General features: G+C 37.5%; 4 protein-coding genes and 1 non-coding gene across 7 annotated transcripts; 4 read left to right on the top strand and 1 right to left on the bottom strand.

Annotated features, from left to right (window-relative positions):
- The first annotated feature begins 23,347 nt into the window (after positions 1-23,347).
- Positions 23,348-25,131, top strand: htr1fa (5-hydroxytryptamine (serotonin) receptor 1Fa). The gene is made up of 2 exons (XM_017423837.3): positions 23,348-23,463; positions 23,858-25,131. Exon 2 carries the CDS (start codon positions 23,859-23,861, stop codon positions 25,083-25,085), a length of 1,227 nt encoding a protein of 408 aa, XP_017279326.1. The 5' UTR covers positions 23,348-23,463; position 23,858; the 3' UTR covers positions 25,086-25,131.
- Positions 25,132-30,711: 5,580 nt separating this feature from the next.
- LOC108240448 lies at positions 30,712-38,788 on the top strand. The gene is made up of 11 exons (XM_017423930.2): positions 30,712-30,869; positions 31,595-31,740; positions 31,988-32,069; positions 32,341-32,476; positions 32,892-33,094; positions 33,194-33,330; positions 34,080-34,221; positions 34,424-34,708; positions 34,813-35,976; positions 36,618-37,396; positions 37,632-38,788. The coding sequence occupies exons 1-11, from the start codon at positions 30,744-30,746 to the stop codon at positions 38,734-38,736; spliced, it is 4,305 nt and encodes a 1,434-aa protein (XP_017279419.1). The 5' UTR covers positions 30,712-30,743; the 3' UTR covers positions 38,737-38,788.
- A 2,619-nt stretch (positions 38,789-41,407) lies between these two features.
- zgc:152951 (uncharacterized protein LOC569013 homolog) lies at positions 41,408-49,989 on the bottom strand. 3 transcript variants are annotated; one of them, XM_017423924.3, is made up of 11 exons: positions 49,784-49,988; positions 48,875-49,114; positions 48,636-48,753; positions 47,276-47,428; positions 46,951-47,145; positions 45,613-45,686; positions 45,183-45,380; positions 44,398-44,535; positions 43,910-43,999; positions 43,631-43,774; positions 41,408-43,520 (listed from the first exon to the last, which is right to left on the bottom strand). In XM_017423924.3, exons 2-11 carry the CDS (start codon positions 49,112-49,114, stop codon positions 43,392-43,394), a joined length of 1,479 nt encoding a protein of 492 aa, XP_017279413.1. In that variant the 5' UTR covers positions 49,784-49,988; the 3' UTR covers positions 41,408-43,391. The 3 variants fall into 3 exon arrangements, with proteins under 3 accessions (XP_017279413.1, XP_024863346.1, XP_017279414.1); XM_025007578.2 differs by lacking the exon at positions 44,398-44,535 and having other exon boundaries at positions 49,784-49,989; XM_017423925.3 differs by lacking the exons at positions 46,951-47,145; positions 47,276-47,428 and having other exon boundaries at positions 49,784-49,989.
- A 640-nt stretch (positions 49,990-50,629) lies between these two features.
- Positions 50,630-53,173, top strand: lg6h3orf38 (linkage group 6 C3orf38 homolog). Its single transcript, XM_017423841.3, has 4 exons — positions 50,630-50,830; positions 51,057-51,232; positions 52,058-52,266; positions 52,352-53,173. Exons 1-4 carry the CDS (start codon positions 50,704-50,706, stop codon positions 52,713-52,715), a joined length of 876 nt encoding a protein of 291 aa, XP_017279330.1. The 5' UTR covers positions 50,630-50,703; the 3' UTR covers positions 52,716-53,173.
- A 1,273-nt stretch (positions 53,174-54,446) lies between these two features.
- trnas-cga lies at positions 54,447-54,528 on the top strand. Its single transcript has one exon. It is a non-coding gene; the product is annotated as a tRNA-Ser (tRNA).
- Positions 54,529-72,089: the final 17,561 nt, after the last annotated feature.

The raw sequence follows: 72,089 nt of genomic DNA, 5'->3' as shown, positions 1-72,089 counted from the left end.
TTTATCATTTCTAAACTGTTGTTTGCCTTTCAGAGTATAATTGTTAAAAAGACAGTTCTATTGCTGGCAAATTTTGCAAAGTTCAAAACAGCAACAAATTCTGCTCCACTTGACTAAAGTTTGGTTGGAGTTCAGTAAACTTACTGTTTGGCCTCCAGCACTGACAAGATTAAAAAAGACATTGCTAGTTAGCAATGTCNATATATATATATATATATATTTTTTTAGTTCCTATAAAGGGCTCGATCAAAACCAGTTAAAGTTCCTCACAATCATGAAAGCAGTCCTGACTGAGAAGAACAGACAAGTCAGGTGACACAAAGACAAAAACAGATCGTTCAGAAGCAGTATTCAAATGGTTCACATGAGGAAAAGAAGGCAGAAAAACTGGATAACTCATGTCAGCAAAAGTCTGAGGCTGGTCACTGAGAACAAGTTGTAGTTAGACTGACAGAACCAAACCATTTATTTGCATTTGTTTGTTTTCTGTTAACATGCAGGCTCACAATGATAAGCTAACATCCAGGAACAACAACACCTCTGATTCACAGAGGTGCAGCATGTTGAGTGAAGTCCAGTGAGAAAAGGCTACTGCTCACAATGATTTCAGCCCAGTAATTAGTTTTATTTTGTTTCACATTACATGTATTGTTGTTTTATCGCTCCTATTGTTTCATTTTCTGTGTTTTATGTTTTATATTTTGTGAAGCACTTTGTGGTTTCTTACCTGTGAAAGGAGCTATAGAAATAAAATGTACTTCCTTACTTACAATACGGTATATAATCAGAACTCCATAGCTGTATGTATTACTCTAGCACATATTTAAACTCAAGTTACTGTATATGTGGATAAGGTTCGTATTTTGGACCTGCATGGTTCTTATGTCACTAAAGGTCTGACTTACTAACCTCAAACATCATAAATGAGGACAGCTGACTTCACACATTCACAACCTAAGGCCAGTGTTTGAAAAACTGGCCTTAGATTTCATTGCATCCCCTGATGTTGGAGCAGAGGAAGCCATTATTTGCTGTACTTTCACTCAGACCCGGTAGCGTATCAGAATCATGCTTATTGATTTTCTCAGTTTACAGAATCATGGCTATTGTACTGACGGATTTTAGCCGTCTTGTCAAGTATGAAAGACTGAGCTGCCTCCTACAAAAGATCTCCAAAGGCTGTGCAGGTTTAAGGTGGGTAGATTTGTCAGAGCATGGAAGAGAAATTTGTGGACAGGTTGAAGGTGAGTCACTTACAGCCAAACATCATCAAAACAAAGGTGCTGATAATAGACTCAGGACCTCTGCAAATGCTTTATCTATGAGCTGAAACATGGTGAAGAGTGGAAATAGTTGAAAATCACTTGAACAGGAAACTAAACAAGATCAGAAACTTTGGAATTTAGATGGCTAAGTGTTTATTTTCTATTTATATATTTGTTTGTTTGGGGAGGGGGGCGGGTTGTTTGTTTGTTGTTTTGCAAAATTCCAATATTTTATTGTTTATGATACATGATGTAAATTTTTTTTTGTTTGTTTGTTGGTTTGTTACCACTGCCATTTATCTGCTCTGGTCTAAATGAGGTAAAGCGGTAAGGCATCAAGATGATAACAGGCTTGAGAAACTGATTCAGAAAGCCAGCGCAGTTGCGGGGTTGGAGCTAAACAATATGCATCCACAATGAGACGGCTGTTGTCAAAACTTATCCATCATGGAGAACATCTCCCGCCATCCGTACAATCTTCCTTTGCCTAAAAGTACATTAACCAGAGACTAAGGATGAATAAAATGCTGCAGGGACTAAAACTGCACTCCTGCCTCCCCAACCAACACATTTCTTTTTGGTTTGTGAAAATATAAACTATGTTGCTTTTTTGGATTGGAGAACAGTTTGCTCAAGACCCAACGGGGGCTTTCATAAATACTACGCGCAATTTGTACTGGTGCTACCATATGGTAGGTGGTAAATTTGCATGTGTTCAAACTTTTACAAACAGCCTGACCATTTTTTGCAGTCAGACAAGCTGATTTTATCACTCATAAACAAGTCTACACCCTTTAATAAATGCAAAAATTCCACCAGTACGCTGCTCTATTACTGCATTTTTTTTCCTTTAATCTGTAAATAGATTGGCTTGTTATTTAATATTAGAAAGTGACAACCTGATGACCATTTTTAGCTTTCTTACATTTTATATAAATGGTCAATTATTAATGTTAATGGTGACAACAAACAAAATCGTGTTTGAAATGCATTCCATAGGACTGATAAATGAATAACTACTGTAGACTCATAATTGAGCTGGAAAGATAGCACATAACAGTTTCCCAGCATTACTTGACTGTAGTGCATTCAAGTAATGCAAGGAAACCTTATCACTGACTGCACAACCACAACAGGAGCCCATAAGCAACTGCAACTAATGAATCTGTGGTGAAAGTGAGGTTCACCTGTCACCATTTCATTAGAGAGATTCTTTGTCATCCTCTAAACTCAGCTTAAAGACTTTTCTTTTGCACCAAAACTTTGTTTAGATCTTCATCCAGCTACAGTCTTTACACATACTCTCTCTCTCTTCACACGTTCATATCAAGGCTGATCTCGAATAGAACATTTGTCCAAAGAGTCCTCTACTATGTGAATACTCGTTTTGCACCTTGCTCTTTCAAACTTTTTCTTTTTACCATTTGCTGTAAAATTCTTGACAATATGCGCTATAATGTATCCCACTTGATTTTGTAGGCTGTACCCATGGGGCTCCTTTGACAATGCAGAAAAACAAGTAACTACGCTGCAGAACAGTACTGAAGTAAAAAGCATTTTATTCAAATCAACTCAAACAACAAAAGTCTCAGCCCATATCTGTCCGCACATCACAGCTGCCTATACCATATCTTCACAGCAGGGTCTAAAACCCATCTCCAACAGGCAGTAAACAATATTTTGACATCAGTCATTGACTTCATGTAGAAACACGGGGACTACAAGTTTACATAACAGCCAGCTTAATAAACAGTGGAGCGTCGCAGTGCTCAGAGGGAGGTGAGTTGAGAAAATGATAGAAAATGTAACACAACACCTCCAGCTCACAAGCCAGCTCATTGTATAATCAGTGTTTTCCAGCTGCCTAATTATGACTATCATCCAGACCACTAATATAACCATAATTGCATCTACCTGCTCTTTTTTTAAACGGCTTTACTAGAGGCCTCATACTTGTTTGAGCTTTTCAAAAAAAGATCTTTTCATCACCTCAGCATGAGGCCTGCAGAGATATTACACTTTCCCTGTAAAATAAATAAATGTGTGTTTGTAATTTTGCAAACTAGCTGTGAGAAAGTGCACATAATGCTGCCATAAATTCACACAGCGTCTCCGTTTGGCCATTTCCCCTTTTGTGTTAAAGACAAATGTCTGTGTGAATCTTCACACTGTTAAGACCAGTCCATAACCCATCTGATGCATTTAAGTTTTTTATAATGGCTAGAGTGAGTTTGTCAAGACAGCAGGCTTTAAAAAATCTACCTCTTTTAAATAAAAAAGAAATGATAAATTGTCTCAGAATATTTTGCACATTGTTTGAGAAGTTGTAACTTTTACAACCAAAACCACCATGAATAAACAATATTTATGATGTTATTGACAATATCTCTCTGCTTTCATTAGGATGCCTTTTTAGATTTTTAACTGGATTGAAGTTTGTTCATCTGAGGAGATTTTCAGTGTTGATGTTCTGGATGTGCGTTTTTTGTTTTAATTGTCTTGGTTGGTTAATTTTGCTGAAACTGTACTTTTTTTGGCATGTCCTTCTCCCTAAAGCAAAAAGTTAATTTTATTTATTTTCTTTTTTACCTTTACCGGCTGGTATTTAGAGCTCATCACAGCTTCTCCAGTTTTCACTAAAGGTCCAGTTCTACTTAAAGAAAGAAAAAAGCCTAACGATGCCAACACAACACTTTCTCATGCACTGTATCCTTTTTGTGATGCACTTTGTTGATTCCTTTTGAGTGATATTTCACACGTTATTGTCTATTTTCACCAAAATGAAAACAGTCATTTTTTCCCCCTGTGGAAATGCTTGGTGTTGCTTTCTCATAACCCATGGATGGAGCGATTACAGCAGATTGCTTCATGTCGGAACCAGTAACCTGAAGGGAAGTCCTGCTGCTGCTTTAGGCTTTGTTAGGAGCCTTCCTGAGTGATTTATCCTCATCTTTTCATGGCTTTCAGTGAGAGAGATGTCCCCTCATTGACCTCACTGTAAGAACAAACAACTGAAGGTGGACTGGATGACTTGTTTTACTAATTACCGTAACACTTACTGTTGCCCATCAGCCAGGGCAAAAGGTAATGTCGTGTGTGTCGTGTTAGCACAATATCTTAATATCTTACATACCACCGGACAGATTTAATGAAACTCACAGAAAATAATCACTGGATCTACATCTACAATTGATTAACTTTTGGAGTCAACCCAATTCAAGATGGCTGCCACAGCTAAGTTAGCTTAGATAACACAAGAATGGCTATAACTCTGTCAATTTGACAGACATTGAGATAGAATTTGGTGTGGTAGTAGCTGAGAGTCTCTCTTGATCGGTACTGTGAAAGCTAACACATGGAGTTAGATCTTCCTTGAAACTGCTTATAAGTACAAAGGTTGAAGAAAATGGTGTCATTTCTCAACATATTGATCTCAGTTTGAAACTCCTGCGGCGATATGCATTCCTTTAAACAATGCTAGGCCTTTTAATTTAACTTTAAGTATCGACACACCTAAACAATAAGCTATTTCTGAAAAAAATATATAAAGATGTGTAAAATGTGCCCCTATTAGCCCAACAGATCATAAAATAGGTTACATAAACAATGCCCAGACAGACGGCCAGTGAGGCTATAGTGGATAAGTAGTGGACATCATTTTATTAAAAGCAGTAATGAAGGGCTGAGGGAAAGAATTGACTTTGTTAGTGTTATTACATATATTGTCTTCACACCTCCTCTCCACTGACGCACCTCACTCGCTCCGTCTGTGGCCAAGAGGCACGCTCCCGCCTGCGCGCGCTCCTCTGTCGGCACACTAAATGGGTGTCGGCGTGAACGTCGGTAAGCTGTGAATGAACACAAATGGGGAATCTAACATGCTTTTCGCGCTGCCCGTTTTTTTTTTTTTCCCAGTCCTTTAATCTGTGCGTCGGAAGCCGGGTGAGTAAAATTCCCTCCAAGTTCTACCTTTAACTGAGCTACAGGCTGCTGTGTAGTTTCTGTGATTAATGGGGCGAGAAGTACTTTGTGATGCCCATTTGGTTTAATTGATATAATTAGAATATTTTACCGATTTTGATTAGATTTCTGAAACATTTTACTTGCGATTACAACCTAAACGTCGGAGCTTAATTTGCCTCCACCTTTCTGTAAAACATAACTATTTCCATGCCTATATAAAGTATGGGCTGGAGGATCGCAAAGACTTCCCCGTTTATCCGTACCAAACATAAAATTCTCATGTATGCATCTGAAACGTTTGAATCCCAATTTCTCTTCAGCTTTTTCTCCTGCCAGATCAAAGATATTGAATTTTGTGTCATAATTAGAGACTGGTTTTAATTATGTAAGAGAGAAACTAAATTTATATACCTGCTTCTGGTATAAAGTTATTGATTGACTTGCTCAGATCTAATCAAGAGGGAGTAATAGTGTAGAGATCTTTCTTGTTCTGAGGGCTTCACCTGAAATCAAATGCTCTGGTTGCTGCTGTGTGTTGCTGTATATGCAACAACCCAACTATAAGCATTCAAATACTTGCTGGAATTTGAGTGGTAACATGTTTTGCTGCAGGGATGTGGCTTTCTGAGAAACAGCAGGTTCATTTGCTTTACAGGACCAACTCATGAAGCATCAGACCCCCCAACATTACATCAGTTGTGACATAGAGAAGAATAATGTGTGTGGTCGGAAAAGGGAGGGCTTTGCATGTAAAGACTGCGGGTGTGTGTGCATGTGTGTGTGTGTGTTCAGGATTCATTTACTGTTGGAATGGGGTGATAAAGAAGACAGCAGGTGAATCACAGGGTTGAAAGCTTTCTCGTGTAATTATGAAGGCCATGTGTGCACATTTAGCTGTGTGCATGTACACAGCATTCAGTTCATAGATCTAACATTGAACCACAATGTTTTGTGAGAACATGAGATGTATCATATTAATTATAATAATTGTCACAGAAACATCATTGCAATTGAACAATTCATGATTGTGATTATGCAACATGAACACAGGTAATTTTGGAGAAGTATTGTGGCTTCACTCAACAGTAATGTAATGTTATATTTGAAAATCCTGTCTCGTCATACATGTAAACCAGGCATGTTGTGTGCACACCAACCACCCTCCTTACTGAAGACAACAAAGGACAAACATCTTCATGAATTCAAATTAACGATGGCATTGGATGCAAAAATATCTATCCTCGGTTGGTCCATGAATCTCTGCTCGGCAGTGAAGCTGTGCTCCCATTTAGGAGCTCAAGGACCCTCTTGGTCAATTATTTAAAATACTGAAGAATCCTGGGCACTCTTTGGCCTTGGAGACACATTTACTACTAGCACTTAATTACATGGGGGGAGTTATCTTGGAAAGAAAAATAATGGACACCAATGATGAGTGGCAGAGTCACACCAAGGACATGTCGTGGCTGGTGATGATCCGAGGCCTGGCAGCAGCAAGCAATCAGTGCAGTTCATTCAGTGTAGCTCCCCCAGACTGATATCCGCTAACACCAATTACAAATCTAATAACGTTGGTGGTTCTTCCTTTTTTCTTGAAAAATTTACATACCTCATCAAGTGTAAGTGGAACATAATTATCAGGGCTTTTTTTAAGTCTCCAGCAACTCATAATGTTTGACCAAAAATGGTGATACCAGTCTACACATGATTTATACTTAGGATGAACTTTAAACCAGATAAGTATCACTTTAATTTAAACCAGCAGCTAAATATTTTGCATCATAATAAATCAATACCATTTGTTTGATTTGATTTGCAGTCAAACTTCATTAAACTGCATCATCTTCAACAATATACTTTCCTTAAGGAAGAACCTTGTTGTTCTTAACAGTTAATTGTATTGTAGCTTTACATAACTTTGGAATACAAAGTACAATAGTTGTCCAGGGTTTCTGAATGTCTCGATTATTTTAAACTTCCATTAGATTTATCAAAAGAAAGATGATGCATCTCAAAGCTCCTCCATATTTTTGCTGCATTTCTGTTATTTCTTAAAACTAAATTTTGACAAAGTTGACATTGTCCTCTTCAATGTCAGAGCTGTCTTTTTCTTGCAATATGATTTCATTAAGAATTGCAGTGTGTGATATTTCTCTAATGGACCTACCAAGTCAATTAGTGTGCCTTTTTTCTCACGGAGTATGCTCTTGGTATTGTCACATATTTCTCTACATCTGATCTACAGCTTTTCACAGACATGCAACTGAAGCAAGAGCCCCAATATAAATCTGTCTAAACAGACGCTGATGGCAGACAATGAAAGTAAGCCCTCTTAAAATATCTCTCTTTTAGTGCTCCCTATTATGAAAATATCTTCAAAAATTCTTTTCAACTACCCTGAAAAGTGCATAGCCTGCAGGAATTAGCGTTTAATTAATTGTCACCAATCCATGGCAGCTGAGAATTAAAATTAAGGATATCCGCCAAGACAAACCACATGCTAGACAGTTCTTGTTGTTTTATTATGGGCATTTGAAGGCTTTTGAAGGCTCTTCAAAAGTAAGACAACAGACACCAAACATAGCAGTGCTACCACTGGACCTGTTTGTTGGATTGTGTGTGTTTGTGTGTCTTCCACTGAGACAAATACACTTACAAACAAAAAAAGAGACAGGTAGAGTGCACCCACTTTATTTGCTTGGAAGAGTGGCAGAAATCAATTCAGGAGAGTAAAGGTAAAGGTGAGCTTCTAACTCTGAATAACCTTTAGGCACTTAAGTGGCAGTTTTGAAAAGCCCATATATCATCAGATTATATCTAATACTGTAGCGTGGGCCTTGTCTTGGACCTTGAGAGATGGTCTTTCCCCGAAGCATCTTTTATGAAATTGACTCCTAATGGAACAAGAAAAAGCCTAAAGCCCCTCTAGCAGCACCTAGAGACTGTATGTCTATTACAATGACTGTTGAGAACGTTCCAAAAAACCTAGTCCTTCTTTATGTAATGGTCCCATAACTATAAGTATTGCTAGAAGTGAATGATTCAAATCTGTTTTAAGGGTTTAATAGAGGAAAGAGTATGGGTTATGTCTGTATGTCTGCCCATCCATCTGTCCAGTGCCTATTTATTCTCCAGGAGCTGCATCACGAACCCAGCTCACATGTCTGAGCTGTTAGGAGGCCTGAAAGCCTTTCAGAACCCTTTTATTCTTTCAAACAATAAAATAATAGTTTTAACTCGGTTCACAAACTTCGCTTGACATACTCTTCCTTGTGCAGGCTCAAAAATCCTCCACATCTACTGTGAGATAGAGTTCAGTTTACATCACCCAGTAAATGTGTGAATAAACTGAATTCCAAAAAGCGCCAAACAATTAATTAGTTCTGAAAATGAGACTCGGCAAATTTGCTTTTCAGTTTGTGGTTTGTAATCAGTCCAGAGCTCTGCATTGTTTCCAAATTTATCTGCAGCTTCTGAGTGACAGGCAATTGGCATTTATTTAAAATGGCGAGATGGATGGATGCATGGATGGATGGATGGATGGATGGATGGATGGATGGATGGATGGATGGATGGATGGATGGATGGATGGATGGATGGATGGATGGATAATCAAAAAAAAAGATTTCCATGTCTGTTTCACAGTAAAAAAGTAAACAAAAAACATTTAAACTGGACTGTTTATTCTACATATGGAAATATATAGAAACATAGAACAAGTGATGTTAATGACTAAAATATCTAAGTATATTTCTCTGGACACAAAAGGGGCACATTAGGCTGTGACACAAGCATTTTAACACTGTGACTTTGGAGATAGAGTAGTTTATAACTGCTTTCAAAAACAAACAATAAATTGTGTTATTCTGTTACCAGAGGCTCTGACAGAGTTCTTGTTTTGCTGTTTTTGTTGTTTTTTTTTATAAATTTGACAATATTGTGCAGTTTTTTCATGCTTGCTAGTGTGACTAATGCAGTTTGGAATCTGATACGATCTGATAAGATTACATCATTTGTTTGCGCCTTCCAAACTTCTTACAGACTTGTGCCTTTGCCAGTTGTGACAGAGAGCGTCTACTGTTTAAAGCTGAACATGTAAACAGTGGCATCCTTTTTGACCTCTGAGAGCATGCTAATTGAACATTCTCAGGTCACCAGGTTTACACTCACAAGGTCTAAAACAGAATAAATGAAGATAGCCGAAATAGATTATAAACACAAATGCAGCGATTCCCGAAATTGCTAGTCAAATACTGTTGAAAATAATGTACACTATGTTTCACTTTTTACTGATGCTCAACTTGCTCAACCTGAGCAAACAACTTGCTTAGGTTTCACAACAAGTCATGCCTTGGTTTTAAAAAACACATGTCATTTTTGGCTGCACATAGGTGGACGTGCTAGTTTGAAAACAGTGATGACTGTTGGTTGAAAACACAATGCAGTGAAAATGAGCATTTCTATATTAACATCCTGGCATTCCTTTGACATCTTCAGCTCCAGTGTATTTATTGAAAATAGATTATCAGCAGAACTAAACAACAAGCAAAAAGTGGGTTGTGAACACCAAGAGCTACTGAAGATTTCCTTCAAATGTTGGCTTAGAAAGATTTCATTTCCCTGCACCAATTGAATGACAGGCAGCCTGGCATCACTGTGTTTAAAGCTTTGGTATAAGGATGGCAAAAAAAATCAATTTGTCTCAAGAAATTAGATGCGAGGAAGTGCATCATTCGCCGCATACAGCATGCACAATTATGTAAAACAGTCTTTTAAAACAGAATCAGCACAAAACACTGTCTCTCAACACATCCCATAACAGAACTGTCATTGTCACAAACTTGACATCTAGGAAAGCTTTCAGCTGCCAGCTCCTTCATTGATTAGTAAACAGAAAACAGTCTGAACGTAATCCTCCTATACTCCAGTACTGGTCCTATGTTTTAGAGACAGCTTAAAAAAATGTTTTGCTTTGTTTTAGTGTGTGTGTGTGTGTGTGTGTGTGTGAATTTTATTTAATTTGTGTCGATTTTAAGTGCTTTTGTCCACAGATACAAAGATTAAATGCTTACGTTCTGAACGTAGGAGAAAAAAGTCTATAGATCAAAGCTAATGTGATTTTTTTAAAAACAGGACTCCATAAAGAAGTCAGGAACAGATTGTTGTCCGTGTTCTGTACTGTATGTACAGTACATGGACAAATATGCACGGATAAGCAATGTACTTTAACAAGATTTTCACTGCTGTTCATTTAAGAAAAAAAAACAGGTTTGAATACAAATTTCCAAGGGGCTTTAATTTTTCCCAGTAGAAGTCTACTGTTTATGTAGAAACAACCTTCAGTTAAAACATCTATTGATTTCCTCTTTTAGTGAGTCCATTAAAAGTTCATTTTAGTGGGAAACACAAGTAGTTTATCACTTCTACTTACTAAGGGCAAACCTGCTAAAAAACATTTAAAATTTTTGATAAATTAAAATGATTTGATCTGGTGCTGCTGAAGCAAGGCACCTTTTTTCATTTTTGCCATATCATACAATGATAGCCACAGTATTTTGACCAGCTGTCTAATAATTTTAGCACCAAATCAGAGACGACCAGCCCAAACATAGGGGGGCGGGGGTTCTGAAATTGTTAAAATAAAAAAAACTCCCATCCCATCCTTTGAGAATTTACCCTGACCCCAACAACTTATTCCAGCTGCTTTCAAAGCCTTTAACTCTCGGTGTGTGGGAAGCTGTGGATGCAGGAATGATAATGTTGCATCAGAATTTGTATTTTCTGTGCAAGTGAGTTATGCTATATCTGTGAGCATCATTAGTTCTTGCAGTGAGAAACACTGTTATATCTCTCTAATTGTATTTGATATACCTCAGACAAATGATAAAAAAAGAATAAAGAGCTTGTCCTGTATGCAATGTTTACAAGTCACAGAAGAAGCAGACTGGATGGCGATTTGCTTTGGCTGTCTTCTTTTTTCTCTGTTTCCTCAGAACTAGAAATAAATCATGCTGATAAACCAAACACTGATTCAGACATTATTATCGGCCACTGATACAGAAGGTGCTTGAAATATACTGACCTAATAGCAAATCTTGAAAACATTGTTTTGGTACATTTGTAAAGGTTACATTTGAGATTATTACTTTATTTATAGGTACAACAATATTTCAGTTTTAATCTATCTAGGATATTTCTTCAAATATATGACACAGCCATAGAAATAGCCTTTTTACGTTTGCCCTAATTCCAAATAAGGAATTATAAACATTTTTTTTTTCTTTGTGGAGTGGGACAGTCTTACTCACATTATTTAGATATGTACTTAATTGTACAATTAGGTTCTACCACAGCTTTGCAAAAAATGAAGTCAACTTGTTAATGTAGGACTAGGAGCAGGATGATGCCTCAGCCATACCTCTAAACATCTGACAAACCTTTTTATAGCATCATTCCTACTCTTGACTCAACTCTCATAGACATTCATCCATTCATATTTATGTCATTCCTACCCCTCTTCATTTCCCACTCATCCTCCACATCCCTCCTAATGACCCTCTTGTCATCAAACTCAGTCGATTTAACTCAGTTCTGTGTTTTTATACAATGCTAATTCCCACCAAAAGTGCTCTAGAGTGTTCTTCAAAACAGGAAAAAAGGTTTAATGCAGATCCAGTTCCATACTGTCAATTTCGACCAAATTCATGTCACTACAATCCAGTTTAATTCAACAACAAATATGTTGAGTAAATCATCCTCCTTTATCATTCTCATGCTTCCCTTACCTCATCCCTACCAAAATTAATCCATCCGCTAATCCTTCTTCCTTTTTCCAATCAGTGGGGATCCATTCATATCCTCATTCTTTCCTCCTTAACTTTGATTAAACCAGTAAGCTCACTTTTTGAGGTGATTGCTAGTTGATGGTTTTTATTCCACAGTTGGCAGGTATGTTTGTTATCAGTAACTTTGGGCTTCTTTTCAAAGCCTTTTTTATCTCCTGTCATTTGTCTGGACCTGTTTTAAAGATTTGGTTGCTTATTTCTGCTGCAGCATCTGGCAACACCAGCTTTAGTGAACTGAGTTCACGCTAAATTGGATCACAGCAGGTAAAAAATGTAGACTATTTTGGCAAGAGAGAAACCTGAGAACTGGTCTGTGTTTTGAGACATCACAGGGACAAAACATGGAAGTGAACCATTACTCAGAATATGCTGTGTAACATGGACAGTGAATATAATACATGGACTAAAGTATTTGGCCACATCTGACCCTCGCACTAACAAGGACTGGATGGGGTTGGTCCTCGTTTTGCAGCTATAACAGCTTCCACTCTTCTTGGAAGGCCTTCCTGCAAGATTTTGGAGTGTTTCTGAGGGAATTTGTGTCCATTCATTATGTAGAGCATTTATCAGGTCAGACACTGATGCTGAACCAGGCTGGCTCACAAATTCCATCCCTGTTCATCTGAAAGGTGCTTGATGGGATTCAGGTCAGGGGCCGGATAAGTCCTTCCGCACCAAATTCATTAAACCATGTTTTTATAGTTCTTGCTGTGGGCACTGGGTCACAGTCATATTGGATTAGACAAGGACTTTCCCCAAAGTGTTGTTTCAAAGTTTGAAGCACAAAATGTCCAAAATGTCTTGGTAAGCTGAAACATTAAAACTACGGACCATTAGAGATAAGGGGCCCAGCTCAAAGCCTGACTGAAACACCTAAATTCAACAATCAAAAGGTCAAATACTTTTATTCATGTACTGTAAAGATATCAGCTGAATATCTTATCAGAATAGACAAAACCTTGCTGTAAACACAGTTAAGGTCTGTTTGCAAACCTCACCCCTCAATGCGACCATCATTTTATGAACTGTCAACAGAAACCCAGAGGCTAAAAATGAAAATCAACTTTGTCATCTAATAAGGATTTGATTTGATTTTAGACATTACACAAAAATGATTAGACACTATATATGATTTAATAGAGAAAGAACTTTTAGTCTAATGAGCACCTACACATTTTATCATTTCATGAGTTTGCTTCATAGCCTAATTGTTTGAGAGAAAAAAAAGTATCAGAGCATTCAGACAGATTTCTGAGAAGCAATTATTAAGTGCCTCTCTTTTGTCTAATTTATGACAAAACTAATCAAATCTTTTTTTTTTCTTTTTTTGCCACAATGATGTTAAAAAACATGCTACATTCACTCATAATTATATCATTCTACCCTGAGTCATGATGTAATTATGATATATCTTGCTGTCAAGTCCAAGCTGACGTTAAGATATATCAGAGTTATTCTGTTGTGTTCCCAGTGTGCTTTCTGGTAAGATTAAAGTAGGTTTTAATTCATGTACACAACAACACAAGGTAAATAAGTAAATAGAGTAGGGCACTGAAAATGAAATGATAGTTTTTGTTTTGTTTTTCCACATTTTGACCACTAGTCATAGAGTTGTGAAACACATCAAGAATGAAACAATTGTTTGTCAACCTGGTGTCAACTTTTATTTTTTTAGAGAAAAAAAGCAAACACAATTTTCTGCATTCAAAATAACATCAAGTTCTGAGTACATTTCTTGAAATGCTATTAATGTTGTTCCTGTGAAAAGTGCAGCAATCCATCAATGCCTCATATATGTTCTCTTATCTATCAGGGCAGAAAAACCTCCTTTCCCACTTCAGAAAATAAAAACTATCCATTCTGAGATTGTTCCAGACCAAAAAAAAAAAGAATTTTGTCTGCTGAAGTATTTGAGAGTGATTTACCCAGGGACACACATTAAACAAATAAAAAAAGCATGCCAATGTTTTTTTTGTTTGTTTTGTTTTTTTCATTACCCTTCTATAATGAAAGAAAAAAAAAACACCTGACTGCACCCATTTTAATTCTGATTGATTATAATGACTACACACTTTCAATTGGATGCAAAAAGAATTAAATCAGATAGAGCTGCAGCTTCAGAGCTACGTCTCAACATTACCCTGTCGGTGTGACGGGAGGGGAACAAACAGAGTGTACTTAGACAACCAAAATCCACAGAAAAAAATGAAAACTTTTTTGGGATATTTGGAGCAAACAGTATGCCAAAAACCTGTGCCAGTCTGTCCACAGACTGTGGAAATGTACCAAGAAGGAGCACTGCAGTTTTACAAAACTTTTTTATTTAACAAATTTTACAATTTATAATAGGAAACTGCATGTTGATAACAGTTATTACAGTTAATATATATTTAATGCACAACTTCACTACAGATAAGTATATATTGTTCTAAATACTGGAGAAATTGAAAGGAAAAAAAAAATCATTCTTCATTTTAAGAAGCATTAATAGTGATATAGTTACTATCATAGCCCTTCGTTGTCAAATACCTTTGTAATATTGTGTTATGCACTTTACAGTAAATTTCATTTCATTTAGACTAATTTCCATTACATAGGCAACTAAAAAGCAGCTGGTTTTGGGTATTTTTTATTACTTTTCAAACTGATAAATAAATTTCTTGTTTAGGCTGCTATTTTGTTTTCTTAGTGACTCTCGTGAACTCAAAAGCTTTAGTATCAGTTTAAATAAACACTTTAGTGGTAGAGTCGTAAAAGGCCTGCGTTTGTATAGCACTTTATATGGTCCAAGGACCCCAAAGCGCTTCATACTACATTCAGTCATTCACATTCATCCACACATTCACACACTGATGGTGGTAAAACTATACTGTAGCCACAGCTGCCCCTGGGGCGGGCTGACAGAAGTGAGGCTGCCATCACACCAAACCCTCTGAACACCACCAATAGGCAAGGCAGGTGAATTTTCTTGCCCAAGGACACAAAAGTTGAGACTGATGGAGTTTAAACCGGCGACCCTCCGGTTACAGGACGAACCCCTGCCTCCTGAGCCGCCCCTGCCCAATGTTTGGCTTAGACCTGACAAACATGTTGAAATGCTTAAATCTACTGCAGTCTATCCATCGATCCATCCATCTTCTTTACTCTACATTTTCTTACTCCTTTCCAAGTTGCAAGGAGCTGGTGCCTATCTCCAACAGTTTATGTGCAAGAGGCAGAGGACTACTAAGAGTCAAAAATATGAAAAATTTAAAAATCAAGAACATGGACATTGATACTTGGACCTAATTATTTGGACCTTTGAGAATCTTTGTACTTTGATGTAATAATTGATAGTGAATTTATCCACAATTGCACAGTACTTAGTGCACAATAAACACTAAAGGTTAGCTTTTGAGTTCATGAGAGTCACAATCCTGGGTCCTAATTCAGCTGTCAGTGGAGGAGAAGCAGCAAATGAACGAGACATAAGTGTTTACACGATCCAAAACATCACCTTTGCTCTATATCTGTATTTTGCTTTTGATGTTGCATAGTAACATGAGCATTTTAAGCTCCACCCACAATATTGTTGCAGTGGAACACAAACGAAGCACTTTTGTTCCTAAATTTGGAGACCTATTTGGATAACTTCTAATTTTGAAGCTCTTCAGTATACACAGTAATATACTGTTGTTGGATCTAAAGAAGATGAAATGAATAATCTTAGGGGGTTTAGTCAAACAGAAAATCTTCACTGACAGACTTGATTTTTTTTTCTTTTTTCATTTCTCATAGTTTTTCAGCAAACATGGAGAAATACGATTACAGCATGAACAAATACGAGCCCATTCTTAGTCACAATGAAGTAAATCAGTTGGTTTGCAGGAGTAGGAACTGAGCCTGGCTCATGGTTAGTGTCAGATTCAGTTCAGGAAACAATCAATTAGGGCTTAATTTAACCTTTTAATTATTTTTTTAACAACTGGTGGGTAAAGGTCTGTGTGACGAGGGGATAGTTAGATCCAACATCACACATCTATTTACAGTAAATAAACAAGTAAATATGAGTTAATTTGATTCTGATATTCAAGAGTGTTTGGTAAGAGCCCATTGATTATGTAATACTGAACACCAATTAAAATTAATATTTAAATAAATGCTCTCATTAAACTGTAATTCCATGTGTCTCTTTAACCCCAATTTGGTGAGAGATTAAAACTTCTGCTCTTTCCTGGCAGTTGCTGGTGGCAAACAGATGGCTTTGAACTAAATGGCAGCTTATGTGTCAGATTTCAGTCTCTGTCCACCCTCCTTTCCATCTTAAAAACTATTTTAGACTTCGTAATAACTATGACCAGCAGTGGTAACATGATAAATTTGAACACAAACACCAAAGAAATGCATTATTCCCACTCATGGCCACCTACTGTGCTGTATGCTGTGTTTGTAAAGACTCCTCTTGCCCTGATTAAGTGAATAAAGCGGGTCTCAGGAGATCCGTTTCATTTTTTCTACTAAATGAAATGAACTATTCCCATTAGACAGATTATGTAATAGACTCTAAAGTGACTCTGCTGCAGTTAAAGGTGCTCCTTGTTATTACTCACCAAAAGAGTGCAATTTGTGGATTGGAAAAACTGGCTTCTGCCAATACCACATTGTTAAAAGGTCTACTTCTTTTATTAAACAAAAAACAGTTGTACTAGAACAACATATTTATGGTTACAAATTAAATTAAGTTTGTCTTCTGTTTGTTGATTCTCTTTTTTGTACTTATTTTTAGAGAAATGCTTGTGCTTTTTCCTATAATAACATAGAATAAACAATAAGGGGATTTTTAAGTGATGTTTTTATTGATGTGAGAATTACTGAAATGGATTTTAAATGTAATGCTACTACTTATTAATCAGGCAAACAAAGCCTTTTATACAGTTTAGTCATATGCAATCAATTTACAAGCACATATGTGTTTTAACAATTGATTTTCTTCTCTATTTGATCATATGATCTGTAATCAAAATATAAATTAATAGGTATATGTTAATTATTATATCTAAAGAGATGCAACATGTGATAACAGCAAAATGTTCATGTAAATCACAGTCTTTGGTAAACACAAGGAAAATTAAAGGCTTAGTAAATGACATTATGTGCAATCTTGTGTGACACTGAGCTCTTGCAAGATGTGTTAGCGCTCAGTGTATTTGTTGGGGATGATCTGCTACCAACACACTAATTTTAGCTCAACATCTGTAAATTTCACTAAGTTACAGCTGTTTTTGTTGGGCAAGAGTTGACTTCAATAAGTACTGACAACGTTATAAAGGCAGGAGTTAAACCAGGGTTTAAATCGTGTTTGTCAGTCAAACAATAAATGGTTGAGGCATCTTCACTCCTGTGCTCAGAGATTAACTATTTGTGACCAATTTAATAAATGAGGTTCAGAAATTGTTAAATCTAAGATTAAGAGAAATGTCCACATAAGCTTTACCCTAATGTTTTGCAGTGTTTGATGTCATCAGTATTTTCAAACCATATATGTAGAATGCAGATATGTCCTATATACTAATTATAATGTCTTATAATGTATGTGGTTTGATTTGATTTAGTTACATCCCAGGCCCAGGATTAGAAAAAAAATGGATGCTATTGACTTTGTTTTACTTTTTTGTGTTTATTTAATCCTGTTTAAAATCTTTAAAAAAGAACAAAATATTTTTCTTTAGTAATTCCAAATGCAATAAAACCTTGTTTTTGTTTGTTTATGAAGAGTTCAATTTTTTTATTCACCACTAGCCTTTGAACTCTGTTATGAACTTGTGTTTGGGTATGAAATATTATAAGCTCAAAAATCTTTGAAGTTGCGTCAGTGCTGAATGAGAGCACCATGACCAGCACCAGCTAAGTACATACCTTCAGTTCAGTAACAAAACACTGTCCTCCATGGAAAAGCTTTCTCATGGTCAATATCCTGTATGACATGTAAAAAGTGTTTAATTTACTTGTGCTCTTGTACCACAAGAATTATTGTTACGGTTTGTAAATCCAGCATTCAAACGTGGCCTCTCATGTCCCGTTCAATCAGTTCTGGAGAGACAGAAAGAGAAGGTGGTCGAGTGAGCTTGGAAAAGAATAATGCAGAAGAGCAATGCCGAGCAAACAAGGCAGTTCATCAAAGAAATAAAGAATTCATGTCTGGTCAGTGGTCCTTGAAAGGCTTTCAGAGCAACTACATTCTAAAAATGAACTACATTCATTTTTATGGATGGTATTTATGTCTTTTTTTTTTAAATTGTGCTTCTGAAATTTGACTTCTTAAGCTGTGATTTGATTTAACAGAGCAAGCTAACTCATGGTTGATAACTGTTAATGTGACACCTGTGTCATGCAAATGTTGTCTTTTGGTTGATTGCCCAATATTTTGTGACTGTGTGGACTGTGCATGCACCGTTGTACAACTCTTATTTGAAAAGTGGAAATTAAAAACAAGCCAGTGGTGATAATACAATAAATTACTAACTGTAGAAAATGAAAATACAAGCAACTTATTTGTTTACATTAGGTTAATACTTGAACCAGTGTTCCCAGTTTCAGTCTTTGGGGACATCTTAGTAGCTAATACTTCCATCTGCATGGAGCAGATAAAGAGAAATGACATCACCATGGTATGTGTTTGCCTGTTCACAGTACCTCAGAGTTCAGCTCACATAAAATGATAAAGCAGAGCTTAAAACAAGCAAACAGGTCATTGCATGAGTACAGAGACTTCTATTAAGTGAATATATATGACTCTCTTAAAACAATGGCAATGACATCACCGCATGAGTCTTTTCTTTTGTGTTAGTCAATAAATTACAATTATGTTAGCAGTTTGCACCAATAGTACAAAAAATGTTTTAGGTAGATACATAAAAGTGATTTAAACAAAAAATGTGGTCATAAATATGAAATTTAATTGTTAATTTTAATCAATTAACAAAATGCAATTGGAGCTCACATAAGAACAATGAAGTAAATGTTAGACGTAATCAAGCTTTTCCTTTAAAGCAGCACCACATCTTCAATGTACACTTGCATATGAATTTGCAGAAACATAGTCAGGTGTATGATTAACCAATTATACCAAACAGTTGCTAATGATCATCATTTTCATACATAGGCTGACGCAGAGTCATTAACTGAAACAGGAACAGCTGTGAGGCTTAAAACTAAGTAAAGAGCAGCCAAACTTTGCTACCATGGCGAGGTTGTGAAAAACTGTTTTTTGTCCATAGTAAACATAGCAACATGACACAAGTTATATTGCATCAGCATGGTCTCTCCCAAGCAAAGATTTCAAAGCAGACTGAGGTTTCTCCAGGCTCTTTTGAAGAAGCACAAGAAACAAACATCATTGAGGACCAGAGACACAGTGGTCAGCCAAAGAAAATTGCAACAGTGCAACAGATAAAAGACACATCATGCTTACTTCCCTTCAAAATTGAAAGATGTCCAGCAGTGCCGCTGGTTAGGAGCTGGCAGAAAAGTGAGGGACCCAGCTCCACCACTGTCCAGAGAAATCTGGCCCAGAAGTGGTCTTTGAGGAAAAATTCAGCCAAAAAAACTGAGCCTCCAAGAGGAAACAAGGAGGTGAATAACTCTTATATGCATCAAAACATAAGACCTGAGCCACAGAAAATAGAGAGCAGGTGTTCTGGACGTACGATTTAAAATTAGAGCATTTTGGCTGAAGCTGAAGGCAGTTTGTAGAACAAAAAGCCGAAAAATGATACAGTAACGAGTGCCTGCAGGCTAGGTCCCTTACAAGTTTGGCATTGTATTTCTGCAAACAGCACTGGGGATTTGGTAGAGTTTATTGGTGTTCCTTATGCTGAGAATTACAAATATATACTCCAAATATGACCATTTTTTAAAGATGAAAGCATTTTTTTATTGCCATACTTGCATTATTTATTTATATCTGTAAAACTTAATTTAAATAGTAATTAAAAATAATATGTTAAAGAAAAATAATTAGGATGAAATAAAACTGTACAATGTGCAGAAAACCTTTTTTCCTAGAAACCTGGAATGAAAAGTTATCTTTCTAATGACATTTCTTCTACTCAGCAACAAGAAAACAACTAAAACAGCATTTCAGCTCCTTAGACTGTGCTCTTTGAGGCATTGTTTTTCCTTTGGCAGACTTTGTCATGTACCTCCAGCTAAATATGAAACAGATAACAGTAGATGAACAAACAAACAGAAGTAGAGTCTAGCAAACGAATGGGATTTGCCGTGTCTTTCTATGTCATTTTTTTTGCATGGTTCCTGAGCTGTCAGTCACACAATGAGCCTTTTCACAGCTCCCCTCCTTCACAGCGGCACTTGGCAGCTTAACGGCTTGCCTTGGCCAAAGTGTGTTTCAAACATCGGACTCTACTTGACAGATGCAGCAGCATCCTTGTTCTTGTAAGGGAGAGGGGGGGAATGTGAAAGACTGTCAGAGGGCTGGCTTTTTATTTTCTTCTCGTTTTTCATTGTTGTTTGAGAAATTTCAATAAAAGCTGTGGTTTGTGAGAACAGTCTACACAGATACACACATAAAGGCAGATAAAGTGAATAACCCTACTCATCATTCTATAGCATAATAAGCTTTCATAAAAACTTGCATTTTTGCAAAACTTGACATTCACGTAAATGTTACTTTTCCTTTTTTTCCCCACCTCATTGTTTTTCCAAACCCAAAATCAGCACTTTCTTACAGTAGTAATCCCACCCACTCAGCAGAATAGCAGTAAGCTCTGCAAAAGAATAATAAATAAATACATAAATAAAAGCTTAAGGGTGTCTGAAACAACATGACAAACACTTTGAGGTTTTCCAAACAGCCTTCAAATTCCCCAGATACCAGTCTGATGGGGTTTCATGGGAAATGTGGGAAGCAAGCCTAACCCACGGTTTATTTTGTTGACATCCTGAAACCAAACACCCCAGAACACCCCCTGTTGGTTTTTGTTCCTGCTCTCACTTTCCAGGTGCGTTTTTGGTGGCAAATAGAAGCACTTTTTGGTTGTAACAGTGTGGCTGATGGGTGCTTATTGAGTTACATTTATTTTGTGGTTTCAGCCATGACTGAGTTACATCGATTGACATCGGATTAAACCCAGCACTGATATCTTTCGCTGAATGTCAAGAACGTATTTTAACGTGTTTATGCTTTGTCAGCCAGCTCATTCTTAACGTCATTGTGCTGCTTGTAGAATGCAGAAGCAGAGTTGTACAATAATACTGCAGCTCAAGCAAATCTGCTAATAATAGAGAATCTGGAGCTTATTACAAATTACTCTGCAAAGCTGGTGGCAGTAGCCCCCCATCCCCCCTCCCTGCCACACACACACACACGCACACCTTTCTACACACAACTAGAAAGTTACCAGATAATTTTGAAACAATGCAGCTATAAGTCTGTGAATCATTCTGCTTTTCCAGTAAGCTAAAGTCACGTAAAAGCACTTGGCAAACATTTTTTCTTTTTCTTTCTTTTTTTTCTTTCTTTCGGAGCCGATTTATGCTTGCTCAGTAGAGCTTATCTTCAGATGGCCTTGAGGAGAAAAGCTGTGCTTTAGAACACTTCCGAATGAAAGAAGATGATTTCTTTGTTGTGCATAATGCATCACACCAAGACATATACCAATCACTGCAAATAAATACAGATATAAGGTGTTTAAAAAATAAAATAAAATACAACAAATAAGAAAAACTTTGCAATGCATATGTTTTTCTTTAGAATACATTTGTGAAAAAAAGAAAAAAAAAACACTGCCAGATGCATGACTAACAATACATCAGTGCCACTCTAATTATCATTTATCTTTCTGCACAAAGTAATCTCCATACTGTTAGGTTTTCTGTCATGCTCATTCAAGGATAAGGAATGCAGAATTGCATTGCAATGCAGAGTTAGGCAATTTTGTTGTCTTCAAAGACCATAATTATTGGTACGAGGAAACAATGCAGTTAACTGCTTCTCTTTACAGCTGCAATTTAGTCCAGAATTAGACTTGTTGAATGTTTTAGCGTATTTTAAGCCACTGTGACATAATGTCTCCTCTCAGTAATAAGTTAGCTGCAACTAACTTATGACGTAATTGGTAAAAATGTACTTTGGGAAGTACATGTTTTAAACATTGTCTCATATCCCAGAACTACAGTTGTTTTTAAACAAACTCATGAACTGAAATCATAACTCACACAGTACATTGCCATGTCATCCCACCCACCTAGACATAAACCCAACTTCTTAAAATTGAGCAGTCTCAGTAGAGACCTTGGCTTAGAGTTTAGCTGCCTCTGCTAGATCATCACATTAAATAAAATTACTGTACTCCTTGGGTTTCTATAGCAACAGTGTCTTCAGGATACAGAACAATGCAGTGAAGGAGAAATGAAGAAAAGCTGCAATGACAGTAATATCTTTGCAATTTGATTAAATTATAGTAACTGACTATTAATGTACAAGCATCAGCTTTACTTTGCATACATGGCTGCAGATGGGGACATGTTTAAGTTTGGACTTCTGACTTTGAATAGAAATTAGGCTAAACAGACTGATTGTGCTTATGTCAGTAATTCATTATTGAGGGACTTTTTTGAGAGTGTTTGAAGTACTTATACTGATAGGAATAAAAAATATAAACACATTACTGACTATTCATTTTTATAAAAATAAAGTGCTGTAAAGAGGAAAATTATGGTTATAAAATGTATGCAAACCCACATACACAACCATCAACAGTTAAGCATTCTTGAGCTTTGTTTTTATTTTCTTGTTTTAATTACTGAAATAAGACATGTTATACATATTTTTAGTCATTAGTCCGGAGATAGTTTTCTTTGTTGTTTGGTTTTTTTTGCATGTATGAGGTTTGCAAAGTCACACAGCCTTTAACACACAGTTAGAGGCTTTCTTATAGAAAATACTACTCTCAATATACCAAACACGTCCAAGTAACGAATCCAGGTTTTACGTCCATTCTTCATCTACCACCCATCTCAGCCATTTTTACCAATAAACTGCCAATAAAAGTAGACTGAGCTTTCTAACGTGGGCCTTAAATAAACTGAGCTAAAACAAAACATTTACTATAGAAATATAACAAAATGTATTGCAGCACTGTGAAGAAAGTCATAAAAAATGTGATGTTTTTCTATCAAACCCAAAAAGTAAAAATGTGAAATTGTAACTAGAAATAATGTAGACTTTTAAAATACATTTTTTCACAGTTTTCCTGTTGGTCTTCTTTTCTCCTAGGTGCTGAGTGACAGAGGTGAGGCGATGGCGGACTTAGCAAGCAGCACAGATTTCAACAGACGGTCTGCTGCACACGGAACCAACTAGATGAGACAAAACATCAAAGTGTAGACAGGTAGGACTGGATTACCACAATTACTTTAAGGGCGAACTTTTGTCAGCGAGATGAGATTTTTAAAGCTTGGGTTGTTTCATGGCCTTGAGCAGTCTTCTAAGTCCTTCTCACTTTAAAAGCATATTGCTGGATGAAAAGGTTCTTTTCATGCACTTTGATATCTTTTATGTATAAAGTGCAAAACCCCAAATAATTGGCCTCTGTGTTTATAAAAAGAGGTGAACAAGTGACATTTGAACACTTTAAAATACTGACTCTTTAAATGCTGTTCCAGAATATGACAAAATAACGTATCCTCTCATACCACTCTGAACGACGCGGCTTAACTTGAAAAAGAATTTGTTCTTATCTTCTTTTATGTTTCATTCATGCCTTTTTCTATTTTGTTTTGCAGAATGGATTTCCCCAACTGGACGGAAGAGGCGTTTGACACAAACAGCAGCAGTTATGCCTCATTTGAGACTGCCAGACTCCCTCCCAGTAAAATCCTACTAACGATAATCCTTTCTGTAGTGACCATCCTCACTACATTCTTCAACTGCCTGGTGATCACAGCTATTGCTGTCACTCGCAAGCTGCACCACCCAGCCAACTACCTCATCTGCTCTTTAGCAGTGACTGACCTACTGGTGGCTGTACTGGTCATGCCCTTCAGTATCATCTACATCCAGAAAGAGAAATGGGTCATGGGGGAGGTGGTGTGTACTATCTGGTTAAGTGTGGATATCGCCTGTTGCACATGCTCTATCCTGCACCTTGCAACAATTGCCATTGACCGTTACAGGGCTATTACCGATGCTGTGGAGTATTCTCGCAAACGCACTGGAGCCAGGGCTGGTGCGATGGTGGCTTTAGTTTGGCTTTTGTCCATCCTCATCTCCCTTCCTCCACTGCTGTGGCGGCACTACAGCGATGATGCAGAGCATGAAGACCAGTGCATCATCATCCACCATCACATGGCCTTTACTCTTTATTCCACTCTCGGAGCATTTTACATTCCCTTGCTGCTCATTCTTATTCTCTACTATAAGATCTACAAGGCCGCTCAGACACTTTATATGCGAAGGGAGGCTAGCAGGGCTAGCCGTCACTCATGCATGACCAATGGGAGCATGATCCCTTCATCCTACCCCACTGGAGACAGTGATGCTGATTGTGGGCCTCGAAGTCCAGAGCCTATAAGCCCACAGGAAAAGTCTTTCTCTGAACCCTCCACTGAGGAAACGCCACGTGAACGTGAACGGGAACGCGAACGTGAACGTGAACGTGTTCGGGTCTCAAGAAAAGCTTTTCAGAGCAAGTCACAGAAACAGGAATCAAGTACTGAGTCTCGTCGTAGTCAGTTCTACCAAGGACCTCGGATCTCAGGCTCAAGGGAGCGAAAGGCAGCATCAACTTTGGGGTTAATAATAGGAGCCTTTGTCATCTGTTGGCTGCCTTTTTTTGTCAAGGAAGTGATCGTCAACACCTGTAGTTCTTGCAATACTTCTGTGGAAATGGCTGACTTTCTTACATGGTTGGGCTACCTTAACTCTCTGATCAACCCGCTCATTTACACCATCTTTAATGAAGACTTTAAAAAAGCCTTCCGAAGACTTGTTAGGTGCAGTCATTACCTCTGATAGTTTAATGCGAGTGATCAAAACCACAAACTATTTGACACACAGATGTGGCAAAAACAATGATACAGACTTATCATCAGTGAATGCTAAAGGAATGTTGACTCAGTGTGCCAGAGAAAGAATGATTTCAAGGAAGAAAAGTGCTGATTCCCGCTTCACCATTTTCATCATCTTCAGCAGCCTAAATGGGATCAGTTCAGCAAGAGTTTTGGAATAAAATTCCACAGTAAAACCCAACTTTATATTCATAAAACACCCCAGTATCTGCTTAATGTTAATTGATGTGTGTATATGAACACTAACATGTTGATTTTGTGAAAAATGGGCTATTACTGAACTTTTGGAAGTCTGGTCTATAAACACCAGTGACCAGCCCCATTATAAGGTCCAGAAACAGCTGGCCATTTTATCTCTTTATCTAATGACTTCAATTTTGTCAGTGCTGACTAAAATATAGAACATGTGTAAAATATCACAGCATAACAAGTCATTATTTTATGTGGCCATGATGTTATAAGAAAAAAACAAAAAAACAAAAACTTTTTTTCTCTGATTGTCACATAAAAAATCATTAACAGCAGTAGATGTTGTAAAATATGGTATTAGTGCTGCAAAATGTCCTAACAAATATTAATGTGTCATCATGGCTTTAATTATTTGACAGTCTAAAGTGATTACGATTTGTGACTTTCATAAAACTTCATCATGTCTGACCTTAACATCTTGTGTTTTAAAAGGTTAGTATTAACAGCTGCAGTCAGCAGTGCTCAGAGAAGCAGGTCTTGGTAATCACCTTGAAAACACGTCCAGGCAGGAATTTTAGTTTAATAAAACCAGACTTCTGTTAGAGGAATCAGAAGAAGACATAACTGAAATTTTAATGGTCATCATGGTGTAGAAACATTTGTCAAATGTAATTTAATGCTTAATTATATAACAATTTTGTTCCAAAATAAAGTTTTTAGGTTTATAAAATGTTACATTTTACTGCACATGCACAAGTTTTCAGAAAACAGTTTTATAGTTTTTTTTTACCAAGGGCTTCATTTAAAGGGAGAAAAAATGGTTACATGTTGAAATGTAAAACAAATTAAAAAAGGTAAAAAATAAAACTGTGAAATTTGGACTGATGTAAATGACAAACTCAACATAACAACAAGGCATAAAGATGCATAACCTTCTGCTTTACATGTGGTGATCTGCAAAATGACCAGCTCATGACAGTAACATTTTTTATCATCTTTGAAAATGAAGTTTAACTGCTGGGTGAAGCAATTAGAAGAGACACGAACATTAATATGAGTGTATTAGTATGCATCAATCTGTCCTTTTAATAATTATGCTATATGTGCTCAGAAAGCAGGAAACAGTTATTAAAAATATAAATCAAACATTTATCATTATGTAAACAAACTAATTTAGCTCGTCTGACATTCATGCTCTAGTAATGCAAGCCAGCCATTTCAATGGAAAATGTTTTCTCAATAAATTTAACATCTTTAATAGAAATATTTACCAACTAAACTAACATATTTACACGTCAATTTTACAAAGAAGAATATTTTACGCTTAATAAAATACCCATTTTCTTCTTTTACTTATCTCTCTGTCTGTCATTTCCCTATAGCTTTATGGTAAGCTATTGATACAGTATAGTCATAAAATAAAACACTAGATCTGGTAAATAACAAAGAAATCTGGTTAATATACAATACTGAGAAGAGCAATCATAAAGTAATCTGCAGGTAGACTGATTGCAACCAAAAGTCTGGTGTGTCAGGGGACAAACAGGAAGTAAACTAAACAGAAACCAAAAGGACACTTCTCACACAAAATAAAACAGGAAGCAAGACCCGTGATTAGATAACTAGAAATGCAAAATATAAAATGCAAAAAAAAATATATATATATATGATTTTTAAGACAAAGAAATCCTCAACCATTGTAAGTATGTCATTCAACAGACAACTAAGCAGGTTAATCTGCTCAAAGACCTGTCCGGGGTTTGAAGGGAACAGTAGTTTTAAGCTGCTATGTGTTAAATTTTCCACAGCTTCAACTAGTTTTGGGTCATCTGACTTATTGGAACAAGCTAAAGGTTATTTTTGTCATTGCTTGAATTATTAATGCATGTGCCAGTTATCACAAGTGTATTGGAACTCGTCCCTCCTCACAGAGATGTCATAAATTAAACACAAGAGCCTGAATACGACATTGTGGGGTGATAACATTGTTCCGGTACCTTGATCTGTAACCTCAGAAATGAAGGTTCAGAGATACGGTCATAGTGACTTTGATGATAGAAAAGAAGAATCCTTAGCTTCATCCTAAACCAAATTTCAAGCTACAGAGCTGAAGAAAATAATTAAACTGAGACAAGACCTCATTAGAAGGTTCTTAAACTTTGCTTTTACTATGATCACAAGCAGCACACTGCCAAGTTTTAGATAAATGATTTAAGGAGAGACAGGCAGCGAACACATTGACAAGCTCCAGCTTTATTTTACTTATTTTCCTCATAAAAACTGTCACAGGAAGAAAGCACTGCTGGGCTGAGTAATACCTAGTGGCAGTAGAATTAGATGTACAACTAAGTGTTATGAAATCAAGGACATCTTGTGAAAATCTCTGCAAGCTGCAATGATCACCAAGAACAGTCAATCACCTCTTGCTACAAAAAGAAATACAGTAACTAAAGATTGATTTGAAAGGGCTGAGGGACTCTCAGACTGCAGAGGATGGATGCCCCGGCTGAGCAATCAGGCCATGCTCAGCGTAACCCCAGATTATCACCAAATGTTCATTTTTCAGGGAGATTATTTATTACTTGTATACTATTCTATTTAAGTGCTCATTCGAAGATTTTATTTTATTTTATTTTTTGCAATGCATGTTTGAGTCCTGCAAAGCTTAAACTGCAGCACATGTTTCTGTGCAACAGAACCAACCTCTGATTTGGTCAGTGACAAACAGTTCAGTTTGGGATGGGATATATTTCCATGGAATGTGGAACTGAAGAAACGGCTTTATAAGCTTTGTGATCTCATGTTGTAAGTTACATTAAAAAAACAGGCTTTTTCTTCATGTTTTTGTGTTCTTTACATGTTTTTCTTAATGCATTAATCTATTTATTTAACTATCTTAAAACCATCCATCTTAACTCCCACCACAGCCAGCATCAGGTCATCTGAACGTGAGACTTACCGAGGAAGAAATCCTCATTATATCACTCCCACTCAAATACTTGGAATAGTACTTCTATTTTTTACTGCATTCAAGAGTGTCCATGATATGTTGAAGAAAATCTTGCGGATGAGTCAAGTGTGAGGGTTTACTGTATGCCACTGAGATAAGAATAGGTGTGTAATATACTAACATCTTTTTCTTAGTGTGACCAGCACACTCCGTCTTCTTCTGTGTGTCCTTGTCGAAGCTATTTGTTTATAAGAAAGCATAGCAAAATATTTTATTTCTGTATGTAAAGAGGGAGTTGTACGGGAATAATAAAAATTAAATTTTACTGAAAACCTGTATTCAGTCTGGTGACTGTTTTATGTGGAGTCACAGAAACGTTCATGTTATAATGTCATGGCGCCCCCTTCTGGTTAAGAGAAAGTACTGAGACTTTCACATTTCTACAACTAGATGCTGGTTACAGAACATTATTCTTTTAGTTTGGTTATTAAAGTAATTAAAAACAAGTAAAATACGGATTGTTTCTGTCTAAAATAACCAAGAGAACTGTATGTTTTCTTCTGAAAAAAATATAGTGAAGTATTATTCAAGTAAAACAAAACCAAGACAAACTCCCTGTTTCATATAATTATAATTATTAGTAGTAGCACTATTATTATTTCAGGTATTGACTAGAGGTCATTTTGATACTCTTGCCTAGTTTGGGGGATAAAAATTTCTTACTAATTTGATTTTCTTATTATAATTCAAAACAGATGCAGCTCAGACCTTTTTTTAACTCAACTGACTGTCAGTAAAGGAACTTCGTTATTTCATTATGAGTCGTTGTATGAAATAATACATCACAAATCCCCTCCTTATAATTGTAAACTGTACAAGACGATGCCTCCCAGTCCTGCCAAAACTGTTCACCAGCCACTAAAGGATTAACAACTTCGGCCATAATTAGAACTTGTCTGTGAACAGAAATACTTTTCTGCCCCTGCAGCAGTCACTGGGATTCAGGTGACAGTTTTCATTTTATTTTGAAAGTTACACAGTCTGAATGTCAAAAGTCACAAGGTATAATTTTAGATGATCCATGCCCATCTTCTAATGTGGTAATGATGTGGTCTTCAAAACCTGTGAATTTAGCTAGTTGGTTGCTGCGCTATTTATATATATATGGTTCTAAAGTGATGTTTTTAAAAACATACGACAGAACGAATCAGACAGGAATAAAGTGACAGCGTCTCTCTTTCTCTCAATCTCATCAGTTGCTGATACAATCCAGTTCCAGGCAGTTCCATCTGACTACTTTCATTACCACCAATATTGTCTTAGAAATTTCAGCCTGGTGTTACCGCTGCTGCACTTAATAAAGTTACCAAAAACTTACTGCTTTTAGACAAAATTAGCTGTCGGTATCAGTCAAGTGGTTCTAAATTAGTTTATCTTTGATTTGCTGAGCAATTTCATCTTCTTTTTAAACCCTAATCATTCCTTCCTTTTCTTGTACTCCTCGATTCTTTTCAAAAGAATCTTTTGATGCAGAGGTTCACTTAGACACTGCTTTATACAATTTCCTGTCTTAAGAACAGTTTCTGTGGCTTATTTTGTTATTTATTGCAATAACTGAATTGCATTTTGCTTGTTTATGCCATTCTTTTTTTATTGATCTCTTTCTTTAGTCTTATATTAAAAGATTTTTTATCTAACAATTACCTTTTGTTTAGTTCAATATTATTATTATTTTTACAGCTTTACACTCAAGGTTTGGTAATGTTTTTGTTGTCTCACATTTTAGTACTGAATTAGAGATGGTCTCATTGCTAATTTTCCATTTTAAGTTTGCTACTAAATAATAATATTAAAGAACAGTTCATTTCTAGTCTTTTTTACTCTTTATGCACAAGTTGTAATTTATAGCAGACTTTGAATGAAACCTATATTTTTCAGTTCTCTTATTCAGCCAACAAGTGCTCAAATGATCTTAGAAACTTTTCAATTTTCTGTCTTCTGTATTCATCTAATTACCCCTCCTTTCTGTCCAAAGCCAGTCAGTTTGAAGCTCATGGAAAATCACAATCACACACGAAACCGTTATTTCTTAAGAAAGAAATTCAGCCCTTCAAAAATCTAATAATATTTTATACAAAAGTTACATTCAGTAATAAACAGTGACATTTTCTTTTATTACAACGTGGATGTTTATGCATTAGACAAAATACTGCACACCCACCTCTGCCAAAGTCTGACTAATGTCCGTGTTTCACCTGCATAGATGAAAATATGTTATATTTCAGAGGGATTTCCCTGGTTAAATAAAGGGAAAACAAAACAACAAAAAAACAAAACAATCATAACTTCCCTGTTGGTTGCCAGGTTGTGGGTGTCTTCCATTGGGGATAAAGGGGGAGGCATAGGCGGACGCTGTGGAGCAAACCTGGCAACTGTGAGTATGCGCTGGATCCAGCAGACAGTATGGCGGACAACGAAAGTGATTTAGAAACAGACGGGCTTGAATTAGCCCTGGATGCTCTGTGTCTTAGACACTGCAGCGACGAGTCCTCTCTGAACAGCAAGGAGTATTGCTCTGAGTTTTGTGAGGTATGTTGAAATGATTTCCTACCGTGAACAACAGAAATCGTTGTTGGTTGAGTGCTAACGCTACTAGCTCCTCCGGCTAACGTTAGCCTCCAGTCTGGCTCTATTTGTGCAGTTATTGCGGCAAAACCCTCTGCAAACTGTGCATTAACAACTAAATTTGTTGTATTAAAACCAGTTTATTGGCTTGGTACCTCACTGTGACGACAGTCTTTATTGCTTGACATGTTAAGATAACATTTACCATTGTAGCTGTTTAGTTAAGCTAAGCTAATTGACACAATGATTGAGGCTAGACAAGGAAGGATGCTGTAAATAATATAGCTTTTAATTATTAAGTATTTAAATGAGCAAAATTATATAAAATTACCTCGAAAGTTTATAGTATGAGCTTCATATTTGGAAAACAAACAAACAAAAAACCAAAAAACTCGAGACATATTTACTTAGGTCATCTTTAATGTAAGGATACTCAGTTCTCCAGGTTTTCTTCATAAACATACTTTGACCGTGCTACATAATATTGTTTTGGTGAAAAATGACTGCATGTTAGAGGTTATTAATGCAAACTTATAATAGTTTACCTACTCAAGGCAGTGCTGTAGTGATGCTTGTATATAATGTAATCTGTTACAGTTTGTGAAGCTCATACCACAACAGGAGATGGACTATAGGTGTTTAAGTATTGTTGAGCTGCTTTGACTGTGTTTTTGTTTGTTCCTGCGCAGCTTGTTGAGGAGTACACGGGTCAGTGGCACGTTCCTCTTCCTCAGCTCAAGGTGCTGCGGACTGCCCTCTGCAACTTTACCAAAGCCACAGCTGCCTTTCCTGATGACTGTCAGCACATCCAATATGTTCTCAGCAGTCTGGCCTTGTGAGTGCTGCGTTTCCTGGGAGCCACTTATTTTCAGATGAGCGTTCATTGTTAGCTCCGCTCTCTTATTTTAGTAACTCACCACGACGTGTTTACATATCAACTTCAGCGCAGAGGAATTTGCTGCTTTTAGGAGCCACATTTGGAGCTGTAGAGTAATCGTAAACCAAGCTGAAGCCGTTGTTTTGATTGCTTTGCAATGCCTTTTTTGCTGGATTTACTGTATGTCCCTCTTTTTGTCTCACAGGAGCTTCTTTGAACTGATGCTATTTTTCAGCAAGGAGGAATTTGTGGAAGAACCTATAAAAGACATCCTTGATTCTTTTCAGGTGACCGCTACTAAGCAATTGTCCCATTCCTTAGTTCTGTTCTTTACAGCACACAAAAACTGCTGCTTAGTAACACATATTAGGCTGAAAGTACAGTAACACAACAAAATCGAACTCAGAGACGCTTTATGATGAAAACTTTGTTTTTCCATTTGTAAATTAATGTTAGAAAGTCATTATGGATCAACGACTCTTTAAACTTACAATTTAATGTTCTAAAATAGTGTTTAAACCTCAAGGAAGGTGTTAATTGACTGTCTTTTCTTTGCAGGAATGCCACACTAAACTCCTGAGACACAGAAACATCTACCTTCAGCATGTGAAGCAGGTTATCAAGGGAGGAGGTCCATGGGAGAATCCAGTGTTGCAAGGACTTCTAAAAGAGGCAGAATTGCCACCAAATGAGGGTAGGCATCTATCTAAAGCTGAATGTTGATGAAACTGACTGGAGTTCAGCTATTTATGTTGTTTGTTCTTGTGGCACATACAGTAGGTCTGTGAGGTAGTGGTGCAGATTAGTGGAAGGTTTTATTTTCATTTCACCCATTGTTTATCCATCACTATCCAAATTATTGGACTGAGATGTTTTGTGCTTTTTGTTCAGTTACATTCATTTATTTGTTATTGAAGCGGTCTTGTTCTTTAGCGAACATGTGAATTGTTATTCTCAAAAGGATTTTCAGTTTAAATAAATCAGTTTTTTTTTTTTCAAATAATAATTTTATCCCTTTTTTTCAAAATAAAAAAAAACATTTACAGTTAGCTAGTGCTTATTGATCACATTACTTGCAATCACTTTTGTACAATTTTTCTCTTGCACAGTTGAGAACTACTTGAGTTCAGAATTGCCAATATTTTTGGAGCTGCGGGTTCGATATCTGCAAGCCTGTGAACGCATGCAGGAGGCCATGGCTCTGGCTAAATGCTGTCTGGAAAATCCTGAAACTGGAAAGCATCTGTACTTCCATCAGGCCTACCTGACCTGCCTCTACAAGGCCTCACTGTATGAGAACCTCCAGAAGGAAGTAAGAAAGGAAGAACACAACAAGCCAAAAAAGAAAGGATTCACAATATTAATCCTTGTTGTGCCTGTAATTAAGTAATGAAACAATATTGTTCCTCAGATGGCAGAAATAGATGGCCGTGATGCAGTGGAGATTATTTGCAACACAGAAAGTGTGGAGAAAGATGAACTTTTGTTGTCATTGTGCAAAACGTTTCTCACTCGGCAGCTAAATAACGGGGACATGTATTACATCTGGTAAGTGTGACTTTCTTAGAAGCATGGTGCATTAACACAACATTTCTTCATTAGGTTTTTTTGTACTCTTGTTGATTTTATTTTCAATCTGTGGGTTTGGATTTTAGTATCCTCGATTTGGAACAGTAAAATCCTGTTTGAAAAGGTATTTTGAGGTTTTGTAAATTTATTTTTTTGCTTCAGTATGCCTGCATTAATCATAACTCCAGTAGCAAAAAGCATGGCTGATATGACATTCTTCTTCATATGTGCTTCAAGACCAATTTATTTACTGCCTAAGGCAGTATTGATTCCTCAGCATGCTGTCAGATTAGCTCTAGCCCATTTCAAACACTGACCCTACAAGAACTCAGGTGTCCTGTGGGCACCAAATAGCCCTAGAAGTTGTCTCGGGTTTTTTTCCAACCATTACCAAAATGGTTTTCATGTTGTGGCAGCTCATGTAATTCTGCCACGGCTCAGTGTGTCCAGATCGCTACACTGCCCAATTAGTTTGGCTCCTTGCAGAGCGTCCTGCAGCCATCTCTTTTCTTGCTAAATGTTTTACATGGATCCACCTGTTTATATGATGTCCAATAAAGCTGTTATTATCATTAGTTCAGGCAGGCCTCATTTCTCCTTTGCACAGTTCTGATGTTCACATTCCTGTTATTAAAACTTTGAGTGGTGGTTTAGTGTTTTTGCATTACAGGTGAATGATAAATACTTTGGTTAATTAAGCTAGAGTTGTTTTTATTTATGTTTTGCAGGGACCTGGTTTTCATCTGGAGCAGGTTGTATCTTAGGGCCCATCCTTCCCGGCAAGGTTTCCTTCGTGAGTGTTTACAGCTGGCCTCTTCTGTTACCAATGTCAGAGCCATCTTCCCTTTCATCAAACTGGTCACCACAGAGGTGAGAATCCCTGCATAAATAACAACATACTGTGCACATTTTCTACACCAGCATCACAAGTAGCCCGTCCTTTCCTTTTGATGTTGAATGAAAAGTTTTACAAAGACATACTTGATACTCTGCTTTTTTTACTGTCTCATATTAGTTGGAATCATTTGGTTCTTTTTCTCTTATCTATTAATGTGTCTCTGTTTTGGAATAGCTGGGCACTGAAGGGGTCCAGGTCTGTGTGGAGCTCTGTGCCAGGGCCTTGCAGCTGTGTGATACACAGGCTGACTCTGTAACCCAATCACTGATCTGCAAGACCATCGCCTTCCTGCTGCCTCATGACCTGGAGATTTGTCGAGCGTGCGCCCTGCTTGTGTTTTGCCAGGAGCGAAGCCTTGAGGCGTACCGAACTGTCTGCCTGCTTTACATGCATCCTGATCAGGAGCCACATCCTCATAATAACCCTGTCCGGACCAATGTTCGCTTTCATATTTTACAGGTCAGTATATGATAATAATAATACTATAGATGGGATTGCCTGGTGACCTGTAACTTATGCCTTTTACTGTTTTTTTGTTTTTTGTTTTTTTTCTTCTTTTTCAGATGCTCAAGGAGCGCCTGTGTTTTGACCCTGAGTTTTGGAACCTTTTCACTCTCAGGACTTATTGTTTAGAGTTGATGAGTGACAACATAGTGAAGGATGCTGTACTCAGTGAGATAAAAGAGGAAGAGGAAAAGGTTTTCAATGAAGAGCCCTTATTAAATAACTGTATAAATGAGTCATGCACTTTAGGTTTCCATTCATGCCACTGCGCTCAAACAGCATTTGTGAAACAAGACCACCTACAAAAGCAAAGTGTGGATGGAGAAGGAAGAAAGTGTGTTGTACCAAACAACTCCTCTCTAAAGAGTAGGAAATGGAGGAATAGGCTCAGAGAGAGAACACAGACCTTGTCTGATGATGAGATTGACCTCTGTAATGATCCAGAGTTCAAATATAATCTTAAATCTACCTCTGTGGGTAATACAGCTATGTACTCACTGAGACAAAACCACTCTAACAGAGAGAATTCTGCCCCCGTTAAGTTCCCTCTAAATCGCAAAAGAGAATACTTGTCTAGATGTGTTAAGAGCCAAATTCTTAAAAGGAAAGGTCGGAAAAAGAGATGGTTTCAAGGTCTCCCTAGGCTGGAACAAGTCCAAATTGTTAAAGAGAAAAAGATCTTAGTTGGAGGCAGAAAACGGGGAAGGAAGCCTTTACTGAAACTGGAGCTCTCTTTCCCTGATAATGAAATCTTCCTAGCAGAGGAATCATCTGGTGCTGAGGCAAAAACCGACACGGAAGAGCCGAACGTGCTTTACGAGGATGTTAAATTTGAAAACAAAAGTGAAGAGAAAAAGAATGAGCTCGAGCATCTGAGTGACCCTGACAAGGAAAACCGAGAAGACAGAAGCTTGGTTTGTGGCAGCAGTCAGAGTGAAATCCGCCAAGAGGAAACTCAAACCAAGTTGGAGGCTAAACTTTGTGAAGATCCTCTGAGTCAGGGTCAAGCAGCTGTTCCCGCTGCTGACGCTAACCTCGAGCTCGACGGTCCACTCTTGGAGTTCTTTGATAATCCAGTAGAAATGTTTCACAGTTACTCCTTTCAGTCCAGAAACATCGACGATGAGAAACCAAAACCTCAAGAATCTAATGCATCAGATGAGATGAACGGTGATGCAAACCAGACCGAGCCAGACATGGAAACTGAAGTCCCAAGAACTGAGGTAAGTTATTTTCATTTGGTAATCCAATAGGTCACCTGCTCGAGGTTTTACTGTCAATGCAGCAGAATAATGTTTGAGTTACCATAACTGGACAGTTTTTAACTTAATCAATCAGGACTGATTTTTGGTCAGTTATTATTTAGTTCTGTCTGATTCTGCACTGATCAGATTGACCGGGTTTCAGACAGGAACATAACAGCCTTAAAAGCTTTTAACACATTTATTCCATGGAACCTAAACCTTTAAGTCCACGAGACACAAAGCTCTGGTTACAGGAAATTTAGTCTGTTTTTAATCAGAATTATCTTCACTGTATGATGATCAATAAGCAGTAGCTGTGAGGTCCCAGTGAAAGTGAACATTAAACATAAGCTTTATTGATAACAATAGATACTTTTTGAAACCTGGTGAAGTCCTGGGAATATATTAACTAGCCAATGATTTGTTATGAACCGTTATATATTTAAAAAAAAGAAGAAAAGAAAAAAGTTTGTATTTCTTATCTGCAGATGTTGGTTAGAAAACCGGACAAAGCTGGAATTATCAGCTCAAAGTTAAAATGAATAAACGAACAACACATTTGAATCTGGAGGAATGAATAGTTTCATGTATTCATGTATAGCTTTTCTCGTTTTATTCAGGTAAAAAACAACTCGCCATGGAGAGAAAGAGTTCTTCGCACTCAGCAGTATGGCCATCTGATACACTCCTGCAAGTTCTGCAATAAAACCTATAAGGGTTTGAATGTCATGAGACATGCCCTCTCTCATCTGAAGAAGAAAAAACAAAGGTGCATACTCTGTGGGAAACGCTTCAAACTGCTTCATTTGGCCAAAAAGCACATTTTGGACCACATTAATGAAATGCGCAAACAGAAACCCCGTGAGCCAGAGGAAAGTCCACCTGCAAATGGAATCATGGAAAAAGTGGAAAATGAGTGCCGTCCTCAGGATGAAAACCAGAATTCTGATTCTAAACAAAAACCTTCTGAACAGAAACCCAAAGGCAAAACAAAAGCGAGTCTTAACAGGAAAGAGCGCATCATCAGGAACATCCGCACCCTCATTAAGAGGTCCTGTGTGCTCTGCAAAAAGGGCCAAAACCCAGACACAAGTGTGAAGGACAAACCAATAGACTTTAAGGATGAGCAGGTAGTCATTACAAATGATCTGGTGATAATAAAAGATGCATCTTTGATGGAAACAAAAGAAGAAGAAGAGGGATCGAAGATGTCAGCAGGAGAAAATGGCAGCGGTGTGGACAAAACGTATCACTTGTGTCCGTCGGAGTCCTGTGACAAAGTGTTTTTGAAGATCGGCAGTACGCTGACGAGGCATGCTATCAAATACCACATCGACGAAGACAGCGTGCTCGAGAAGGTTTTTGTTTGGGCCAAACACAAGTGCAGCTTTTGTGGCAGGTAAGAAATACACAAATTGCCAAATATTTCTAACTTTCTCTAGAGTTTAAACCTCACATTCAGAACTGTAAATTAGTATTTACAGTGCCATAATTAAATTACTATATATAGCTATTGTTTAGTGTTTAAAACTCATCTGCTGTATTTTTTTTAACATATTATTTTGCAGTAGCTGCTCTGATAACGGTGTATGTGGTACTTATTGAAAAGTACAATTTGTCCTTAAATTTTTCAGGCAGATCCACTTTCTTCAGCAGTACAAGGACCACATGAAGCTCCACAACTTTCCTCTTCCTCTTTTCTGCTATCATCTCGAGTGTCAACAGCGCTTTCTAGCACAGCAGGATTTAAAGGACCACATCGGTACTCACAAGCCCTTAAGGCTTCAGTGTCAATACCCAAACTGCGAGAAGCTTTTCTCAAATTTACAAGGCATCTATGACCATGAATGGAGGCACTACATCCCCGCGCCGCAGAAAGACGAGCTCGAGTTGGGACCCAGTAAACAAATGGAGCCAAGTGAAGAAGCTCCTTGGAAGCAGAGAGTAAAGGTGGAGGAGATTTGGCTTCAGAACAAAAAAAGTCAGATGGAGAGTCCCACTCCTGTTCTTCACACAGATCTGGTTAAAACTGAAGATGAGAGATGTGAAAAAAGTTTCCCTGACAATTGGAATAAACCTGAAGCTGAGGGTTGTAAAATAAGTGTCCCAGACAAAAGTCAGACTCTGTCTATGCACGATGATTGTTCAACAAAAACAGTCAGTCATGAGCACATGGATGATGTTAAACCCACCATTAATGGAAATGAGGAGGTGACGAGAATATTAAACGAAGAATTCGGGTTCACTTCCCATGATGCCGGTAAAACTCCTTCCAAGAAGAAATGTGGAAGAAAACCTCGGGACTGGGATGTCATAAATGTCAAAGACTGTGAAGAAAATACCACCTTGGCTGAGGGAGTCCAGAAGAACATGGCAGAGCCTCACATCACAGAGCACAAAACTTTCAAGCCCGAAGATCCTGCCTATGCACGTTTTGTAAAAACCCCCTTCGTCCGACCTCCACCTTCCACGTACCTGGATGAATCCGTGCTCTCGATGCGCAAGAGGAGGTCCGCCGATGAGCCCTCACCTCAAAAATCTACCTACAACCGGTTTAAGAAAAGGAAAGAAGAGGCAGAAAAAGAAGAGAAGGAGATTGTTGTAGTGCCAGAGCTGAAGGTCAGACATCGCTGTGATAAATGTCTTGCCTTCTTCAGCGCCCTGGAAGAACTACAGAAACATCAAGCCCTCAACACCTGCTCTTCTCTCTTTGGTTTTGATTCTGACGATGAAAGTTAGCACGATGGATTGAGACATTATAGCTTAAAACTATTAACCTTTTCCATGAAAAGCCACTTATCTTTTTTTCCTTATTTCATGTATGTGAATAGGAGCGTTTACAGGAGTCCACTGCACTTCTATTGTTATCAGAAAACATTTAAATTACAAAACAAAGCAGTGCTAAAATATCTAATTCGTTAATAAGAGAATTTTCAAAGCAATAAAGTGTCAACAGACCTTTTTGATATTAATCTAATTTAAATATGGTTTATTTTATTTTGTTTTATGAATGATATTTTTGTAAACAGAACTGTTTGAGGAACAACTAGATTTGTACATTTGTTCGGTGACAAGGGCTGTTAAACTTGCTGCTAAATTCATCAAAGTTCTTCACAATTGGTCCACATCAATTGAGTTTAAAATAATGCCAGTACTTGAGAACTTGGTCCATCACTGGCAGTGTGCAGACATCTTGTGTTGTCTGTGTACTGAGAAAATATCGTCTTCCAAATAAAAGATCACCACTCTGAGCATTACCATTCCAGAGATGATAAAACAACCATGGGCAAAAATTTTGGCAGGGATTAAAAATGTGTTTTGAGGCTGTTAGATGATTCTGTAGTGCACTGGAAAACAAAAAATCACAGATTTTAAAAGCTTTAATTAGCATATCCATCAAATGTTTGCAAACTGTTAATATTTACAGTGCTGACCCTTCAGAATTTCTGCTGTTCTCTCTGACACGCTTAATAACTTCTACTGTAGGCAAATGGTGGACTCCTGGCAGTGGCTCAGAAGGTAGAGGCTTGTCCTGTAATCAAAGGGTTGCTGGTTCAAACCCCCACTCTGTCTCCTTGGCGAGACACTTCACCTGCCTTTCCTGCTGGTGGTGGTCAGAGGGTTCAGTGTCATGGCCGCCTCACTTCTGTCAGTCCGCCCCAGGGCAGCTGTGGCTACAGTGAAGCTCACCGCCATCAGTGGATGAATGATTGTAGCGTGAAGTGCTTTGGGGTGAAGCGCTACACAAGTGCAGGCTGTTTATGATAACACCATTTTTGTCTTATTGGGGCTTGAAGATGATCAGTATTCTGGCTTGTTTTTTAAAAATTGACTTCAGGCTCTTACCAGGGTAATATTTAGAGGTTCCTTACCTTGTGTCCCCGTTCTTTAAGACACCTTATTCCCTTTGCCTCGTGTTACCTCCTAAAAGGGAATGAAGTGCAATCATGCAGGAAAAACCACAGATCAGCTCCAAGTTGTGTCTGGACTGATGGAAGAAGTTGATCATGTTTTGAGACTTTTATTAATGGCTGTGTTCTTGGGCAGAATCGTAAGCCCACTTTTTTTGGATGAAAAGCAACCCTACATGTTGCATCTAGATGCTTCACTGCAGGCATGGCACAGGAGCCATGGTAGAGCTCTCCTTTTCTTCAAGCAAACCTGAAAATAAATGTCTTAAGTTATTGTTGCAATGAAGCCATTTTTATCTGATCACTCAGCACAGTAATCTAAAAAGGCATGAACTGTCACTACAAAATCTAAAGCCACAGTTTGCAAAACACATCTGCCAAATGTTTGGCCTTAAAAAGAGGCTTCTTGTTACTGATTGTAGGAATGAATGTGTTGGTGATGGTTGTTTTCTTTCCTTTTCTATGAGTATCATTTAGGTCAATCTTACAAACTTCAGTCAAAAAACAAACTATAAGAGTCTACAAGGTGCTTCATCATTGTGTGAACTGCTGCTTCTGTAGTTAAACAGGGTTGTCTCCTCTGTTAATGGAAAAAACAATCATCCACTCATTAACCAAAATATCTAGCACGTAACTCTGCATACTATGACATGAATTCTCTGTATATTATTTAAAGTATGCATATTTTGACTAGTGCCAAGACAGACTCTGTGGTTGGAATGTAGAGAGAATAATTTATAAATCGGAGACCGTTTGCTTTTAAATTTTTAGCTCGTTCTAAACACAGCTTGCGATTCCACAATTTGTATTTCATTATGGATATTTCACTTTGGTTTTATTGTATAAACCTTTCAGATGCTTTTTCTGTTGAATAACTTTTTATCGTATTGTTTTTATAGAACTGTAAACCTAAACCTGCTTATTTATGTACAAATGTTAATAGACTGGTTTTGTAAATGTAATGACTTATATATTTTTCTTAAGAATGAAGTGAATAAACAAATGATGAAAGCAAACATCTCCACAGATATTTGTGGGAGTTTATCTTTAACTTGTTGGGTTTTTACGGTGTGACAGATTACAGAAAATCAGACCTTTTGTGCAAAACATTGTAATCCTTTGAATTTGTTGCTGCTTTTCTGTTGCTACCTGAGAATAAGATAAATTAGAACATTTTAGACAGTTATATCAAGAAACGATATGTGGTCAAATAGGTCAAAAACAACAACATTTTGGGGAAATTAAATTAGGAATTTTCAGTTTTAAACTTGGTTTAGATGACTTTAGACAATACTAAACAAGTTGATTATTTTATTCATACTACTGCAGACGTTTACCAACTTCTTTGAATGCATCTTTATATAAAACCCAGGCTAACTTCAGGATTATATCATTCTTGAAGGCATAATAAACACGCCAAAAGAAAAATGCAAATGTGTTACATGATAAAGTAGACGACAGAGAGAATAAAAGGTCCTAATCATCATCAATCAAATGTCTACTGTGGGAGAAAATAACTCTTTATTAGTGGTTTTGTTAATGCACATGCACAAAAGTACTGGCCTGTTAGAAGCCAACTGCATGCAGGTAAAATGGTAACAGAAACATGTTTAATTCAGCATTGCATATTTACCGTTGAACATATTGCTTCATTATTCAACCCCTGGAAAGGGGATGACACAATAGCATTTTGTTAAAATTGTTTAAAAAGGTTTTTGCATAAACTTTTCCTGATACGTGAGGTAATTTTGAAGAAGTACAAAGAACATCAGTGAAAGGTAATCGTCCCTCCTGGGCTTCTCACTTTTACCCGTTAAACATCTTTTCCACTGTAATCAGCCTCTTCACAAGATAACAGCAAAGTGTACAAAAGCCTTCCTTTGAAATATAAACTATTATATATTGTAAAGACAAGTGTGCAATCCTGGAACACAGCCCTGCCTTCAAGGTTTTCCAGGATCCCATGCAGTTAAAGGCATTCCAGCTCAGACTCATGCTAACTCAGCTATTTGCTTTGGTGCTGCTAATAATTATATAAGAAAAGGAAATGTTATCTTCAAGCACACATCACTATGATTTGCAAAGAAGTCCAGAGTGAGCTGGAACTGTCAGGACTTAAGAAGCATGCAGCATCCATTAGTTTGATGTTAAACAACCCAGATACTGTTTCAGCTACAGTTTCACTGTGACCTGAGAAAATAAATGATGACAATTTAACAAACTACATAAACATGTCGAGGAAATCAAACTGAAAAAGGAATCATAACTGAAATCATTTAGACAAGGTAAATATTAAATATGGTCGTGTAATGCTCCATTGACTGGAGATATAAAGTAAATCCTTTAATTAACCTAAATTTCCATAAATAAATTAAAACTCATTTGAATTAAGTCTTCACAAAGTTAGATTAATAATATATTAGTTTCAGCAAATATGCTAACACACATACCTGCATAAATACAGCTCAAGATTCACATGTAGATCAAAAGTGAACAACTATCTGTGAAAAAAAAAGACTATAAATGTCTTATCAGCATTAAAAGTTAGCTATAAACATGCAAAGTGTCCAAGTGCAATCCAAAAATTACGTAGTTATTATTCTTACTTTGCTGGAAACGTAGCAGTAGCTCTTTAATAAAGATTTTCAAAGGAAGACCTGGATCAAAATGAAGGTGTGTGGATAAAGGCATATAATAGGAGGGCAATGATTACCTCTGAAGACTAGAAAAAACTTTGAATAACTGATGCAACAGCACTCAGATGTTTTTGTAAGTTCAGCAAAAAGGAATCACATAAACCCAGATCACAGATGCTCAGACATGGAAATGTGTTCATATCAATAACCTTTGTATCCAGGATAATAAACTAGTTTTCCACAAAAGCTTTTTTTTTTTTCTTTAAATGCAAAAAGGCAAAAATGAATCTTTTGCCATCCAGAGACCTAAAAACTCAAGTTTGCACCACTTGAAATCGTGGCTTCATGAGTGTGAAAGGTTTTGATATGGCTCGTCAAGGCAACATCTGCTCGGAATAAATGTGTCCCATGAAGAAGTCGGTGTTGAACTCAACTGTAATTGTAATTTTTCACTCCTGAGTTGCCGGTAAAGACCAGTGAGCAGAGAGCCCATACGAATTACAGTTAATAAAAGAACATGCTTCATGTCTCTATTAGATGACCTGCTGGAGCACAAAGTGTTGGCTGTGCAAATGTCTCTTGGTTTTTGTTGCCCTACAGAATCTGATTTACTGCTCATATGTGACATCCACGGTGAGGTTTAGAAGGTAGAACTAAGACCTTAACACTAGAGTAAGTCTACAACAGGATTATGCTTTAGAGGTACAGTGCAAACCTGCCCATGTCACAGCTACAACATTTGTATCTCATTTGGTATAAACTTCAACACCAACCCTCTGGATTCAAGCAAATACGGCTGAGTTGAATGTACAGAAAATAAATAAAACCTCCGACAGCGTGTTCATGCTCAGTGGGAGCTGTTGGAGCTCCAGTCATAAGGGAGGAAGCTGACTTTAGTCTTCCCGGCAGAAAGGACGCCCTGCAAGCTGCTCTTCTTTGGAGAGTCTCCCATATGATCCAGCACCCATTTCAGCAGCTATGAGAAAAGGTATAAAAGGTATAAGAGTTTGCTGCTGCCACAAAGAAATAAAAGCTGGACATGAAGTATGTCGATTATGTGTGTTTCTGCAAACAATCTCAAACTACCTTCTCGTCCGTGCCTCCAAAGTCAGCCTTGTACCACTTGAATATCTGACTGAGCCGTACTTCTCCTTTCCCAGAATTGACCACGCAGCCATCGTCGTTCTCCAGGAAGGCTTCAGCTGCTGTGCGGAGCTGGCTGTCAATATCCTGAGAGGGTTTTAAAAGATCCGTAATAGGATTAAACTCATCAAACTCCAAATGTGACCACACATTGTATAATGTAGGCCATCAGTGTCTGTTTGATTATTGATAAGTCAACACAAAAAATCAAAATCCACTCACCTCTGGAGTGTAGGCTTTGATAGGCGGGCAGCCCTTCGCACCACAGTTCAAGGCAAAGTGAATGAGAGGCTCGGCATCTGGAAGCGCCACCTTGTGGACAATCAAATAAATAACATTTAGTTACTCTTAAAAAATGGTTCCCAAAATTGGGATTAGGACCTTACCTTTGGTCATAAAGAAAGTTAGGGGTTTGTTAATCTCCAGAAATTGAGTAAATAAAAAAAAATAAAAAATTGGGTTTTTTTTGGCTGTATTTCTTACTTGGGAGGGAGACATCATTGTATTCCTAAATAAATGAAATTAGTATAATGGTTGTTAAGGTTGCTTGTGTTGTCATTATACTTTTGTCCAGTTGGTTTTCATGCTTCGACCAGTGATAATCAGGTTGTCAGTCTTCCACAGGTCTTTATGGGTCAAAGGCAGTAAAGTTTGGGAACAACTGGTGAACGAATGCTGTCTGTGAATGAGAGAAAAGTTTGTGTAAAGACCTGAAGCCGTGGGTCCGTGTTGGAGAAGGGCCTCCGTAGCTGTGCGACACCCTTCCTGTTCCCTCTGAGGACACCGTTCTCAATGTCTTGTAATGTGAAAACCTCTCCTCCAATAAAGTAGCTCACATAATTAAAGAACTACAAAAAAAAGTTAACGTCAAGGTTTCAATTCATGGCATTTAGCAATAAATTTAAACAAAAAAATGAACATTTCTTTACATGTTATACTATTCATTTAATTCAAGTTAGATCTACAGTCTGACAGAACATACTATAGTTGGTGTAAATAACTCTAAGTCCGTAGTGTTCTGTAGGGCCACTGTCCTGCAGGTTGTAGTTGTTTCTCTGCACTGACACAACTGATTTGAATGAACAGGCTTCTGTGAAACTTGAAGACCTGCTGAAGAACAGGGAAACAACTAAAACATGCAGGATAGTGGCCCTCCAGGTTCAGGGTGGGACACCACTGTTCTAAATAAATAAATATATACAGAATGACGCTGCACTGCAGCCAAGAATGCAGTGAGGTCTAAAGCAATGCAGGAACACTGCCTCAGGAGGCTCTCCATCAATGAGTAAAACAAAACACACTGACACACTCCTTAACACTAACAGAAAGCAACACATCTGAACATTACATCTAAATAATAATGGGCTACCATGTAATAGCATGAAGTCACCATGACAGCTGTGGTGGGAGCAGTTTTGTTGAATATCATTTGGTTTCCAGGGTGTTCTGGTCTTTGGGGTGAGGAGCGTTTTTCAGTGCAGCTGTGTAAACCTACTCTGTATCTCTGCCACATGTTGGTGGGGGCCCCCAGCCGCAGGTACCCGTGGATGACTAAGGCATTGTAGATGTTGATGAAGAAGGCCAGCTTCTCCTCTCTGCTGAGTGACAGCAGCTCCACCCGTTGCAGCTGAATGGCTAGATCACAGTAACGCTCGAACACAGGGTTCACAGACATTCCTTTGTAGTCCACGGACTGGAGGAGAAAAAACAACACGTTTTTTTCTTTGCACACACACTGATGATGTCATCACACATAGGAAAAAATAAATCAACTTCTTTCTGCTCTAAAAACTTAAAAAATCTAAGTTGCAAAAGACAAACTGGGATTTAGGAGCGTTTGCTTTGTTAACATTAACGTAACGTAGACAAGCAGCACGGCACAGGTTTACTGACAGCCAGAAGCTTCGTGACACTTCGGACGTTACCTTCCCATCAGCAGAGAGATGCTCCGAGAACAACTTCAGAATCATCTCCCGTAAAAGCAAAGCCAGTTCAGCGGCTGGAAAACAGAAGCATCAGGAGAGAAAAAAGACAAAATAAACATATAGAAGGTCACAGAAACAGATGTTAGAAAAAGCCCAAACTATAAAATATCCACTCATATCACAAACAAATAAGGAAATATCTATATGTCTGCTTCTCATTGGAGAGTTCAGCCTTTTACCCATACATCACTGTACAACCTCAAAAGACCCTCTTTATTTACCTTTAATGAAACTACGGACACAAATCATAGAAAACTGTTTAAACATTTGCCAACGACAAGACTTCAGGGCACTTACCGGGTAGTATTGCATAACAAATATGTAGATCCTATAAAGAGCTGAGGGAAAACCAAGTCCAGATACAGCTCCAGACAAACTACAATCATTTTAGGGTTCACTTCAGGGTGACACAAATTAGACCGTTAGAAACTAAATTAGACTTGCTGATCAACACAAGACAAAACTGGAAACTAATTCAACAAAAACACATCAAGACTGGGATTATATATATTTTTATTTTGTTAGGAGCTTGGAGTAGAGTTAGTTTACAGTGTGCAACACTCGGATATAAACACAGCCACACACAGCTGGGCAATAAGTCTCCCCACCACCACAAAAAATACCTGCAAAATTAAAAACAAGGCATTTTTAACTTATGGGTTTTGAAACCAAGGTTTAATGATATACCTGTTTTTTTCCTGCTAATCTGATAATGCAAATTATTCATTTTGACTATAATAATAAAATAAGTTCAATCAAATGTGTGAACTTCAAGCATTTCCATCAGAATCCTATCAGAAGTTCTCTAAGTGCTGATAAATTTGCCTAAAAAATTGCCTAACAGACCGACTGACCCAGTAAACCAGTACTCGGTTTACTTTCTTTCAGCTGCGCCTTGATGGCCTTATGGAAATTGCTTATCCACCAGTAAAGATTATGAATTCAGATTAATAGCTCTGTAAAAAAGGGTAGAATGTGGCACTGAGAGACAGTCTGTGTCATTTTCTAATCATACATGAATTTCTAAAATCAAAAAACAAACACAGTCCTGCTGCATCAGAAGTTAACTTGCAGATGGTAGAAGTCACAAATGAAAAGTTATGTTTTTTTGTCATCAGATATATCATTAACTCCTACTTCAGCTTTTAACATAAACAAACCAAAATGAACTCAAAACAGCCCAATCACCAATCAAGAAAGAATGTGTTAGTGTTGAGGCTCAGCATGATTCGGAAAGCGATCTGCACAAGCTCGGAGCCTGATCATCTCCTGACCTACCCTGTATTGGACTGCAGGTCGCAGTTTGTCCTGTATTAAGGGCTGAATGAAAGTCGTCCTCCAGGAGCCTGTACAATGTGTCCATGGTGTCTTTTCCTTCACCAAAACACCCATCTTTCTTCCCACAGCCACGCGCAATGACCATGTACTTCTTCTGCAACAGTGCCTGCCCTGTTTTAAAGGCCTCGGCCCTGTCTAGCACACACACACACACACACACACACACAGCCAGAGTCAAGAGCTGAGAGAGAGCTGAATTTGACTATATGAATCAGTCCAGTGAGTTTTCACATTTCACATCAGAAAGCTTGACTGCCTTACTTACCCATGCCCTTCTCTTTTTGCAGCCAGTCAACCAGCTGGCTGCCTGAGAAGCTCTTTTTGTATAAAGTCAGTCCCCTCCTATGACTGCCAATCACACCGCCATGCTTGAGGTCCTCTATCAGGTCTGCCAACTCATCTCTCTCACACTTAAACTCTGTGGATCGTAATATCCCAAAGCCACGCACAAACACACACAAATATAGATGTTCAAACCTATATATACATATATATAATCAAAATATGGACAATTTTGCAGTCCAGTTTCATATGAATAATCACAGCTTGAGGAAAAACACCTAAAATGAGGCAAATTAATCTGCGTATTGATTGGCAATAACTAAGTAATTAATATTTCGATTTGATTGTAGGATTAAAGCAGGGTTGGGTGTCTCTGCTGAGTTTCAGAGTCAATTGATTTGATTTCATTAAATGTTTATTTGATGTATATAATACTTATTTTGCTTGGGTTATAAAAAAGAAAAATCTGAGATTTCTATTGCCAAAACCAAAAAAGATGAGAAGCGTCACACAAACGCAATCAACATTAACTCGCTTGAATAAATATTAAAAAAACAAAAAACAAAAGGAAAATATCAGTTTTGAGGACTCAAACATGTAAGAGTTTTCCATATTAAAACAAAGCTGCACACAGTACATCCAAGCATTTTATTTAGATTATAATATTAATCGCCTGACAGAGATATAGACTAAAGACTGGCACAACATGTTTTCTAGCTAAATAACATCCAAAGCAGGCTCATATAAAAGACTGATGGGAAGGCAACAATAAATACCATAAAACCTACTTGCTGTCAACTCATGGGGATAATGTTGCTGAAGATGAAAACCTAAATTCAAACATTTTTCCACCAACACCTGTGCAGTGTGCCTCCTGAAAAACACTCTGCTCACACTGTGGGATGTCTGTTACACATAATGAGCTACTGTGCAGCTGCCTGATGCTACCGGGCTCATCCACAGGATCAAATTTCCTGAATCAACTGTCTGTGCCGGCCTTTGCTACTGGAGAGGCACCAGGTGTTCTGTAAATATGTTGATATGTCCACATCAGCCGGCACTATTTCATAACCATCCCCACCTTTCTGTGTGTTGCTCAGTCTCAAACAAAGATGACTTTGCGAAACCAACCTCACCAACACTGACAGTCCTTTCTTTGGATGTTATAAGTAATTTATTTCATCCACAGTTATGCTGAGAACAGACCACACAAATCTACAACTAAAAGATTTGTTCATCTTTGAAATTAACAGTGAGAACTGACCAATACTACTTAAACAAACGATTGGGCATAAATTGAAAGAAAGCTTTTTGTGCCCTCTATAGATCCCAAAAGTGCTCACCTCCATCGGTTGCTCCACCTGTATCCACTGATGGATTCTTGTCTGGCAACGGTGGAGCATCTGCAGGAAAAGGTTCCTCCTTGACCAGAGTCACCAGCCTCTGAAGCTCCTCAGGAGCCTGACATGAAGCACATCAACAAGTGACACAACTCAGACTTTTGTGTTTTTGAAAAAAAAAATCTAATTCTAATAAATACATGCCACTTTGTGTGGTGTGTTATTAATATCCTTTGCCTTACCAGTTTTAAGAGGTCATCGTTACCCCCAACATGGACGTTGTTAAAGAAGATCTGAGGTACGGTGCTGCGTCCCGTCAGCTCCTTCAACTTCACCCTCAGCTCAGAATCGCTGCCAACGTCCACATCGTGGACCGGTACGCCCAAGCGTCTGAGGGTGGCCTTGGCCTGCAAACAGTGTGGGCAGCCCTGGATAGAGTATACGGTTACCCGGCCTGGAGCGCTGCTCTCAGACTCATCCATCTGCAGGGAAAAATGGGACGATATCCAGTTTAAAGAAAGAGTCGTTCTAATCGTTGCGTTCACTGCTTCTAATCTACTGAGCAAGTAAGAATAACAAGCAAAGTGTCTCACTGAACATTATACTTCTCTTATAGTTTTTGTTTATTGCTGATTTCTTGGTTTCAGGAACTGTTTCCCACAAAGGAAGACATTGGTGAAGTTTACTTCTTGCTTATTTATTTCCAAACATCGCTTTATGTTGAAAGCAGCTCAGAGTAACACACATTTATGTGAAAAGTCCAGTTATGAAATGACACAGTTCCTCATTCATTCCAGCGCTACTTTAGCTGTTTACTGAATATATTGAGCTTTGATCCCAGATAAAAATCACTCATGTTGATTCGACACCAGGGTTAATGTCCAAGGTTTATCAAACATGCCTAACAATTTATTAATTCATCTCTTTTTTAAGAAAAGCTATCATTTTAATAGAGAATTTCAGGAGCATGAGGTCTATTTTACATATTGAATAATACAACATGTGAAAGACGGTGAAAAATTACTTAAACAGTAATTAAATAAAATAAATTATTATATTCTGAGTGGGCGTTATTGTGTCTTAAATACCACTATACGCTGAGTATTTTAAACTGACCGACTAAGGATTAAGTAGCAAAATCAGTACTTTACCTTTCGGGATTAGGACTTGATTGACATGAGAGTACAAAAACAAATATTGCAGATCTTATCCTTTTAGCACCGTTAACTAACACATACTAATTGATAAAGAGGTGTAACGCAAATCAAGAAGCTATTAAGGAAGTTAACCATCAGCTGCCCCGACGGTTCATCTCTCCGTCAGCTATTTACAGGTTTGCTAGCTAGCTCTTCTGATGATACCTTCAGGGGGTTAACGTAAACTTCGCATTTTCGTGCTACGGACTATATTAATGTCCTAAATGTCATTACAATCACCATATCGTGTCCTGAAGGCATCAAGAATAGCCCCCGTCAAGTGAAGACTGCTTCTGTTCATTTCTGTAAGAAAATCATTAATATAGAAAATGATCAAATTTGAGTGAGTGGACGCTGAATTGTCTCTTACAAAATTAATCAAATTAATTTTTCTTACCTTAATAATTATTTTTACTTTAAATACAACGACTATTTCTAAGATAAACGACAATTACGATATTTTATAAAGCACATGAAAGTAAACAGGTAAGTGTTAAATTGTGAAAGTTAAGAATTCCGACAGCCGCACAGACAGCAAAACGCTCTGGAATGCTGCGTTCGTGTACCCTCGGCGCTCGGCTTGTCAAAGCCGTTCAAAATTAACAACGCTGTTAAAAACAAGCGACATAGGGTGGATCCCATATAACTGGCCTCCATACAGCTAGAAGCCTAATATTTTCAACAATAGCAACACACTTTAGACACGGAACGAACAATTAAAGAACGAGTAGGTCAAAAACCCTACATCAGTAACAGCAACCATGACTGGCTTAGTTTCAAGGGGACCGGTTATACACTGATCCGTGTTTCCATACGGAAGGATTTTTTAGCTGGACACAAATGGACGAAAATCCCAAAATAAATATTTTGCCAAGATGTCAGGGCTATCCGAAACGGAGCGTACTGGACTGAAAACTATATTAAGCTCAATGGCAAAAGGCGACTTAATGTCACTTAGTGATACGGTCACAAATAAGATGATAGCCGTGGAAAACGTTACAGGTAAGATATGTACGAGACAGCTCAAAGGTAACCGAAGATACTCAATTCTTCAAAACATCAGACGTTCTTAGTTATAAACTAAAATTTTATTACATTTACTAAAAGGGAGAGACTGATTGTGAACATGTTAGCATGAACAGACACAGTGGGAAGTCGTAAAACGAAACTAACATGTATTTAAATTTCGAGACATTCATGTTCTTGCACTTTGTTTTCCTGTTAACAGAGGCTATGGAAACTATTCTGTCCTTTTCTAAAAATGCCGAAGAGCTCCTTAAAAGGAAGAAGGTATATCGTGAGCTCATATTCAAGTACCTGGCTAAAGAAGGGGTGACAATGCCCCCGAACAGTGAAAAACACCAGCTGGTGAGGAGGGCGCTGGAGCTGTGGTCATCAGTGAAGGTAGGGACAGGAAGTCACGTGGCCCTCACCTGTTGCCATAGTTTCAACAATGCAAAACAAGTAGATTTTTGTTTTGAGCTGAATTTACATATAACCCGTGTATTATTTGTACACAGAACAAGCAAAAGAACAACTCAAAGACTGTTTGGATGAACATTAATATTATCTAGTTAAGCTATTCAGTTTTGTTTTTTGTTTTTTCAATTTTAGCTAGTTATTAATGGCATAGTTCATTACATGTGAGCTGATTTTCAGAAGTATTCAAATGCAGAAAAAAAAATGTACTTGATACAGGAGTTCAGGAAGCTAGGCTTCAAAATCATGTAGCATTTTTAGAATTAGTATATTTTAATTTGGATGATTATGAAGGAAGAAAAATCCCAGTATTATATCGTATGAAACTGCTTTCTATTGCCCAATAAATCGTTTCATGTGTTTAAAGTTTACTAGTGCTGCTAAGTCAATCAAATACTTTTAAGCTGGGATTTTTTAAAGTGCTTTTTCCCACATTTTGGACAATCTGTTGCTGCCAAACTCCATATGTGACCTTTCAAATAATTTAGAGAAGAAGTTGTATATTGGTTTGTAATCCCATTAATGATCCCTACTGTGTAGAAGAAATAACTATATAATAAAATATCATTCTGCAACTTCAAGAATTGCTCTAGTATTGCTTTCACTGGATGTATTTACCCTTGTTTGCAAAAGAAAAGAAAAAAGTTCTGCAATAGTAAGAGGGCAGATGCATTGCTTGAACATGACTGTTAAAAAACACTTAAAGAACAATGTGGTGTTGTGTGACAAAGTCTTAAATTTTTTTTTAAGGTGGATGAGGCCAAACAGCAACAGCCCACAACATCAGAGTCAACAGACACAAAGGTTGAGGTGGGTTTTGACCCACTGATCCTGGGCCAGCAGTTCTGCCAGTGGTTCTTTCAGCTGTTAAACAGTCAGAATCCGTCACTAGGCCAGCAACCTCAGGAATGGGGGCCGCAGCATTTCTGGCCGGATGTGAGACTTCGCCTTCTCTCCAGGTAAGAATAATTCAACTGTGAGAGCAGGTCATGGTGTAGAATTTTTAAATAAGAAAGCTTTACCTCTGTAACATGTCTTTCTCAGTGCTGCCACTGAACAGATGGACGAGTTCCTGGGTGCTGAACTTGTCAGCCTTCGTCTCTTGGCCTTGACCAGTGGAGAGCACCTCCTCTTCAGCCCCAACCTAGAACCTCACGGCCTCAGAGCTTTGGCCTCTCCCCATGGCTTGGTGCTGGTTGCTGTGGCTGGAACCATTCACAGAGATTCAGCCTGTCTTGGCATCTTTGAGCAAATATTTGGTCTGATTCGCTCACCGCTGGCTGAAAACAGCTGGAAGATTAAGTTCGTCAACCTGAAGATCAGAGGACAGGATGCTCTGGGTGGGGCGGAAGTAGCAGCACCCAGTCTGAGCTACAACTCTAGTGAACTCCAGCTTCTTTGTAGCTGATGACAAACAGGTTTAAGACTTTTTCTCTTACAAATCATTTTATGGAGGGATGGTTTTACTGGCTGAGTATGCATCACTCACTTTACAAAGATAAAAAAGTCATCAAGTAGGTTGAATCTTGATTACTTGTCACATCATTAGGACAACTTGATGCACGGCGACGCTAAAAAGTTTTACTTTGGAGTTTTTTTATCTTCAGATGTAAGAGTTTTATTTTAATTTTTTTGTTTGTGTGCTGGGAACTTTTAATAAAATGTTAAATATACTGTATGTTGCTTCAAAACATGTACTTTGAAAGCATGTGCCTTACACAAGATCTACTTCAAATGGAGTCCTGAATATAATTTTGTAAATATGTAACATGCAAATGTTATGAGACCTGTGTAAATATGATCAGGTTTATTCATTTAATAAATAAAATAGATTTTTTATGTAAATAAAGGTGTATTGTGCTTAGATGAGTAAATGTTCATTAGTCTTTTATTAGTATTTCCATAAAAAATGAAAGTATAGTCATTTCAGTTGTATAAATTTCATGTATCAAGATATTTAAAATATTGTGTTTTAGACAAGCATGTTTTTTTAGGGATCAGGTTTAGACACTGGTTTGTGAAATGGATATTGTTTTGAACTGTAAACTTTGACTAATTATCTTAATATTTTTAATTTTAAAATGTATTTAATTACTGGACATTTATAACTATTTCCTGTCAAAACAATGAATAACTTTTTATATGTAGATGTAATGTTGCTGCTACAGGGAAGAAAGTGGCATTTATTTATTCTACCTGACATCAGATCATTCATTCATGACATTGTGTAAATTTGTACAAATTATGATTATTATACTCTTTATTTATCTACGTAAAAACTCATTTAAATTAATTTTAATTTCTTAGGCCGCCAGCTAGGAAGGCAGTAGAAAAAACAGCAATCATAAAACTTAATAAAAGTACAATTAATACTTAGCATTTGCAAGCGAACATTCAAACCATGTGCTGAGAGTAGCAAGAACATCAAAAACAGACACATTAGCCAAGAGAACTACTCTCTCTCTTCTTTAAAATGGATTTAAATTTGATGTTAAATGAATAATGTAGAAATTTGGCCTAAACTGAAATATAAAAAAGGTTATGCTGAATGCCTTAACTTTGTCATTGCCAGTTGTTTTGTGGTTCTATAGATCCAAGATGAAAGTTGTTTCATTTCTTATGAGTTTAACTCCTGGTGTGGTTTGTTAGCAGTGAAACACTATCGATCTGGGCAACAAGAGCAACGATAACTAAATTATAGGCTGATGATCACTGTGACTGGATCACAGGCTTCAGGGCCAAATGGATATATTTAGCAGTAACATGACTGATACCTTGTATTATTATTTTTTTCATTTCTGTAGTTTTTACTCCTGATGTAATTCCAGAAGAAAAGTCTGCCAATGCTGGAATGGTTTTACTGTTTGGTCAGACATCTGAGATGAAAATAGGAATGCTGATGACAAAATCATGCACTTTTGGGAAGAAAACCTCTCATCCTGTACATCAGACAGTGCCGTGTGACAAATTCCTGATGCTGCTGAAGTAAATTATTGTGGCACGTCACTCTTGTGTTAAACATGCTCAAACAACATATAGAGCACTTAGATCCATCTGCTTTATGAAAGAAAAAAATAAATTGCTTACAATAGGGTGAGAATGTTGCCTCATTTACCCTTAGTATTGAGGAGTTTTTATCGTCACGGTGGCCGAGAGGTTAAGGCATTGGACTCGAAATCCAATGGGGTTTCCCCGCACAGGTTCGAATCCTGTTCGTGACGATCTTCTTTAAATTCTTCATTCCCAATTTATAAATTAGCTGGGAACTGTTGGCTGACCATCAAGATCACACATAAATATTTGGTGTTAAGTGGGTTGGGTGCATCATTAATAACACAGGCTTATGATATACAGTAACACAACAGATAAACAACAAAGACATGATGGACGTGACTGTTTTTATGGCCAAAGCCCCAAATACTTTTTGTTCCCCTTTCACTTACTGGTATTGTCATTTGCAGAGTACAGCATTCACCAGTGTGTCTAACACTACATGAATCATTAATATAACAAAAGAAAACGTCCATCGTTATCTCACAAGCTTCAAGATGATTGCTCATTAATGCTGTAGGCCTGAATTGTCATTGATTCACTTGAGTCACCCTGGAGAGGCCATACCAGTTCAGCTGGGACATGCTGAGTGCCAGTATGACTCTGTGGCTTTTGTGGAAAATGCTACATGCGGGAAATTATTCTTGGCAGCCTCTCTCAAAGGCCCCTGGAATAGTTAATATCTGTGACTGTACGGGTTGGAGCCACATGCCCCTCTGTGCTTTACTGTACCATAGTTGTGGTGAGAGGGAAAACCACTGCAGCCATTGATCTCAGCCTGTTCACCTCTCCCAAAGAATAACAAGCTGCTTGCCTTCTCTCTTTATGGCACTATAGGCTTCTCTGTGATTTAATAAGTGGTTTGGGCACGGGCGCAGCGCTGACGCACTGGTTCAAAAATACCGCTGCAGTGGCGTCTGGTGATGGTTTTGTCTCCACAGGCTTTTCTTTTTTTTTCTTTCCTCTCCTAACAGTGAAGTCTGTTTCTCATAAAGAAACATGCTAAAAATCTTAGACTTGTGGCTTTTTGAAATAATTTGTGGGTGTTGAACCATAAAAAGACCTTCTTTAATTTTAAATCCATATTTTTCACTTATGATTGATTGGATGCTGGTTGGGCACCAAGAAAAAGCCACATTAAGATCAAAGGTGACTTTATTAAACACTTAATGTGGACAGTCTGATAGCTTTTTACATCTTATTGGCCAATATTTATTGCCTGCCACCAAAAGGCAAAACCGAATTATATTGTTTTTGCCTGTGTGTGTCTGTGTGTGTATGTGTGTGTTTGCCTGTTTGTTACCAAAATATCTCAAGAACCACTGAAAACATTTTGATGAAACTTCCAGAAAGTAATCATTTGATGTACATCTACAACTGATTAACTACTGGAGTCAGCCCAATTCAAGATGGCTGTGTCAGCTAACTGGCCTTAAAAAACACAAAAATGGCTATAACTCTGTCAATTTCAAATATATTGAGCTACAATTCTGTGTGGTAATAGCTGAGACTGATCCCCAACACATATTCTGAGAATTAATAGATTGGGCAAAATCTTTGTTTAGAATTTTACCATTAACAATTTGAAGTCAACTCTGTCTGCCTGTTACCAAAACAGCTCATGAACCCCTTTGACAAATTGTAATTTTATTTATGTCTAATAATGACCAACTTTTGGAATCAATCCAAATGAAAATGACTACCACAGCTAATAAACATTAGTCAACAATTTATCCATTATTGAGCTAAAGTTTCTTGTGGTAGTAGCTGACAGTCAGTCACAATAAACTGAGTTTGAGGTCTTGCAATATTGCATTAGATTATGCATAATGGTATATTCAAGAATGAACCAAAATAATTCATTTTTAACACAAGATGATCTTAGTTTAAAACTCTGGCACAAAATGTAGTAGGTGAAATGAATCCTCTCAAGGAACGCTGAATTATTTTATTATTGTCCTCATGTAATCAAATTTGTAGTGATATTAACAGACAAAGACTTTAATTTCTTGTGAAGCTAACGCGACTTGACCCTTCGGCAACATAACGCCAGAAGAGGGCAGACATGCTGCATCAGAGAGAGGAAAGTATTTGATCCTGATCATGAAAAGAGAGAGGAAGAAAAAAAAAGAGAAAAGAAAAGAAATCCTTTTAACACTACTGAGGAAACTCATCAATTTGTAAGAGCAATCTGAGCGAGCTGATGTTAGCAGGTAGTCTCTATCCGGCCACGTCCGTGAGGAAAACTGTAAATTTTTCATGCTCGAATTGCCCTCCATTAAAGTAATGGGGTTCTAAAAGAGAGACATGTTAAACTGTTGGCTTTCGTAAGCACAACATGCATTTCACAAGTTATAGGAGTGTCAGTAATTTATCTGTGTTGGTGAAAGTGTCAGAGGAGGCTTTAGCTCTGTGTTCTCCGCACTCTGCATTATCTGGACAACAAAGAGCGGGATTTATGGGTGGGAAGCAAATCAATCAATAGGCTATGATATTTTTTTTTCTGTCAACAAAACGCATTAGAAGTGAATTCAATCAAAGTTTGACAGTTCTTTTGTCATTTCGTTCAACTTGCCCCCTAACCCCACAGTGTTTCATAAACCGATACACAATGAAAGTCCGCCGAGGAGGAAATGGGGTCAACAGTGTTTGGTGTTAAAGCCACAATCTTCAGTTTTCCAACCTAACACTTTGTCTCTGTCTGACGAGGAGTTATATTTTTTCTATTTTCTTTGGGATAAGGACCTGACAAACAGCTGTGATCTATTGCGGGACTTTATTTGAACTTTTGCTCTGCTGCGCTCCTACACAAGTCAATCAAGAATGTTCAGCTTTCTTTGTAAAAAAACAGATATATTTATAGTCAAGAAATTTGATCTACATTATATCACACAAAGAGGAATTAGGTTTGTTTGACAGTTTTAACCCTTTTTCACTCAATGGGGAGGTACATGACCATTTATTATCTACACGCATCTGTTTTTATTACAGTCCGCATGTTTGAGCTTACATCATTGCTTCACTTTAACGCAAATTGTTTTGGACCAACGAGGCAGCCATCACAGTTCAAATTAGCCTCTCTCCTTCCTTGGTGGTGTATCCTTACACACGCATCATTATTTCACGTAAACACTGGAAATGTGAGACTGTCGGGGAAATGAACGCCACTCAAGACAACAAAGACAGGCCTGATTGAAAAGATCCTGGGCGGTGACGCTCTCGTTTAGTGTCGATTAAAGTAAACAACAAGCTGAGACACTTTTAAAGCCAGCTGGATCCAATATTTTTATTTGTACTCAATCGGATATGTCTGCATTCAAGAATGTTTCAGTCAGAAAACACAGATGCAACAATATGAGTTACCCAAATGTCCCTCACATTGAGATGTACTTGAGGAAAGCTCACACACAGTTCCCTCACCCCTTCCTGCTTTATCTCTTTATTTTCCTCTATCTCTCCTTTTCACACATAAAAGCTCTACTGTGAGGCTTTGCAATGAGTCCCTTTGGTATGCAGCGCAGGGGCCCCTGTGAGTTCCGTCCCTTGGCTCTCAAACTAAACACTGAAGATGGTGTTATCTGAATGCTGCCAGGAGGTTGTCAGCTTGCATTGGGCCGGGCTGACCAAGTGGCCGGTTTGTGGATGCGTGTCTGTGCCAGGCCCTCATCGCCTTCCCTCTGTGGACATCTGCTGTGTGTGGAAAAGCTGTAGGGTTTGTCTGTGGTTGCATCTTAATCCGCCATCTCCTCAGCTCCAGCCATGCCTGCATGGCCAAGCAAACCACCAGCTCTGCTCACTTTGCTTGTATTAATTGCCCTTGCATGGCTCTCTGTTTGCTTCTGATTACAGTCATTAATTTCAATTCCCCTGGAAGCCACCACCATCGTAGCTGCCTTTAGGCACGCACAGATATGAACTCACTCACATGTAGATGTTAAGAGTTATAAGAGAAGGGTTAACTTTGACCTGCAAATGGGATAACAAGGAAGGAGCTTGAAATTGGTAAGTTCATCAGCAGCTTAAAAATGTTTCACTTACAGATGTTACATCTTTCCACTGACAGGAATACCATCATTTATAGTTATTTAACCCTCCTGAAGCCCTCATAACTGAAGAGAGGAAGAGAAGCCCTTGTAACTTTGGGTCCATCTGACTGAAAGGCCACGGGAGGGTTAATTGAATGGAAAGATGGTTTTCTATGTTCTTAATGCACTTCTTTCATTAGGTCCCTTGCTGAAGTATGTGACTTTCATACTTCTTTATTCATATTACACTGTATCTAAAGTTAAACAAATTAGTAGTTTACTACTTTTTTATCTAGTGAATTGATGATAGTTAAAGTTCAATCAGTAAACTAATCATCACAATACTAAAAAAAGTTGTCAGTTGAACCAACTTATCTCCTGTGTCTCAGACATTTACCATTTGCATACATGTGTGATGGAATTTAAAGAAAACCATGCAGTATAATTAAAAAGTGAAATATCTACCATCTCTTTGGCTAACAAGGAAATATCTGTCTGTCTCTTTTTTTTTCTTGACAGTCATTCATCTCATTCCCTTCAGACTTGGCTGCTCCCCCCTTTGCCAAGAACCTCAAAAAGTACCATGTTGAAGATAGTTTAGTTGATTGATGATTTAATTTTTGGAATCTTCCATATCTGATTAGGTGTTGAAATACCTGTCAATGTAATTATTACACACTATACCCATCAACTGAACATACAATATCTATTGGATGTAGTTTCTAATATTGAACTCAAATGACATAATTTCCTTTAGAAAGTAAAAAGATGATAGATCAAAACTCCACAACTAAAACTGATAAAAAAGACAGCTGAGATTTGGATGTATTTTTTTAATTCCAACTTTACATTCCTTGTCTGTGTAATGCAGGAGACCAAAAGGAAAGTCCCTCTCACCTGCTGGTCATCATTAATCAGTGTCCTCATCCCAGCAGGTTGACCACATCTGGTAAATTCCTAACATCTGGGCTCATAGGATGTCCTCATGAGTGCCAGATGTGTGGTTCAGCAGGGTTAAGGGAAAAATCACTCCCCTTGTCACCTTTTTGTTTTGTATTTTAGCTCAGAAACAAACATTTTCAGCAGACTATTTAATAAAGTGTATTCAGAATTAGGCTGACAAATGTGTTTATTTTAAAACAAATCCTGTATGCCAGATACTTTAAGTAGTAAAAACGCATAATCTGGCCTTTTTAATTTTTTTTTTTTTTTTTTTTTGCATGTACTACAGCAAATTGAATATGACACATAGGATTAAAAACAGAATGGTGTTGGAAAAAGAGCTTAGGTTCAAATCTGGAAAATGGTACACACAAAAAAGGAGCAGGGAGCAAAGTACCTTTGAGAGTTGGGAAATTGCTTGCAAACTTCAAGACACCTTCACAGATGCAGCCAATCGAGTTAATTAAGACCCTAAACTCATAAACTAGCCAAAGACTTATGTGCCGTCACTGCATACCGAGTATTATAGGATAACACTCCAAAATGTGTCTTCATGAAAGTGTGTTTCTGTCAAATTCCAAATAAAGTACATTTTTAATCCACAGCACTGTTATCAGAATTTTTTGCTGTTGTTTCATCTGTCTTGTAAAAGGAGAGTGATGTACCAAATGGCTACCTCTCAGCAGCCACTAATATGAACTATAAGGAGCAGTAAAACTTTCCCATAATTCCACGCTATGTGGCCTCTTGCCTCCTGTCACCTTTTCACCTCAGAGCCTGAGGTTTTCTGGGAAAGTGAGGCTTCTGGATTGAGTCATCAGACAGCTGTACCTTAAAGGGCCTCATGGGGGCGTCGCCGTGAGGGGTCGCTGCCCTTTCCTGTGATGTGCCGGCCAGGCACAAATAAAAGCCTCTGAAGCTTGACAACTTCCTCGCTGAGCCCACGTAACCCAATTAGCAAAGCCGTCCTCAGTCGGAGAAAATGAAAACATTCCGGACTCAATTTCCCAAGACGGTAGTATTTATTTATTAAACCCATTTCTTTTTTCACCCTCTTCCTGAGATTTGGTAGGACTGAATTTAATGGTTCGCCAAGGAGCGACTCAAAGACTTAATGTCATGCTAGTGAGCTGCATATATACTATACTCTTGGCTGAGCTGAATTCTGCAGACAGGCGAGTATGCTTTACATATTTACCTGCTGTGATCTTTCAAAAGGACAACCAGATAATGAGCACAAATTGCTTCAGCTCTGCGGGTGCTTAAAGTCTTCATTACCCAGTGGGCAGTAAAGTCCGTCGGCTAGAAGATGCACAAGGTGGGAGGCAAACGTGGAAAGAATCAGTGCTCGAGAAGGTCATATTGATTGATAATGAAGTACCCTGTGGATTGTGCTGTGGCTTGCTCATTCCCCAAAGCATGTTTTGTTGTGGGATACAGACAGCTGCCTGAAGGCCATGAACAACGCAGACAGGCAGAGAAAGACAGTGAAATCAATGGCTGTCTCACAAAAGAGCTCTTGTAAGTTCTTCCCAATCATCTAAAGTGGCTCTCTTGGCACCTCTATTTGCACCTACCTCCACTGGAAAAAACATGCTTGATTCATTACTGGCCCTTCAGCTTCAGAGAGTGTTCTTTCTTCTGCTTTTCTGCACTCGAGTAACAATCAGTGACAGAAGAAGATTAAATTCTCTCAAATATATAAGCATCCTTGTATTAAAAATCAACCCACAGACATGTGGGAAGTAACAGAAATTCCATCTTGTGAAAGATACTGATGATGAGAAATGCATGAAAGGAAGGCTACATTCACCTTTTGAGACCAGGCCTCTGGTGTTTTTTATTCCCTCGTGGGTTTCTGACAGAGCCAGATAGGGATTCTCAGAACTGACAGCCAAATGTTCTCATCCATCCTCATCCAAGAGGGCCACGGGCGTCATCAGCCTTGTCTAAATTTCCCTCGATGAAACCCCAAAGAAGAAATTTCTTGCCCCAAGCTTTGCAAAAAATGATGGAGCTGGGAGTTTCCCTGCAGAGTCTCTTTCAATATGTCATCATCGTCATAGCTGCCAGCTGGCAGTCAGTGTAACCTACTGCAGATGTGTCAGCAAAATAGTCTACGTTTTATTATTATTTCTTTCCACTGAATGTCTATTGCGAGATGCTGTCTTTTCTGTAGTCGCATTGTAAGTCATAACTCAAGCAGCTCATGATGTGCTCCCCATTCTTGTGGTGGAGAGGCATTTGTGATGATGAACAGACACATGGGGGAGTGTTTGTTTAGTTTAAGAGGGAAACTCTTTGCCTGGTGGAGCTATACAAGCAGATGTAGGCACTTCTTGTTCAACCTGGCTGTGCTGACAAAACAATTTTAGCTGCTTTGGAGAATAAACTGGCCATTTTATAGGATTATACACCTCAATACAAATGTAGTATATATGAATTATTTAGTTTTATCTCTGTGTGTGGAGCTAGAAAGGAAAAATGTGATGCTTTGACCATAAAGAAATGTTTTATAAGCATCTTTTTTTGCCAAAGATAAAAAGCCTTTGTAAAAAAAAGTACAGAAGCATTTGACAACTATACAGTACGTCCTAAAATCAATTCATAGTGCCTTTTAACTTTCAGTACAGCTCTTATTTTATTAAAATAAGCAGTAATGTTGCAAAACAATTACATTCATGCAGAACTTGGCAATCTTGTTTACTTTAAACCTGAAGATGCTTTTAAATATGAAAGACTGAACTAAAAGTCAAGACATCACTATAATAATATATAACATGTAAATTTGACCTTAGGAACAAAGAAAATAAAAGACATGTAAACACAAGGAGCAGCAATAAATCAATAAATAAACATGCAAAAGTGAATTTTTCTGAAGATGCAACTGCTTTGCATGCAATAGCAGAACAAATTTACATGTTGTCTTGACCTTCTCTAGGATGTAATGTAATGCATATCAAATGAGGGACAAGATGACTTTGAGATTTTAGTTCAGGAGCACCTGGTGTGATGATAATGTCTGCATTACATGTCACAAATCAGTTTGGGATAGTTTAATTTCATCCTGTGAGATACAAATAGATAAAAGCGGCCTCTGGCTTTGGGGCACACCAGACGAGTCAACTACAGGTTGAACACACGCAGTCGTGTTTGACACTTTGACTTTTCATTCCTTACAGTGTCACGTTACTAGTTGAAAGTTTGTTAACCCAACATGGCAGCCTAACAGTGGGTTGACTGAGTTGGAGGGTGCTTGTGAGGTGACGTGTGACCTCTGACTGAGGAATGTTTTTCGAGGCTGCCTCATCCATCTTCATTTACTCCCAGTGGTTATTGTGCTACACAACATTAATTCAAACAGCTAGAGGTGTTTTGTTAGCTCGCTCCAGTCAAACCAAACACACCCGAGTTGTCTGAAATGACAGCCATCATTCAAACTTTGTTTCAATAAGGGATCATGTTAACCTATGTTATCACTTACTGTGACTGAAATTTCAGAAACCACATTCCTTACCCTCATTAACTATGGGGAGACAGACTTTTTCTGTATTAGGAGACAGTAAAAACCTTTCATTTTTATGCTAAAAGTCAAATTAGGCAATTATGTCTTAACAAAAACAACATAGTTTCTCCTAATGTTTTATTTTTTATGTTTATCACAATTCTCTTGTGTGTTCTACTGCCTGTGACATTTGCATTCAACTGTACCAACCTCCGGGGACAGGGTCATACCATCCATTAAAGTGGGAAGGATCTATTTTGGACTCTGCAGTTGCAAGGACAGCTACAAAAAACTCATAAACATCTAAATCAGCTTATTCCAGCACAACCGATGTAAAATCTCTCAAAGACACTGGCATTTTATACACTGCTCGTATTTAAGTGGCATTTATGGCACTCAATTTAACAGTATATTATTTTAACAAGAATGCTTGCTAAAGCCTAGTGCTTGTAAGTGCTCTTATGAAACAGTGAGAGTCAAATAGAGAGACACTGAGACACAAAGAAGGTCAGAATTAAATGATGTGCTGAAACCACTGAGGATGCTGGCTTGTTTTCACAGGCTTGTTCAGTGACACATTGTTATTATTTCACTTAGTAGATCAGTGAAACAATACCTCAGGGGTTAAGAAGCTTTAATTTAGGACTCCTTAGCCACAACATTCAAAGTCTCAAAAGGAAGCTTTGTCCTCCTCTGACTCTCCAATCAGGTCTAGGATGTGACATCTATTCCCAGGCATGTTTTATTAATCCATCTGCATCACCAAAAACTAGGCCAGTCACACACAGCCCAGTCTATCTTGTCCTCTATACACATGGTTTTATTTTATCTTTTTTAAAAAGTTTTTTTTAATAACTTTTTAATAATACTTTACTTTAATGAAAGAAATTCAAACAAAGTCAGTTCAGTTCATTTATATAGCCACAATTCAAAACCAAAGTTATGTCAGGGCACTACGCACAAAAGAAAAACAAACAAAAAAAGTCCAAACACAGCCATATTCAATTACAATTACAGCCATTATAAATCCTATTATAATACAAGACATTCACATACAATAGATACCAATTAGTAAAAGTTATCTTTCTAAGGAAGCCGTCAGATTGTATTGAATCTTCACTTTATCACAGTCCCCCATCCTGAGTACCACAAAGGAAACAGTGGAAAGGAATGACTCCCTTTAAACAGGAAGAAACCTCCAGCAGAACCAGGCTCAAGGTGAGCAGCAGGAAAGAAACACAGGGAAGAATCACACACAGACACAGAAATATTGATCCGGGTGTAGTTTCTATGGGAAGAAAAACAAAGAAAAACACAAGTTAATGGCTGCGATAACTGCATCCATAAGCATGGAGAGTAGAGTGTCTAAAGACAACAGAGTGAGAAAATGTGGTCAGTTTATCCTCCAGCAGTCTAAGCCTATAGCAGCAACCCTAACTATAGGTTATTTATTTATCAAAAAAGAAACTTGGGCCTATTGAGCCTGTCATTGACAGAAACTGTAAATTGTTTTTACAAAAGAGAAGCCTGATAAGTGCTTCCCATTCTACTTCAAAAAACTCTAGGAAGCACAAGTAAACCTGCAGTCTGAGAGTGAAGTGCTCTGTTCGGAAAATATGGAACAATAAAATTCCAATATAAGATGAAGCTTAGTTGTTGAGATGGTTGAGGTTAAATAACATATAGTCAAAAATAACATGAAGATTATTTTCATTAGTACTGAAAGCCAAGTTAATGCCATCCAGGGAAAATTAAAAGCTGCAAAGTTTGTTCCTTAAATGTTCAGGTAAAAAAACAAAACAACAACAACCTCTGTCTCGTCTGAGTTTAAAAGCAGAAAATTAACAGTCGTCCAGGTTTTTATGTCTCTAAGATATGCCTGTAATCTAAATAACTGATTGAAATCATCAGGCTTCATGGATAAATAAAACTGAGTATCATCAGCATAACACTGAATGTTTATTCCGTGCTGAAGAAAGAAAGAGTCACAGTTAAACACCATGTAATTTAGCGTCTTCTTCTAGAAGTTTGTTTTCATATGACTACGTACAATGTTATGGACAAGTAAATCTGCAAGGAGTCTGAGGTACGTTTGTGCCCAAACAATGATGAAAAGTTGCTTTAATTTAAATGACTGCATTGTTCTTCCTCAGCCATCTTTTTTATACAGTAGTCTAGACGTTTGACCACACAAGGCGACATTGGTTGTTCTAAGTCTTAGAAGCTGCTATGTGTGTGTGTGTCTGCTGCCTGGTCTGTGTATCTCAGCAACATGGAAGAAAAGAGGTTCATGTGGCACACATGTGCACCACGTGGCTCTGACAGAAAAATAGTAAGTGAGAGACACCCCTCTCTCCTCTCCCTGGGGTACATGAAGTCGGTGGCAGACGTGTCACCCGCCCTGGCTACCGCTTTAATTAAAGCTCTAATGATAGGCTTTCAACTGGGAAGCAACTTATCATCACACATAATCACTCGGCACTAGTTAGTGCGGGCAGAATTGCAACCATCTGCTTGGCTAGGAGAACATTCTGAACATTCTTTATATAGTAGATGTAGTGAACAGTCAGTATTTATTTTAAGAGACCCCCTTATGCCGTATAGCTGAAAAAGCTGTTGATGAATAGCTAATAAACCTTAATTAGCGATTTGGCTTGAATAGGCGATGATAGCTAGTGATTGTGGATATTTTCTAAAGTCTTTTAAATTTACTCCACGTGCACATGAGTACAATGTCAACCTCTTCAAAAATATTAATAATTCTAAAAAAAAACAGTTCAGCTACTAAATTGGCCATGACACTATAGTTAAAGTATGACTGAATATAAAACAGTGTCACAGGCTTAGCATTTTTTTTGAAGGAATGCATATCACCCACTGACAAAACTTTAGACTAATTTCATCTTATGCTGAGAAATGATAGCATTATAGCCATTTTGGTCAAACCTTAAAAATAACATTATGCACAGTTTTATGCAATATTGTCAAATGCAACACTCAGAGTATGTGTCGTGAATAATTCTCAGCTACTACCGCATCAAATTTTAGCTCAATATTTGTAAAACTGACTGAATTATAGCTATTTTTGTTTTAACTAATGTTAACTAGCAGTGGTGGTCATCTTTAATTGGATCTGACCAGCGGTATATGAGATAATTGCCAGAATAAAATATAATTCACTCCAACAGTCATTGCTAAAAATATGTGCAGCACTTGGAGAATGTGCAATGGATCATTCTCTTCTACAACCACATCACATTTTATCAAAGTATCTGTAAAACTTACTCAATTAAAGTCATTTTGTGTTTTTTTTATCACTTGGCTGTGACAGCCATCTTCATTGGACTGACTGTAAAGGTTACTCAGTTGCAGATGTACATTCATTGTTTTTACTTTCTGAAAACTTGTTGAATGGTTCATGAGAGAACAGCAGACACACACACAGACATCCCCACCAACACACACCGACTCAGGCAAAGATATTATTGCCTCTCTTAGCATTTTTGCTGAAAGTGCTAATAAAAGACAAAAATAAAATCAACAAACTTTAGTTTTATCTGCAGGAAATGAGACAGTTTTATTTAAATCGTTAATTTAGTCTGTAAAAAATGTCTTTAAAACTAGATATATGATGAATTCTAAATGTGAAAAACATCACGAATGCTCAGCAGATTAAAAAGGCTTTAAATTACACCCACATAATATTCTGTATAGTTACAGTTTGATCCGGAACATGAGAGAAATGCAAATGTATTCAAAGATCTGTAGGCATCACAGGCGGATTACATTCATTTCTTACCAGAAAAAAAGTAAAAGCAGTTTGAAGTGATTTACTATTTTAATGTTTGATTAATGCTTGTGTTTTTCATGTTTGATTTGCAGGGAAAGACTAACTTGATTTGCAGTAAGACTGTTTTCACACTTTAATTATGGTCTTTGACTTTCTGCGGATGCAGAAATGAAATTTATTTCCAACAAATCAATCTGAGGTCAAATCAGGAGCACCCAAGGATTATTTACTAGCTCTAAGATACACTCATAGTGTAGCTGACAGAAAAGCTGCAATCTTAGGGCTGATGTAATTCTCTTCAGTGTTGTGGGCCTCAAATGCTTTGCTGATAGAGTAAAGCTTTGCCAAAGGAAAGTGATGAGAGCAGCTTCCTGCCACTCATGTAAATCCTGCCCCTGTTTACTAAGGTTTCATGATCAAAGGAAAGGAGGAAAGAGTAGGAGGGTTGCATTGGGAGACATTAAATAAAGGAAAAGTTGCACAGCTGAGTCAGTGTGAGAGTGTTTAAGATGCTGTCAGGTTAAAGGTGTAAAATGTGAGTGACACTTTTAAGATGGGTGTCTAATGCTTTATATTAGGTTGAGAAGAGATACTGTATGTTTCTCATGCCCATAAAAAGGTATTAGATTTGCTTATTACATGATTTTATCACACTGTAGATGCCTTGTCTTCTTTATATTTATCCTTTAGGCCCCCTGCAGGGTTTTTTCCTGCCCACCAGATGTAAATAAAATAAGAAATAAAGACAAGAAAACATAAACGCTCTGAAAAGTTTGACACCCTTTACCAGTGGGCTTCGTTAACTTCGTTAACATTTTATATCTAAAGGAAATGAGAGAGGTGAAGGGTTCTGTGGCAAGATTTTTTTTTTTTTTTTTTTGCAACACAACAAGAAAATAATCAAACAAAGCACATTTATTTCTGACAAAGCAAATTTCTATATCAAAGCAGGTCAGCATTTAAAAAAAAATGCCTATCAGCCACAAAGCTGGTATTTCATTTGAACTGTAGATAATTATTTGGTTGAAAATGATGAAACAAGAAGTTCAGAAGTTATCTGTGGTCTGTATTTTATCTGGCTACACCAAAAGTCATGAAATGCTTGTTGTTTTCCACCGAGTTAAAGCCTTCAGATGGTAATTGATGATTCCTTGGATTGGGGCCTTTGTGATTGTGTTGTGTTTAGTGTTCACTCTGAAGGGGTTAATGACCCCTGCAGGGAGAGACACACATGTACATGTTCAGCCACACAAGGTGAAGTGTCAGTAAACACACTGACAGTAACACATTTTAAGCTGACAGATAGCTTTTTAACAAAATGCAGTGGACATGACACGACTTCTACCTTTTTATTTTCCCTGCAGGATGTAGATGACAAAAGTCGAATATTTCTAAGAGTTTACATTTGAACTGGACTAAAAGGTAAGCTAAAATAGAAACATTTTTTATCTACAGCATTTCTGTCAGAGTATGCAGTTTTATTACCAACTCATTAGATCTGCTCAAAAAAAGGACTGACAGTCACCTTCCTTCACTAGAGTTCATTTACATCAGAAGATGCAAAACCAAAACATAATGAGGGACCCCACCCATTCTGCTCATGAACTATTCACCCTGTTCCCACAGGCAGAAGGTTGTGTAGCCTCAAAGCCTGAGGAGCAGTTTTTTTTCCCTGAGGCTCATGAACTCGGTCTCCTAAGCCTGCCCTCTGGACTTTGTTTTTATCAATGGAACTTTAGGTTATTTATTTATTTTTAATTGTATTTATTCAAGACTGGTCTGAGGAACACATTTCATTCTCCCATGTCTCAGTCAAGATGAATGATAATTAAATCTGATTATGATTGTACAGCATAACATTCTCACACACAAATGCAACAATTGAATTGCAATGCATAAATGTTTCCACTCCTTATATGTAAGATAAATGAAATGGTGTTGGCATAAAGTTCTTGGTTGTCTATTAGGAGGGGCAGTTGATGGTAAATTTGTTTTATTTGACTTTTGAGCCCTTTTATGTTCTTGTTTTCCATTGTATCCAATTAAAAAACAAAAGTATGTGAGTAATATTAGAAAAAAGTCCATTGTTGGTGTTATACAGACCCTTCATGTGAAAGTAATATTATTTGTTTTATCAATGTGAAAGAGTCACTCCTGTTGTTCTGTGCTTCATGGGTAAAAGCCCTGCAAATGGATTAGTCAATCAAAACAAGATGGCAATCTATATTAGACCAGGAACCTAATTACATGGTTTAGGCTATGTTCTGCACAGGACCAATGATTCAATCTTAGTCCTTGAGCAATAACTAAATAGTGTTCATGTGTGAATAACAATGGCTGCACTCCTCAGGAAATCTAGAAGAACCGACAATGTAATGCACTTTAACAGAGTTAAACACCCAAATACCAAACAGTGCTTGGATATTAAGATATGCTATATATGATAAATATTAAAAAATATTAAATTAGTCACTGTTTTGACAAAAGCATGTCATATCAACATATTCACCTCTAAATGTTGTCTCCCAATTAAAAAAAGAGATGTTTTTTATAGTTCTGTAATTTTCTAAAGTTGCACCATTAAAGCGTGGAGCAGCTCCTCACATCAGCGTTTTCAACAGATCGTTTTCGGCCAGCGTTATACACAATCTTAGCAAGTCTCTACTTTACTTTGTCTGTTCCTTCAAAAAACATCCTCCTCTATTGACTAATACCTCACTCTATTTTCATATAATACACTGAATCTCTCTAAATCCTTCATGGATTATTATTTAATTTATTATTATTCAGCATCTGAAATGACTTAAAAGGATGTTTATGCCTCTTGTACTCACGACTTTGATCTTCTCAGTCCATTTACCACTGAGTAACTCAGAACGTGTGCTGCTTATGAGCCATGATACACATTACAACCACTGGTCTTCACGGCTGACTCTTAACCAATGTATCATGACAGGCAATTGACTCTGTGTGATCTCTCGTGTTCTTCCTACTGAACTGTGCAGATATGATCAGAGCTGGGGTGCAGATGTGGGGCTGGGAAATGATGGCAGTTTACTTGACTTGAATTGTGCCCTGGAGAGAAGGAAGTGTAGTTTTTCTATCAGAGGGAAAGATCAGAGGAGACAGATAATTTAGTTATCACATCTGGAGCGATTATGGCGACAGGACGCAGTTTGTTGATAAGGATCTGCTTGCTTCTTGAAGTCTCGGTTTCCTTGTTAAGGAACTGGAAGGGGGAAAAAAGACTTTCTTGTGTCATCTCTTACATTTTATTTCACCTCAGTTAATCTTGTTTCTTTGTCAACTTATGTCTTAATTTTTAAAGACCCTGCATGACATTTAAAATGTTCTTTTTACTTCCTTTGGTTTTATTTAGTTTATTTTGCTTCTTTGATTGTTTACTTTTATCCAGTCTAATATTATGTGTAAGCTACACTTCATTTTTTTGACCATCTTGCCATTTTTCAGGCAACATCTGGACAAAATAAACAAACAAACAAAAGTTTAAAAAAACAGCTGAGTGACATTGTCCAATTTTAATGTTGTCCCACCTTTCTGTCTTTTTTATTGTTTATTTGCATAAAATGATATACACAAAATATGCCAAAGGAAAACAAAGTTATGATACTCATTTAATTGTATTTGTTTTCAAATATTTTTGTTTTTATTAAAGTGGCAAATCATGACCTGATGTTTTGTCACAAAGAAATCTGACGTATTTTTTTTTCTGTCACCAGGGGGATTAAATTACGGATGATGTTACCATCAAAAACTTAAATGAAAGAAAGGTGAAAATTCATGATGCAGCTTTGTTGCTTAAAATTCACTTTGAGTGCATCTCATTCAACTCTTTTTTATAATACAGTGACCACATTCAAATATTCGCACAGTTTTGCTCGATAACATTTTACATTAAAATGCAATCAGTTTTATGTCCATGGTTTTCATACATCCCTAATAATCACTTTTTGAGCATCTGAGTCCCATCATCAAACTCCCAATATGAATAACTTTTTACTATCAATGTCACCTTGGAGCTGAAAAAGGGAAAACCTCACTTTGAACAAGTCTTAGTGTTTAACGCTCTCCTTTTTCCCTTTGTGTGAGTGCACACAAACGCACAAGGAGACTATGAAAAGAGCCAACAGTGTCCTTTTTTCTTTTGTTTTCTGTCCTCGTTCTCGTTCAGTGTTTTGCACTGGTTGTCATTAGCCAGTCACATTAGCCCTGCCAGATCTCATCACACTCTGCTAAATTGCTGCTGAGAGCAAATGACACAATGTACATTTTAGCCATCGGTGTGTGTGTGTGCTTATGTGTGTGTGATGCTATGAAGTGACCGTATCGATTACAGTGTATGCCACAGAACACACAGAAGACTGTAAACAATTCTTTTAAACTCATGACTACGTTGGGAAATGTTGCTCAATCAACTCCAAGGCACTACAATAAATAAATAAATCTTAGGTTTCAATAAAGTCTTTATCTTGTTTGAAGTCACAAATAAAACCACAGAACAAACGGAAGATGTAATAAGATTTTAGAACAGGCTATAACAGTGTTTTACATTTACTAAAGAATGAAAAAATAAATAAACATGCCACATCTCAATAAACCTTCGAAATAAAACGGCACATTTCTTCTATTACGTACCTTAACATCAAACATATTTCAGGTCAACAGCATGCTCCCAACCTTCAAACTGAACCAGGAAAGCTCCAAAAATAGTCTCCTATGGACATTCATTATCTTGTGACAAACCAGTTAACAAGGATGAAGACATTTATAAATGAAACACCCATTGTGTCAATTGTAAGAATTGCTACCATTTTTATATCACTTACATTATTACCGTAAATGGATTTGATCATTTTAAAATTTCTTTCTGGACTCATGGTGAGTTACTTCATGCTAAACTGTACTATTCTACATTTTATTGGAACTGAAGAGGTTTAAATAAGTTATAAGGACTGAAAGAAAAACACTAAAATCCTGCCTGAATTTGTCATTTTTAACTTAAATAATTTATTGTTTTGTAGAAATTTCAATATTTTGTGTACATAAACAGCCCTCTAAAATACACAGAAAAACAAACAAACAAAAGAATCAACACCAGTCATTAAAATCTGAATGATATTAACAGAGATAATTCAATCTATGAATCTATGATACAACCATTGTTGTATGTAGGTTCCCTCTTGTGCTGAATCCACAAAAGACAGAGAGAACCCAACACAAGTCTTTGGTTATGATATCCTGTGGATTATAGTATGGATGTTAAATTCACAATACCCCCCCAAACGCATGTAAAACTTCAATTAGTTTAATAGTTTTTGAAAAATTTATACAGTGTATTTTGGCGGCCTGTTATTTTTTAGTAGCCCGGCTCAATTAGGTGGATTGATTTATTTGAAAAGACAAATATTCAATAAAAAAATGTGAAATTGTAATTCCATCATTCTTTGT

This window comes from Kryptolebias marmoratus, linkage group LG6 (assembly GCF_001649575.2).
Source record: "Kryptolebias marmoratus isolate JLee-2015 linkage group LG6, ASM164957v2, whole genome shotgun sequence".
Taxonomy (NCBI): domain Eukaryota; kingdom Metazoa; phylum Chordata; class Actinopteri; order Cyprinodontiformes; family Rivulidae; genus Kryptolebias; species Kryptolebias marmoratus.
This window is presented reverse-complemented; position numbering and strand designations above follow the sequence as displayed.

Coding starts and splice junctions, on each gene's coding strand:
- htr1fa (XM_017423837.3), top strand. CDS start 23,859: ATGGATTTCCCCAACTGGACGGAAGAGGCGTTTGACACAAACAGCAGC.
- LOC108240448 (XM_017423930.2), top strand. CDS start 30,744: ATGGCGGACAACGAAAGTGATTTAGAAACAGACGGGCTTGAATTAGCC. Junction 30,870..31,594: donor ATTGCTCTGAGTTTTGTGAG/GTATGTTGAAAT, acceptor GTTCCTGCGCAG/CTTGTTGAGGAGTACACGGG. Junction 37,397..37,631: donor AAGTGCAGCTTTTGTGGCAG/GTAAGAAATACA, acceptor TAAATTTTTCAG/GCAGATCCACTTTCTTCAGC.
- zgc:152951 (XM_017423924.3), bottom strand. CDS start 49,114: ATGGATGAGTCTGAGAGCAGCGCTCCAGGCCGGGTAACCGTATACTCT. Junction 45,687..46,950: donor GACCTGCAGTCCAATACAGG/GTAGGTCAGGAG, acceptor TCTGTTTTCCAG/CCGCTGAACTGGCTTTGCTT. Junction 43,775..43,909: donor TCAAAGCCTACACTCCAGAG/GTGAGTGGATTT, acceptor AAACCCTCTCAG/GATATTGACAGCCAGCTCCG.
- lg6h3orf38 (XM_017423841.3), top strand. CDS start 50,704: ATGTCAGGGCTATCCGAAACGGAGCGTACTGGACTGAAAACTATATTA. Junction 51,233..52,057: donor AGCTGTGGTCATCAGTGAAG/GTAGGGACAGGA, acceptor TTTTTTTTTAAG/GTGGATGAGGCCAAACAGCA. Junction 52,267..52,351: donor AGACTTCGCCTTCTCTCCAG/GTAAGAATAATT, acceptor TGTCTTTCTCAG/TGCTGCCACTGAACAGATGG.